Source organism: Anas acuta, chromosome 3 (genome assembly GCF_963932015.1).
Source record: "Anas acuta chromosome 3, bAnaAcu1.1, whole genome shotgun sequence".
NCBI classification, from domain to species: domain Eukaryota; kingdom Metazoa; phylum Chordata; class Aves; order Anseriformes; family Anatidae; genus Anas; species Anas acuta.
This window is the reverse complement of record NC_088981.1, coordinates 80,800,279-80,872,134: the sequence shown is the minus strand read 5'-3', so window position 1 is coordinate 80,872,134 and position 71,856 is coordinate 80,800,279. Positions and strand designations below refer to the sequence as shown.

The following is a 71,856-nucleotide window of genomic DNA, read 5'->3' as shown; positions in this document are numbered from 1 at the left end:
GACACTATGACAAAAAACATGTTGGACAACTATGCTGCACCCCCAAAACACTAAGCCTTAAAGTTTATGGGGGTTGAATGATCAAAAGAAAGGGCTGCACAGGGTGTTTGTGGCTGAAACTGGAGACTGGGGGTGGTTTTTTTGGTGGTAGCTGGTCATACCAGCCTGTGGATTCATCCTTACTGTGGGGAGTATTTAGAAAAGAAAAAGAAATAAAAACAACCAATTAATGTCTCACAAAACACTTGGCATTGTCAGCAGGTCATTGGAGGTCCTCCAGGACATGGGGCTGGGTGGTATCAACATACCATAGCCTCACTGCAGCTTGTAAATTATTTTTCTGGTACTCATGCTGTGGCCATGCCTCTGTCTTCAGCGAAAACAGAAATCTAGTGCTGGGAAAATAAGTGGTAATTCTATAAAACCACTATTACTTGTTGTGTAGATGAAGACACTCATACTTTAACAAAGCCACTAGCTGAGATATGAAAAGCATGTTTATAACAAAACACAAATGCTTTCAGAATATGGTGAGCCTTCCCGCTGCAGATGGCCTCAGGATGCAGGGCATGAAGCTCAAACAGGTAAATTATGCCCTGGCTTTGGACTGAGACTTCAGCCTGGATGGTGGGACTGTCAAACCCGAAATGTGGTCACTGCCCTGGGTGGTTCTGGGCTGATTATTTACAAATCATGCACAAAGGCCCATTCCTCTGCACACTGCTGGTAGGGCTGAAATTGGGAAGAAGGTTTCTTTGCTGACAGCTAAGGTGCCCAAGGCTGTGCTGCAAACCACCCTCTGATCTTTCTCCTCCATCCACTTTCCCTACCTTGGTGTGGAAACAGGCTGCTGGACCTTCCCCTCTCTAACACAGAACAATTACCCCTGGGTATTTGGATTTGGCCACAAGGAGATATCTGCCTTGTGGGGTGTTTTGAGCAGCAGCTCCCATAGTTTCAGCTATTTCAGCTCGTGTGGGAGCCTCTCAGCTTCTGCTGCACTCCTGCACAAAGAGCATCTCTCACATCCACCAGCTGAACGGGCCTTTACCCAGCCCCTGGCAAAACAATATCTTTGCCTCGCAGCTCATTTTTACTGCCCTCCTGATAACGAATGTAAACCTTAGTTGTGTGTATGTGATTAAACTCCGAGGGAGGCACAAGGCGATGGCTCCCCACACTTCAGAGCGCTTGTAGTGAGTTGTTTGTCTTCTGCAGTTTCTTTAGTAAACACCACTTCGTGTCAGCCAGCAATTTAATGCTTTGTACTTTAGCATCCCCCATTGCCAGTGAAAGAAACCTTTCAAAAAAAGAAGAAGAGTTTTTTAGGGTCTTGCTAACTCACTGAGAACACAAAGTGACTTGTGCCATGGCCTCCTCCTGCAAGCCCCAAACCTGACCTGAACACAAGTGTGGTGTCTGGGGAGATGAAGAAGAAGCGAGTAACACTAAATAATCACTCTCTCTATTTTCCCTTTCCATCCTCTAGTGAAGTGCTCTGACCCTCACAGGAGGGTCATCTGACTGTGCTACGCCTCTTATTTCTGGAATTGTTGTTCCATCCTGTTACAAAACCAAACACTAAGAAAGGGGAAAAGGCCTTTTTTTTAGACAGAGCATAAGTAAATTGGGAGAAGAGGAAACAAAACCTTGGGAAACAAAGATAAGCTCTAATGGCAGGAAACTATTTCTGAGCATCTGGCAACCTCAGGAAAGACAGACCTTCCAAATTAGGAACCAAATCCTGAGGCATTTGGGGCCAGTAATGATGCTTTTGTACTCCCAATCCATGAAGATTAAAACAATTATGGATTGGAAATAGTGCATTTATTTACTACCATTTTTAATGGTAATGTTCATAACCTTGTTTGGTTTAAAGTGTTATTTCATTTGGTTGATTACATTGTTCTAAGTCTGCAATATCCTAAGGTTTAACAACCATGCCATGTCTTCACACTTTTATATCCATAATGAATTTTTGTATGTGAATAAAATACCAGTGCTTTGGCTTCCAAAAACCTCTGAGGCAAACATTTTATTACATCATGAAATTAATTTTTATTGCCCTTCTGTTCTGCGAGGCAGAAACACAAAGCAATATGAAAAAAAAAAAAAATAATAAAAATCAACCAAAGTGGCCTTTTCAGCAGCTTTGCAGCCAGAATTTCTTTGTAAATCTCAGAGGCGACATGCTCTTCAGATCGATGAGCAAAACTGAGGGGGTAATGACACATCGTATGAACTGAGTCTACTGAAAAATTCTCCGTGGCATGGGAGTGCTAACTGTTATGGGACCACCCGGACCATCCTGCTGAATCGCTCAGAAGCACGATGGAGTTTCTGCCTCACACACTGGTGGGAGGTGCGCACATTTACATCTGCTTTTGTGTGGTCAGGGCGCGAGCCCACCAGATACCGCATTAACTTTTCGGGCCCGCAGACTTGGAGCCCTGCTGCAACATCTGTTGCAGCTTTCTGCCCTGACAGCCGAGGCATAAACCCTGAATTACGGAGTTTGAAAGGAGATTATGGGGTTTATCCACCCCATTTGCAGGTGGGCAGGAGGTGTCAGGTGAAAAATGCATCCAGAGGCACCAGGGCAGCAGCAGTGCTGGGGATGCATCAGAGGGATGCTCCCAAGGAGGTGACCTTCAGCAGTGGCAGCAGATGTGGGGCTGGGGGCCTCTGGGATGCAGGCAAGTGCAGGAAGATGCCACCAGGTGAACTGGCTGTTTATATAGCTAATTGCTCCTGTTTATGTAGCTGCTCACCCAGGGAGGGGAGGCAGGATCAGGCCGTGGCTGGGTAGGTGAAAGGGGGGGGCGTGTGTGCAGCATCTGAACAATTAGACGTCTGTGGCTGGAAATGGGAGCTCTGTGCGTCCCGTGCTGTTAACACAGCGATGTGTGTGTGCTCACGCATGTCCTGTCAGCGTTTGTTTAATGCTTCGGTTGCGCTAGCTTTTTGCCTCTCCGCTTGTGTTTTAATGCGCAGGCACTTGCTGAAGTGCATCCACTTAGCGAGCATCTGGCCTGGCCGCGGCTTTGCACTGAGCACACATTTTAACCATGTCAGACTCCTCAGTCAGCGCCGAGAAAATTAATAGACCCAATATCCCCCTGTGCCAAGAGGGCCAGCCTTCCTTCCCTTGCTTCTCTCACATCTCGTGTGTCCCACCGGGGCCTGGGGCTGGCAGGAGCTGACCCCAGGCAGCACCTTGCTCTACAGAGGATGCACGGGGCTTTGGAGACCTGGCAGGAGCCCCAGGGCTTTCCAGTGGCTTTTGGATGCCACTGAACTCGATTGAAAATGGGAAGCCTGACTTCTGTTTGGTCAGGGAGACTTAAAGGCTCACCTGAAATTAAGGATTTGCTTAAGTATTTATATTAAGTGGAGGTCTAATCACTATGGTTATGCATTACCAGGCAAGTCACACAGCTGAGGTAATTTGCTTCGCTGGGTTAGTATTTGGACCAGTTATACGGAGTAAAGTGCATTCAAGAGTAAACACAGGAGCCAGTCTGTCAGGAAGCCACCATCAGACAACCTTTTTTTTTTTCCCAAGATCTCCTCACAAAGAGTTGTTCTGGAGGAGGTTTTGGGGCTCCTCACCCCAACAGTACCACCCAGGTGGGGTGAGGACAGGTGCTTGCTGAGTGTCTGGCATGTGTGGATCTTGAGATCCAGCACCTGTGCAGGCCGTTTCCAAGCTCTGTTTCCAGGGTGTGCTAGTTCATGCAGCCTGGAAACGCTCCTTTTACAAGTCTTTGTGCTGATAAAGGCCTGTGATATGAATATGCAAGACAGCAAACACCATGGGTTGCTGTCCCGTGCCTGCAATTAGCTGAGAAGATTCTGGCTCATTCTGGAACATCAACTTTTGCGTTGTCAGTATTTGAAGTGCCCTTTGCAGGCAGGGTGAAAGAATGGGGCCTTCACCCCCGTGAACCAGGATGGCTACTACTGATGGATGATCCATAAGGACTTCTTACAGACATGGTGCAGGAGAGTCCTCAGGGGAGTTTTGAGGAGAATGGCTGAGCTCCAGGCAAGTGACAAGCCCTGGAAACAAGGCTTAGTAGCCCTCTTGTGATGCATTGACTGGTTTTACAGACATCTCCAGGAGGCAGTGAAAACAGACAACACTTCCAGTTCACATATATGAAGGCCTTTTCAGCATCATCAGGGGAGATGAGAAAGGTACTTTTGGTTCATACATAAGATGAAAGAGGTTAACAAGGAGCGGTAACAGGAAGGCATATATATGTGAATACGTGAGCAGAACAAACAGACCTCCAGGTACTAGAGGCCTGTGTAACTCTTGAGAATTTCATCCTTACCGCTTTCACAAGTGGGTCATGGAAAGTTGCTGATGGGGTCAGCCTTCAGCCTGATATAACTCAATATAATTGATTCTAATGGGTTTCTTAGGTCGTAAAACATGATTTCCTTTAGGCCTTCATGCTGTGCTCCTTGGTTATATTTCTATAACCCTGGATAAGTCGAAAATGCATACTGAAGTGGTTACTAATACTCAGGGCTTTAATGAGACTGCTCTCTATCGTTTTTACAAGATGGTGATGAACAAGCTCTCCAATTCACTCATTTTCCTTAATCTACACAAATAGGAGTATATGGTATTACAGCTACATAATATGAAGAGAGAAGCATAGGAAGGCTAGGAGTTTCCAGACTATGCATTTCTTCAGCATGTACATATAAAGAAGACTTTGTCTATGAGGGAGATCTCTGCTGAGAGCTCGGGCTAGCCCAAACCCACGCTTTCAATATACAATGATGCAAACAGCCTTTTGTAGGCCAAGCTGAGGGGCTTGGTGAGGGGGGCATGGATCCTGACTGCCTGCAGTGTATCAGCACTAGCTCACCTGGGCTCAGAGAAGCTCCTCCCAAAACATCAGGGTCACTTTTTTTTTTTGAAGGGCTTTGGAGCCCCCACTGCACAGAGGAGCAGAGGCAGGGACCAGCCTGGCAAGGGAACAACATCCTACAAGCACTAAGTGTTACCCCCAAGGTTTAATCAATGTCACGCAGCGGTCCTCTCAAAGCATCAAAGGATTAGTTTAAAAGCAACGAGATCTTTTCCAAGGAGGTTATGACATTTATTACGCACTGCCTCTCTGCCCATGAGGCTGATCCACAGGTGTCAGAAGAGAGAAGCGAAGCTAAAAATAGTCCTTGGTTCACAGCCTGTACAGAAACACAGCTCTGCCCACTCCCCCTTGGAGCTAGCAACCCTCTCTGACAGCAGCATCAGGTGAAGGTGATGGGTGACAACACGCCGTGGGGTGCACGTTGGAGAGCTGAGGTTAACAGCAGCTACTTCCCAAGAAGTCCTCGCCTGTCTCCTCAGAGGGTGCCTGGATCCCACAGCAGGAGGCACCCCGGAGTGTGGAGCTGTGTGGTGGTGCAGCGGAGATGAGGCATCCTGGAGCAGCCAGCTGATGCTTCCAACAATGCCTCCTTGTTGAGACGGGGCAGTCTCCAGGGGGATGAGGAGATTAACCGTGAACAGCACTGCGGTGTGCTCCCAGGGCAATTCTTCCAGGTCACTGAATGCAGATAAACAAAACCCACAGCAAAGCTAAAGGCAGCCCCTCTGTCTAGTCACAGCTACCCGGACAGTAGGTTTATGAATCTGTTTCCTTCCGGAGCTGCTAAAGGTTTGGAGAAATTAACCGTAATATGTTGATGTGAAGATTTATGGGAGGATCAAGGAGATATGAAAATGAAAGAGTCAACAATATCAGAGCATGACACGAGATAGTCAAGTATTTTATTTCCATTGCATTCATTATTGTCTCTCAGTTGTCAGGAAATAATCCGAGAAGGGAGGCTGCATAGCAGAGGTACGGAAAATAGATGTGATCATTTTCCACAGACGCAAAGAGTAGCACTCTAGATATTTTATAACTTGCTAATGTTTTATGTCATTTCTTCAGACATCTGTGCATTGGAGTGACTGAGAACTGCAAATGATGTATAGTTAAGATATCCCCCTATAATTAGGCTGAAATAATGCTGGATTATTCTAGCGTAATTATAGGGGGCTATTTTAACTATTAGCTCATTAAAAAGCTATGATGCAAATCTCGTTCTGAAAGAGATGAAAAAAAATGAGGGTATATGAACAAAATGTCAGTGGTCCTCTGCTAGGACCAGATGGAGAGGTATAACTACACTCATTTTATCAGTCAATATCTGTAATTACAGCCAGGGTTGCATGGAGCCTGCAGTGGCCTTTTATTATGTTTAGCATTTGCAGATGGACACGGTGATGCAGAAACGCTTGGGAAGGTGGTACCTATGCAAAAGGGTGGACCTCAGCTGAAATCAGCGGGGGTTTCACGTGAAGCCCTGCCATGTGCTCCTCTGTAGACGTGAGCCATCATTTAGTCCACCTTGCACTTCAGCTGGGGCACACAGGGTGACAGAGCCAGCACTGCAAGGCTAAAATCCATGAACCAGTGCCTTGGTCCTGTGATGAGGCCAGCACTGGGAAGTGTGGAAGTGTTTGCAGCCGGTGTAATCCCTGCTGGAGCATGAGGTGCTCATCTGTGTCTAATCTGCCTGGGGTCACCACTGGGCAAGTATTATGGAGCCAGGCTCCTTCCAATGATGCACAGCACCAGGACGGGAGGCGGTGGGTGCAAACTGGAGCACAGGAGGTTCCCTCTGAGCATCAGGAAACATTTCTTTACTTTGCAGGTGGTGGAGCACTGGCACGTGTTGCTGAGAGAGGTGCTGGAGTCTCCTCCTTGGAGACCTTCAGAAGCCACCTGGACGTGGTCCTGGGCAGCCTGCTCTGGGTGTCCCTTCTGTATTTGAACCACTCTGGGATTCTGTGAATTCAGGCCTTGCTGCCACCTCACTTGGGGTGATTAAGACAACATTTTGCTTTGCAAATGCAGCCTGGTGTGCCCAAAGGGGCATCTAATCTCTGGCATCCGACAGCAAGTGGCAGGGCAAAATAAGCGAGCAGAGGCTAAATAAGAAAAATGACTTCTCGCCCTCCAGCATTATGGCAACAAATGGTGAAGAATGTGCCCTCGGGGAAAGGAGAAATGAATGGGATGAATGTGTAATGTCCAATAAGTACATGTCGAATCAAAGAGGACACTCTTAAAGCATGAAGTTAGCAGTGCCCGGTGAGGGCAAGGAGCAGAGAGCCAGCCGGGAAATTTATTGTTGTGCAGGACTGCACGGTACGGAAATCTCACTGGAGAGCTCTTTGTGGCTGCTGCAGGCTTTTGAAAGGGGAGGTAATTAGTGAAAGACTTTGTTTTACAGGAAAGGCACGAAGGAGCAAAATCAACAGAAGGGCAGGAACGGCTCAGGCAATCCTGAGGTCCCAGCCAAGTCCCTTGGTGCTCTGGTCCTCGGCTCCGAGGGCTGGAGAGGAGAAAGGGGGCTGATGGAGAAAGCAGGGAGGGGGTTTGGGAAAGGGGCTGGAGTTTCTCTTTTTCCCTTCTGCTTTCTCCTGTGTCTCAGCCCAGGAGCTGAGGGGGCACGAGGGAACAAGGACCACAGCAAAGAGGATTTGTATGCTTGACTGAAGGACAAAGGGGCTGAAGTGAGCGGGGAAGGAAGCCCCAGTGTTTAACCCAATGTTTTTATTTTATTTTTGTTCATTTGATTAAAGGCTGGGCGAAGAACTAGAATTCGAACACGCACCCAGGAGAGCCAGCGGAAAGCATCAGCGTGCGCATTACGTCCACAAGTGCCTGGGAACTGTCAATACCGATGAACACCCCAAAATTGGAGGGCGAGGCTCAGCACCGACATGGAGACGCGGGCAAGGGAGCTGGGCCAAGGCCTGCGAGGAGCAGAGGACCTCCTTCTCCCCTGCTGCGTGGAGATGCTCCACGGGAAGGTTTGGGCTCCTGCTGGGGGCTGTCTCGCTGGTGAGAGCCGTACCCAGAGCCTCGGGAGCCACTGGGTGGCGTGTCGACACTTCCAGACGTGGAAGAGCCGGGTCGGTGGGAAAAAAAAAAAAAAGAAAAAAAAAAAAAGAAAAAAAAAAAAAAGAAAAAAACAAGGCAGAAATAGATGGGGATAATTTACGTGGCCTCCCTTCGGAGCGGGGCGAGAACAGGTGAAAGCGGCTGAGGTACACGAGGGAAGTGGTTGTATGGGTTGTGTGTCATGCCTCCTTTAACAAATAAAAGTCCCAATGATCAAGTGTGCGGGAGTGAAGTTCAGGGGCTGTAAAAGCAATCGGCTAATGACAAACCACGGCTCTGCCTCGCCTCCTCCGTTCAGAGCACAGAGAGGGGATGGATGCAGGTCCCCTGGGCAGGCAGCTGCCCCAAAATCAGTCCTGGTGCTTAAATGCTGCCCTGTCTGCAAAGGGGACTCTCTCCTCTTCGTGCCTAATTCTGCTGGGTGCCAGTCAGGCCATGGGTGCAGTGGTTTGGGCTGGGGGCTGTGGGGGCAGCAGGTCCCCAGGCACGGGCTCTGTGTTTCCAAGCTGTCCTTTGGTAGAGGGATGGCATCTCCTGGGCTGTCACCTTCACTGCTGGGCTGAGGACAGCTGGCTTCAAGCTGGAGAAAGCCAGGAGGGAGATGCCAGCAGAAGTCAGGAGCCAGAAGGACTTTATCTCGGCACCCTCTGGACCTGCCACATTTTCCTCCCGGCTCTGCTTTGTCCCTGCCTGATCCATAAGCCCTGTTGCATTTCACGGGCTCGTTTCCCTCTGATTGTTTAACATGGTTAGGAAAATATTTGCAATGCCTCCCTCTCAGCTCTGCTCGCTGCCTGCAGCTCTCCCTGAAGGAAAGCAGGCTCCAAAACCTCCTGCAGCTGGGCCCGCCAGCACTGCAGCGGAGAGCCACTTGGAGGAGTTCCTTGTCCCCTGGCGGGGCAAGGGCCTGGAGCAGGGAGACCAGAAGAGAAAGTACCTCGATGTGACTAGCGTCCTGAGATGTGTTTTATCTCTTTTTATCAACTGTCAATACCGATGAACAAGCAGCTCGCTCCGAGGGAGTTTCATTTATATGACACCGGGGCTGGGACAGGAAAGGGGAGAGCAGCGCCAAGATAAATGATGCTGCTTCCAGCTAATTCAGATAAGCACTTGTTCTGAATGCAGCGGCATCCCTACGGACGCTCCTTAGCATCTCTGAGAGCTCCCTCGTCCCTACAAGCCACCGACCTGCCTTCGTGGCGTGGAGGCATCAGCAGGAGAACTTCACAAGCGGCGAGGGGCAGGGAGGTGGAGTTATCAGCCAGGCTGGGGCTGTGTTTGCTCGTGTGTGGGCTATCTCCGGTCCTCCACCTTCCCTCTTTGTGTGAGGCACGACCAGGAGGCACGTCTGCTCTCAGCTACTGGCCACCAAGCTGGCCCTCTCCCCAGCACCTCTCCTTCGGTGGCACAAAGGTGCCCTCTGCCCCATGCTGCTGCCGGGAAACCGAGGCAGAGAACAAAACCGAAGCAGCTCTCACCCTTTGCCAGGAGCTCTGTGGTGGGACAGAGACCCAACCTTGTGTCTCAAGTTCTCAGGTAATCTGCCCTTCTTGCAGGTTCTCATAAGGATCCCCGGGGAGGAAGATGCTTCATCCGGATCAAGACCAGGACCTACCTCTCCTCTGAACAGCACCCCGCACGGCAGCTGGCTCCGGCAGGCTGTAGGAGGCACAGCAGCAAAACCTAGCAAGATCCCAGGCACAGCATCCCCAAATTGGCAGTCGTTCCCATCCCAAGCAGGATGGAGACAGGTTTTGTAGGGCAGCCCCAGCGTCGTGGAGCCACTGGCTAGCCGAGCATCCCCTCCGGCGGGCTGCTGGGCTGATCGTGCTCTGTGGTCCTTAGTCCTTACTCCTGCCTTTTTTTTTATATATTTTTTTCTTTCTCTATTCCTTCCAGGATAATAGATTCCTCCCCTCCCCAATTCTGTTACTCACATGAGATCATGTAGTCCAGGACATTCTGTCCTTAAAGACAAAATGGAAAAATGAGCAGGAATAATGATATAAGTCAGAGGATATTACACTTAATGAGTAGGACTGCCTGCTTTGCCTCCCCCTGCACTGTCCAAGAAAGTGCCGATAAAACAGGCTAGATATGGGACTTGATGCTGGTGCCTGAATACATTAGTCAATTTTAATCTTTTTATTTTGCAATAATTACAGCATCGACTGCGCCCTTTCTGTCTGAGAGAAAGTTTATAATGCTTGGGAGCACCTGTGTGAGAAAAATGGCTTTTATCGACGCGTTTCCATGTGATGCTTTTGCACAGCGTTGCTTGCGGCCCCAAAGCACCGGGAGGTGATGTTCCTGCTCAGTGCCAGCTCCGGGCTCTTGGCACCTTGGAGGGTTTTTAGGAGGGCACGGTGCCACCAGCCTCACTGCGAGCTCCAGCCTTCCCCCTCCTGCTTTCGGCTTACAGGTGGTTTTAGTGTTCACCCGCTTGGGTAAATAACACCTTTGCCTTGTGGGAAGTGTGCTCGGTTTATTCGGGAGGGCAGCCTGGATTCTGAATCCAAAGCTGATCGCTGAATTAGGCACGTGCTGGGTCACAGCAGAGCCGTAAGCCAGCGGGGTGCCCGGCAGGTGAGCCCACCGAAGATGCTGTGTTTGTTTCATTTTAGCATTTCTCGATTTCAAAACAATAAAAGGCTGCTCGTGTGTAAACTTACTAAACAAAGGAGGCTGCCAATAGGCCCGACAACGTTTCCTTGGTAACATTTCTTAGCTTTTACCCCAGTGATTGATATCCAAGGATAGCCATTTGCTTTCTGCAGACGAGCAGGAGAACAGGGCTCAATGATTCCCTTCCTGGCTCCTGAAAGCCGAGAGAGGAGAAGCAATCCATTACAGGCAGTGTGGTTTTACTCATTATTTAAAGGGGAAAAAAAATTAAGAAGAAAAAAACAAGCAAACAACAACCCAAGGAAAACAGCAGACAAATTGCACTTGGCACCTGATCCAAAAAATCCTGCACTGGGTAGAAAAACTCTCTTGCTTCCCGCGGCTCCAGCCCAGACTCCTGATGCGTGCTTCAGACTGGCTGTCAACTGACCACGTTTCTGTGCAGTGCCCTTCGCTTTGCCTGATTAAAAACCTTTTGTGCAGGCACTGTTTCTTTCTCTGTTTGTTTTGGCATCTGCCCTCGACGCCACCTACCTTGGAAAACAAAACCGGCCAGCCACTGGGGGCTGGCTGCTGCTCTGATCTACCAGCCAGACATCCCCGAATTTAATACAAGTGAGGAGAGTGGTGCTGTGAGCCCAGTCAGAGCCTGTCCAGAAGCAGTTGTAGGTGCAGAGGGGTCTCCCACAGTTGGAAACATGCCTGGCACATTCGGGTGAAGCCTTGGGGTTGCCCAAATGCCAGGGATCTGGTGAAGGAGCCGGGGGCAGTGATGCTTTGGTCCCATTTGCTTCTCCATGGCCATGCCCCCAGGAAGCTGTCATGCTGGCTCCGTGCTGTTTGTCATGTCCTCCCTGGGTTTTCTTCCTCACTAAAGGGTTTTCTCCCTACCTTGCCCCTTTTCAGGGTTTGAAGTGAAGCTAGCTGCAGTTCTGCCCCCCTCTCCTGTACCCCCAGCGATGGGCAGCAGCAATGTCCACGGGAAGAAACGTTTGCTCCAGCACCCCAAAAATCATTGCAGCCAAGCAAAAAGAGAGAAATTCATACAAGGACACATCTGTTTTCCAGATGCTTGGACACCTGAGAGCTTCATCCTTCCCTTCTTTCCCTTTTCCTGCAGTTTATCCCAAATTTAGCTTCTTCCAAGCCTCCCCCAACCAAAGGCCCCTTTCTGCTCATGTCTCCCAAACCCACCACAGCCCTTTCCTGTCTTTTCCAGGACTCCACTCCTCTGCAGCCCTCCCAGTGCCACCGGTGGTCCCCAGAAGAGCAGCAGAGGTGTCTGTGGCCAGCTGGTGGCCTGTCCCCCAGCCCGGGCACAGCTCCTCATGGAGAAGGTGGCCCCAGTGGGCTGATGGACAGGTGAAGGACAGGCGGTGGGATCACAGCACATCTCGTTTCTGTTGGGGAAGGGGAGCAATCGATGAACATACAACAAATCAATGCTGTTTGGTTGGGTTTTGTTTCTATTTTTTCTTTTTTTTCCCTCTTTGAAATGTGATCTTCTCCATTAGGATGCCAGCCGCTGCTCCATTAATAGTTCATACTCAGCCGCCAGTGCTAGGTAGTACCCGAGGCCTGAGGAAATGCAGAATTAAAAAAAATATATATATGGACAGCAATTGATCCAGCAAGTTGTATAATCATATGATAGAAGTGGGAGATTTTATTTTTGTAAGCTGAGTACCTTACTTTCTGAAGCCTGAGATATATCCGCACGCTACAGAGGCATTATATTGCTTATAAAATTATCCAGTCCTTTTTATAATCCTGCACCAGTACAGCCTGTCCCAAATAACTCTTTTAAAGATGCGCTCCACAACCTTACCGTGCACGTAATTATTCCTCTTTGTTTTTCCCTGTGACTGCTCTCACCCGGTGTCCCCCTCTTTCCAATGACAGATCGCCTGTACCTGCGGGCATGAAGTGTGCTAGTCCTTTAAGGACACCGTCCATCTCCCAGCTCCAGCACTCCTCTGGCTGTTTCTCTTTCCAAAAACGGAGATGTTTTGGTGGATGGGTTTGCAGGGTTTGGCAGAGGAAGGAGAGGGGACCCCCTGCAGAAGGAGGCTGCAGCCCGCAGGGACAAGGAAGGGCCAGGCTGCAAATGGCAATGTGCAAACAGGGACCTGCAAAAAAACAACCCCCTGTGCCCAGGCTCGCAATGTTTAGGAGCCCCCTGGGCTGGTGGGATGCTTTTCTTCTCTGCAGGTAAACTCTGTGCCTGCCTGCAGCCTCCCCAGAGCCTGCCCGTGAGTCAGCCTGGCTTCAGCACCAGCCCTGCTGCCAGGGTCCTGCCTCTCTGCTCCCTCCAGGAGTTTCCCCAGCTGAGCTGCTCTCAGAAACCCCCCTTTTTCTCCCCCTCCTGACCCCAAATACAACCACCAGAACACCAAACCCAGCTGCTTTCTGCTCTGGCACCCAGCCACCCCTTTCAGCACGGCTTATAAGAGCCCAGAGCAAGGAGACGCAGCGTGGCAGCTCCACCACCCGTGGCAGCTGCTGTTTCTCCACCTGCAGCACCAAAATGAAACCTTGCCCACGTGCCACAGAAATGGATTAGGTCACCAAAAATGTCACCAAAGACTCTGCAGGTAATGGCAAGCACCTTTGTGTCGTCAGATCCATGTTTCAGACCTTTACCTGCACCCGTGTAGGTGGGAGGCATCTAAGAGAAACTGGCCTCTAGGAGCAGGTAATATTTGGGGATGTTTTGGAGATGTTGAGCGTCACAGGTGCTGCCTGGTTCTGCCCAAACCCAGCTGGAGCAGATGTGGTTTATGAGTTACTGCTCCCACCGCTGTGAGGGGCACACATCTGCTCCCCAGAGAAGGAAACTCAGTCTTCAGTGAGCTAGACCTAAACATTGCCAGGCAAAGAAGAAAGAAAGGGCGATACCCCAGGAAGGAGACCCTACGTTACATCTGGATTATTGTCCAGGGCTTTGCTGACCCGGAAGAGAAGGACTTTCCAAAAGTCCCTCTAAAAAGGTCAGGCTGACTGTTCAGGATATGTGCTCTTAGCCTTGCATGTCCAGCTGAGGTAGTGAAGCAAGCACACTCTAAATCACCCCTTTCCTTGCCACGCTCCAAACAATGCAAAAACATTGTTTCCTCCAAACAATGGGAACCAGAAACCGCCAAAGTGCTGATATGATAAGGGAGGTGGAGGAGAGGCAAGGTCAGAAGTACCCTTGTTGCTGACTTCCTGGCTATGGACACACGCTTTGTACTTCCCTAAAAACGAAGGCCGGACTCAGATGCTCTAAAAATCTGTATCGGCTGTGTCAGGCCCTTGCCCTTACTACCTGGATGCATATGGCATGTAACTAAGGAAACTGAGCATGCTGCGGATGCCTTGGTTTGAAATGCCTCTGCCGGGAGCTGGTTGAGGCACAGGGCTGCTATTCCACAAGAGAGCCTGACGTTTTAAAAAGTTTAGCTTGGCAGAAAAATGAGTCATTCTCCCCGACCCCACTTAAAAAAAAAAAGTCAAAACCAAAAGGAAAATCTGTGGGGAGGGAGGAAAAGGGAAAAAGAGCGGTGTGCAAAAATCAAACCATTCCCATTCTTTATTTTCCCTGGTGCAGAACAGAGGAACAGCTGCCCCTGTCTCCTGAGGATGCCCCAGCCAGGCGCCGAGCAGCCTCCAGTCCCAGAGAGCCCCCGTGGCTTTGGGCTGCCTCAGCAGAGCTGAGCCCCAGCTGGGGCCGGGGATGCCGTCCTCGCCCCAGCATCACCTTGATGTGGGGCCCTGCTGAGCCCAACTTGCTCCTGCAGCCTCATGTCAGTTTTATTTCCCACTCAGATTTTGGACCAAGGTTGGTTTTGCTGGGAAATTGCACCTTTAAAGAAATGATATTATTTATCACAGGGAACCATCACACGTCTGCGTGGAAGCACCAAGACTCACTCCTTGGCCACGACGGCAGCGCTTATGGACGCCGAAAGAGATTGTGCCGAGATGCTGGAAAAAAACAACCTGTTAAAGATGACTGGCTCACTGCTCGGACCGAAATGGCAACATTTGAACACACAATACGCTCGAAGATGATTAAGCCGGGGAACTGTAATGATATGTGAGACCGGTTCTCATTAATACCAGACTGAAACGCATAGCCCCGTGCGAGGGAGAGAAATCTCCATGCGCCTAGTAATGGAGATCAGTGCCTTAATGATCATTACACTACTAAAACTATACACTAATACCACAGCAGGTCACGGGGGTCAGAGCAAATGCTTCTTTCTTTGTATTACATGCTTTTATGTCTTCATTTACTCCACCAATTCTCTCATTATTTCCTCCTCATCTGCTATTCACAAGCGTAATTTCTTTGGCTGACGTTCCCCTCCTCTCTCACCAAGAGACGATCGATACTACAGCATCTGCCTCCCCGCAACGCCTCGTGCACGATGAGATACGTCCGAGCAGGTTCCTCTGGGACCTTCTTTGCCAGCCCTGCTCCATCTGAACCGGTGAGGAGATGAAGATGCGATGCACAGCGCCCAGGCTTTCACCTCTCTCTCTGCGAGGTGATGCCCGGGAGAAATCCATACGCTGCCATTTGCTCTCGGAGCCTGCGTTAATAAGCCATTGATGAGGGAAATAACAGCGCAAATTAGCTGAGCCCATACGTGAATTACAGAGAGAGCTCTCTAAAGAGAGGGCAGGATGGGGCTGGGAGCCTTGCTGGGGCACGGGGCAGTGTCCAGCACAGAGACGTGGGAGAGTTCAGCCTACCCCCGTGCTCATCTAATGTTTGTGCTATGATAAATAGAGATTTATCAGCGTTTAACTCGGTGAAGCAAAGCAAGATCTTTCCCTGTTTGTCCTCCAGGAAAAAAAAAAATAATAATAAATCTGATTATCAAGTATTAGCCTGTCTAGCCTCAGCACAACAGCAGCAAAACCTGCCCGTCCCTGCTCCGTGCATGCATGCACCAGAGCACTGGGGCCGCTCTCATGGCTCGGTCCTCGGCTGTGGCACAGTAAAGAGCCGGGTGGTGAAATAGCTGGGTGTTAAAGCCCTGCTCCTTTCTCACCGTGCTGATTGGGCTTGGTTTGTCACGTTGCAGGGCGGCCATACGAAACAGAGACCTCGTATCACTGTCAGCTGGGTCAGGAAGGAGAACTCTACCATGTTTGTTTATTTATTTATTTATTTTCTTCCTTTTATTTCCTGATTCAATACTGCCTGCCTTCCCTTGCTCTTTACTAGCCAGCATTTCCTATTCCTGGGCTGTCTGCAAAGGAAAGCTATCTAACTCTGAAATTTAATAAAAGCCTCTTAAGTGATTTGGGAGTGCGTAGGAGAGAGAGATCTTTAGAGGCAAACATTACTGCTGGGGTGTACATGTAGCTTAATAGGATTTTCTTTGTGAATCTGAGCTCTTAATAAGACAATGTGAGATTAAGGAAGAATGGAAAGATTTTATTTATTTAGGTATCCATCTAAATGTGTTTTTGTTCCTTTCAGTGAAAAGTGTGTCAAAAGATAGCCTCATCCTAATAACGTTGAGTTGGGATTGTATTTTTTCCTCAGTTGCTTGTCGAACATCACTTCCCCATCCTCTCTGCTGTTTTGTCTGTAATTTTGCTTTTTCCTTTACCTAGTCTCTCCTCCAAATTTCTTTCATCCCTCTCCAGTTTTTTTTTTTTTTTTAATCCTCTAAGACCAGGCTGCTTCTTTCCAGAGGATGACTGAGAGGAGTGTGAAAATGAGTCTCACCAGACTTACTCGCTGTTTCCTCTGTGTTTGCCCTGGATTACTGGGACAGACCAAAGCTCTGCAGATGAAAAGATGCCCACGAGCTACTCTGAGTAAGTGCCTGCTCAGGATCCTTTAGTGCGGTGTATGTTTTTTCCTAAAACAAGATGCACTAACCCAGCAGCCCCTGTAAAAGAAAAGCAATTTAATTATAGCCAAGAGATAAAAGCAGAAATGGCTCTCAGACAAAAAACTCGGACGATTATATCTGAAGTCATGTGAAAGGACACCCACCGAGGAGAAAGGAACTCAGCACAGATAGCATGAAGCACTACCACATGAAATACCACTTCCTAGGGTTTTTTTTTTCCAAAATAAAAATGTGGGAGCTTATATTAAAGGGACTCATGGCTCTGTGTGGCAGGTGTTTCTTCTCTTTCTTAGGCTTTCTGTAGCATCCAGGCCTGGTCATGTTCTGCTATGGTGAATAGGGAGTGTAAGAGAATAGGGAAAATGACATATTTTGAAATGCAATTACAGTAGCATGTCAAAAATAGAGAGAATTGCAAGGAACATCAGAAGGATCTTTAGACAGCGAGAAAGCTGGGCAACATTATGGCAAACGAAATGGAGTGTGAAAACTCCAGGAGGCACGGGAGAACAGAAGCAATAATTGACTGCAGTCACTCCGAGGGAAGAATACATCACTGTCATCAAGGGACGCAAAATCAAAGTGGCTGGGCAGCGGTGGTCCAAAAAGAAGTTGGAGAGATGCTAAGCTGTGGGTAGGGAGTGTTGCTGGGTGATGCTGAAACCCCAAAGCCTGCAGGGTGGCCCAGGTGCAGGTGACACCACTGCTGCCTCATCGCACAGCAGCCAACAAGGCTTCTCACTGCCTGCACGCTGCAAGCTGCCTGCCCCTCCAGTGATTGCCAGCATTGTCACAGGGACTGTAATAGCTGTAGCTTGTTTTCTGACGAGCTGCACGAGCCCTGGGCACGATCTGCCAGCAGGGACCAGCCAGGCTCAGACCTCCTGAGAGCAGCGTGGCTGCAGGGCTGGGACAAGGTGGAGCCACCCAGCTCTGGCGTTTCTTCCAGCACTGGGTGTTTCTTCCTAGCACCCTGACGACTTTGGTGCCTCTTTTTCTCAACCTGCATTTCATGCCATGCACACATATTAGCAAAGAGATTTTTATTTTAAAAGTAAAAAGAAAATATAAAGTCTAAATGGGCAGCCTGTCCCAGTGCTCTGTCACCCTCACAGCACAGAAGTGCCCCCTCACATTCAGCTGGAACCTCCTGTGCTTCAGTTTGTGCCCGTTGCCTCTCGTCCTGTCACTGGGCACAACCAAAAAGAGACCAGCTCAATCCTCTCCACACCCTCCCCTCAGATATTTATACACATTGATGAGGTCTCCCTTCAGTCTTCTCCTTTGCATGCTAAACAGGCCCAGCTCTCTCAGCCTGTCCTTGTATGACAGGTGCTCCAGTCCCCTAATTGTCTTCATAGCCCTCCTCTGGACTCGCTCCAGTAGCTCCATGTCCCTCTGGTACTGGGGAGCCCAGCACTGGACACAGTGCTCCAGGTGTGGCCTCAGCAGGCCTGAGCAGAGAGGCAGGATCACCTCCCTCGGCCTGCTGGGGTCTCACCTGCAACAGGGAGGTGACACTGGAGCTGGCAAAGCTGTACCACTGCACAGGGTGCTATGAGGGGACATGCAGTGAGATGTCAGGCACGGAAACACAGCACCTGAGTGAGGACTGAGGCCAGAGAGAGCTGCTGTGCTGTGGGGCACCGTGCAGTGGTCAGGCATCACCCCAACACGAGTCCCAGAGCACGTGCCATAGCAGGTCAGGGTGTTGCTGTGGGAGGAAGGGGGAGGACAAAATCTCTGCCACCTGCTCCTGAGCAGATCTGCCACCGTGTAGTTTCCCGACTACAGTTTTTCTGTCTGCCTCCCTCTCAAGGAGCAGATAACTCACCTCCCTGCCTGCCTCCCCCCTCACAGATATTCGGCTCCCTGATGCAATTAATTCACTCGTCTCCATTTCACAGGTCTCAGATGCTGGGTATCACTTAAGCCTTTGAGCAGTTGCCTTGACTTCAGTGAAACCATTTGCAGAAGTGAGAACTACTGAAGTGGAGAAGAGTTTACCTGCAATTTGCAGCAGTTGCTCACATTTCGACTCAGGACTGCGTAGCTTTCTGAGCCAAAAAGATTCAGGCGCTCTATATGCAGGGTTGTTGCATTCTCCTAACGCAATGAATGATTCATTCCAGTCGTGACTGAAGAGCTCAGGGCTTGCCTGCAATTGGAAATTTACCAAAATAGTTATTCTGGAATAACTCTTGGGGTAGCGGCTCGTCTTCTGGCATGAAAATGCCCACACAGCGTTTGGCGACAAGAGCCTGGCTCTGGAAGAGCTGCTCTGGTGCATTTGCAAGCACCAACTTCCTAATGTCAGCGGCTGCCTCGCTGCTTATCCGAGCTGTGGGATTGCAGGCGAGGAGGTATGAAAGGGTTTGTTTTGGTGTCTGAACATAACAGTAGATCTGATCTGCAACTGTGTTTTTGAGAGACCCATAAAAATAAATGGGGGGAAACAACAGAGCAGATTATTAGCACCGAGGTCCTCAGCCGAACCAGAGCTGTAACAGCACAGTGCAACTTATTTTATGACCTAATTTGTAGTTTAAGCTTTCCATCAGAGATTGCCTGGGACATAAGGTTACATTGCTATAGTTTAGTTGTATTTCTTTCTCAGTTCACGTTACAGCTGCTAGCAGAGAAAAGCTAGAATATTAGGGATTTATTTTGGCCCTTGCTACTTCTCAGCACCATCATTTTACCATGTGTCCCCTAAACTGACAGAGTGCAGGGCCAGAATACCTCTTCTTTGCAACCAAGAAATCCAGACAGTCCCTCAAATGCTTTACTTTCATATATTTTTTTAATTATTTTTATTATTATTATTATTATTATTATTTTTTGTGTGAAGTCCCCACACCTCAGGATACAACTAATAAGACAAGTAAAGCTTTTAGGTCCTCAGGGTACACCATAAAGCAGCAGAAGGCACAATTCCTCCATCTCCCAGCCCTTTCCAGTTACCTTTAAAAACCAGCTGTTGGCAATGCTGTGGCCAGATCCAGCCTCCAAGCACCTTCCCCATCCACTTGGTGGAAACACCAGAGCAGACACTGACCGGGGAAGGAATCAGAAAGAAATAAACCACTTTACTACCTGTGCAATAGCCTTTATTGTCTGGTTCTTAAAATATCCCTGTGGCCTAATATATGCTGTAAAGACAGTTTAGGCTCTTAATGGATAAACAACCATAAACAGCAACGCACAGGCAGGATTTAAGACCATCCATCCACAAACAGTTCATTTTCAGGCATTGTAAACTGGCAGGAAGACATTAAAATCTATGCATATTGCTGGAGAAAGTATAACTGGGAAGGGAGCCTAGAACATCTCACATGCTTCTGCCCCAAGACAAATGTATTCTGGGCAAAGATTACCAACGTAATGACTAAAAATTGCATCCAGGCTCAGGAGAGCTGTTTTCCATCCTCCAGGGTGACAATGGGGACAGCAAAGCTCTGTGAGCAGAGAAAGGGGTGCAGGAAAGGACTCGAAGCCCTGGAGGCTGAGGAGCAGGAGAAGCCTTCAGGCATGGCCAAGCCCATGCCCATGCTCCTGCTCTGCTGTAGGGTCTCCAGGGTCACTAATGAATGTTATGAGGAACACCTTTCATCTTCAGGAGATGAAAGTTAGGAGAGTCTTATTTTCTGAGCACATTTCAGCCGATTGAATTTATCTGTGAGCCTGGTATGGTCACGGCAAGGCAGAACGTCACCGGTAGGTTGGGAAAATGGAGATTTAACATTTTATGCATGTGTTCATTCCAGGAGCCTGAATTATCAGAGCTAGTATTTTCCTAATCACCACTATTCTCTGTGTACCCTCTTTCAGAGTATTGCGTTCCCTGGAAAACTGATGCTAGCTTATGAATAGGCAATTACTTGTTTCTTCCTTCCCGCCTGGAGGAGGGAAGAGAGGAAGGTGCCCCAAGGATGCCTTTCCACTTGTGGAAGATGGCAGCTTGCAAATTCAAATGATGCTTTCTTTGTTTTCATCCTTTACGAGACTCTAGGTAGGAAAGGCTTTAAAAAACAGCACAGCACAGGCTTTCCCGTGGAGGTTAGGAGGGAGGCAAGCACAGGCTGATGTGAGGGCTGTTACCAGCAGTCAGGGATTAATCAGGCCTCAGGAGAAGACCATTAGAGCTGGAGGATGTCCTCGTCTTCAGGTCTTCAGGTTCCTGAGCTAAGCTGGCTGCTTCCACCTCTCTGCCAAGCATCTCACCCGGGGAGTGATTATTTCCCTCCGATGGGTGCTTTCAGCGGTGTTTTCTGTGCAGCCAGCTAGCCAGTGTGTGGGAACAAGATTTCCTCTTGATTTGCAGGAGCTGGTATACCTAGAGGTTTGACTTAAACTTGCTTTGATGTTCCAATAACAAGATATTAAAGCTGTAATGTTTGTTATGTTAACAAGCTGTGGTGTTTGTTTTAGTTTAAGGCTTACATTTTCTGTAGTTCAGCATGAGGCTCCCTGTTCTTTACGAAAAAAAAAATATTAAAAAGCAGTCGTGTCTCGGTGCTCTGTTTACATGTTTTTCTTGCAGACCTTTATTAAAGGTGCTATTAAAAAATAGGAACTTACATTAAAGAACCTGTATCTTTTTATCGTAAGTGTGCTGGATGGGATTACCAACCCCACAAACATTTAAAATTCATTTACTGACTCTCTTATCTTCCCAGATTTGATGTATGCTTTATATCACAGTTTAATTTAATTTCCATATTAACTCTATTATCTGTAAATATAAAGGGCACGAATTCTTCCTTTAAGAGAGAGAAATAGATCGAATTGCATGAAATGGCAGCAGATGTTATTTTTCTCCAAGAAATTCATTTAAATGAACTGCATAAAAACCTGCAGAAAGAATTGGGGAACTCAGCCTATGCTTCTTCTAGAAAAAAAATCAGTTTGTGGCAGTTGTGTTCTGGAAACATGGTCTATTACAAAAATAATTGAAAACTCCCATTTCTGCAGTAAGAGGCCAATTTTTAAATACGATTGATTTGCCGGTGATGTACCCACCAGGCTGGAGAACAGTTGAAAGCGCAGTCATTTTCGCAACCCGCAGAGAGTCCTGCCCAGATCTCAGAGGCCATTTGCAGTCAGATGACTTTCAAGAACTTGTAAATCTCTCCTTGGCATTGCAGGAGAAAAACACGACTGCCCCGAGCGCTCAGCCGTAGCTTTATCAGCAGGTTGAAGACTGCATTTCCATAGGAGAATTTCCCTCCTCCTGAACAACTAATATATCCTTCAATGCCATCCGCACAGATACATCCTGTACTGACTTTGCTGAGGTGAATATTCATCAGGCTCCCCTTTCCCTGTGCCCATCTGATCTCAAGCTGCGATGACTGGTTTGAGGCAGGGGGGTTGTGTGGCCGAGAAAGAGGATGGAGGAGCAGGTACCTCTGTTCCCAGGAGACCTGGCAGCCCATCTGTGTCATGCTGGAGGCGAGGGCCATCGTCCCGCTCCCTGTGAGTGGACTGCTTCCCATCCGTGCCCTGGCTCTCCCTCCCTGGTACACCTCCATTTATTCATTTTGAAAATCTCATCATCTCCCTAAGCACTCCACGAACGTCCTCTCTTTCATTGCTAAAACAGACTGATGAGAAATTCACCCTTTCTCTCCTAAGATCACTTTCCCAACCTCTTATCATTACAGGCAGATCCAGCCCATAAGCTCAGCTGTGTCAGCTTAGCAGCTTCTTCTTAACGTAGGCATTTGCCAGAGAAATAGAAACTGCAGATTTCTTGGAGCTTATTAAAGGAGAGATTTCTCTGGTGATCCCTCCGAGGGGTCTCAGCATGGAAAGCAGGAGCTAACTGCCTATGGGCAGAAAACAGTGGCAAAAAAAACACCTCAGTCCCACAAGGTTAGGGTATACCAAAGCCTCCCAGACCCCTACAACAAAGCAGACCTAAATAACTTGTTCTCTGAAGTGAAAAGCAGATGCAGTGGAAGAGATCCTCAATGACAGCTTAACAGAGCTTTGTTGACTGCAGGGAAGCTTCTGGCCCCTAAATTTATGTATTTATTTATTTATTAAAGTGTAAACTCACCGTTTTTAACAGTAGACTTACTTCGCCCATTCCCCTTGCCCACGTCTGCCCGCGGTGCTCTGGCCCCAGCTGGACTTACCTGCCACCCTCCTGGGAGCCAGTGCGTTTCAGTCAGTGGAGCAACTTTGAAGGCTTCTCTGAGGAAGAAAATGCAAATTCTTCTGCAGCTGTGCCAGCCGCTGCTGCAGGGCTGCTGCACAGTCGTGTGGCTTTGACGGAGTCGAAGCACGACTGAAGAAATTCAATGAAGAAAAACATCTACAGAGGACTGTTAAATGAAAAAAGCAGAGAGTCCCCGGGCCCCAAAATGCAGGATACCATGCCTGGTACCTCTGGTGCCCTGGGAGAGGGGAAAAGAAAACACCAGGGACCCCATTTTTGTCCCCTGGCAGCAGTCTTCCCTGAAGACCTGCCCCTCCTCAGCTTTCTGGATATGGCACTTGGATGTGATGGGGAAAATCGTGCTCCTAGGGCCAAAAAGGGGGTTCACCAATTATCTGTCTCTGCATGGAGGTGAGCAAGTTCTGCCTCTGGAAGGAAAAGTGACCCAATAGGACCACCACAGGAATGTGCTGCCTCCACGGTCACCACCAACGGGCCTTCCTATAGGGCCTGGGGATGGATTCCCCATTCCCACCTCTAAGATTTACAATATCATCAGGAGCTCGCTATGGGGCAGAGCAGCCCAAAACCTGCCAATCAAGCACCCGGTAAATGCATCTCCCACTGTTCTTGTCTCAGCTGCTCAGCTTTAGAGGAAAAGGACTGACTACAAGGAGCATCACTTAGGTCCCATTAAGGGCACAGCTGGCGGGGAATGTCTTGTCAACCCTGATAGCCTGAAAGTGCAGCGGATCAGCTCAGGACACTTCAGCCCTTCAGAGCATGTAAGACACCGGCTGGCTCAGGCTGTCAGATAGCAGCAGTAGCATACAAAGTGGCAAGAGGTTAGGAATGCTGCTTTTTTATTATTTTTTTTAAAAGAAGATTTAATTTAATGACTCTGTCCAGAATATAGGGTAGCATGAAATTGCGCATTGCCATTTACTTTCCCAGTGCATTTTGAACATAGACCATGAAAACAACTTGGGAGTTTAGTAGAGGTTTAAAAAGCATTTTATTATATGTGAAAATAAAGATATATCTTAAGCATCATGTCTCACATTCAGAGGAGATAACCTCAACCTTGACTTCCCTTCCAGCAGCACCTCCCTCCCTAATGGCACATTCTCTGTGTGCACATTTAAAAGCTGAAGTGCTTAGAAGCAGCCAGACCCAGCAGATAAGCAGCCATTCAGCAATGGAGCATCTCAGTCATAAGGAGAAGGCAATAAACAGACTCAAGGATTTGGATAGGGAGGCAGAGGCCAAAAGGAAAAAAAAATAAAATCCTTTAGTATACTTGAAAATGGGCTTACTGCTTTCTTCTCCTTGAAACAGGATTATCACATTTCAGAAATAACACTTTCAGACCCATTTCTCATGGTATTTTTCAGTCTTCTGGCTAGGAAATCTGTCCCACCTTCAAGGTAAAGTCTTGGAGGCAATATATATCCCACGCTACAGGAGATACAAGTTAATTTCTTGTGTTGTCTGGTTTCTGAAGTTTAGGTGTATTATATGAGAGAGAGAAAGCATTACTCCAAATTAAACTGGATGCCCAGTACCTGATTTTCAAAAGTTTCTCAGTCCCTTGAAGGTTGAGCTCAAGATTAAAAAGAGTGGCTTTAAAACTGTGAGTGGCCCCCTTGACTTCTGCAGAACTCCCATAGGCTTCCTCAGTGGCTTCTGAGGTCTGCCTTTACTGTGATGCAGACGTCAGCGCCTCTGCATGCTCCCCTCAATCAGGAACCCCTCTCGTTTCATGTAGAGAGATGTGGAATCTTCTGCCCAGATACTGAACCTAACTTTTTAACTACTGAACAACCTTTTTGGCATCAGCACTCAGAGCCCACTCCTGGGTTCCCCTTCCCAGTGTTCCAAGTCTTCCCTGTTTCATTTTATCACCGGCATCAAACTGTATTTTTCTTATTCTGTGAAAAACTATGGCTGTTTTGGATAAAGTCTGGTATTTGTGCTGCTGGAAAAGAAATGCTCTGCAAATATATATATAAATATATATATAAAAAAAATATATATATATATACACACATATATTTCTGGATTTGCAACCCAACAAATTTGGTATTGAATTTAGGGCTTCAAATAAAAATCTGACAGTGCATAGTGTGGTCCTCAGTCAAATGCAATTTCTGCTTCTGGCTGGAAAGTGGAAATTCAGTATAACCTCCACGTGAACCTATAAATCACCACAAGCTTACAGAGGAGTTTTATGGACCATTCAATCCACCTGGCTGCTGAGATAGATAAATGTCTAATTTTACAACGTTCCCAAGCAAGACGGGGTTTGTCTGTTTTGCCTACGAACCTCTTACACAGCTTCGTCAGTAACACAAAGTCCCGAACTGGAGAAAGCTGTTGCTGAAGGAATGGCCTTATGCCAGTTTGTACCATCTGAGACTAGCTCTGTCCAGTATATATATTAGCAATTATAGTGCAGGGTGCGCTGTACATCTGACAAAACGAGCTGCGGCATAATCAATAAACTTAATTACCTATCACAGCCTGCCCACGTAGTACACAATTTTAATTCAATTAGAACTTCCAAAAAATGATACATAGCAGAGCAGATATATTTATCACTGAGGTCTAAATCAGCTGTGCGTGTCAAGGCTGACACTTAAAAATGAAGACGTTTATAGTTTCTGGAGCCCAAAGAAACCCACATAGAAAAGCACATTCTTTTCTTCTCAAAATAACTAAAAATGATTTGTCACTGATGGAGGAGTCTCTGCCCAGAAAATGAGTCCAGAACCACAGTAAGTAGCGCATTGCCTCCCCAGAGCCCTGGCAGCATGCAAATCGACTCACACACACAGTGGTGGGGGGAATCGCAGCACGGGCTCTAATGAAGTGGCCAAGAGGCCGGCCCTGCCTCCACCGCCCCAGCCTCCAGGATGCAGCAAGTCAGGAGGATGCCTCCTGGTCCAACAAGGACACAAACATCCCCCCGCCTTCCTAGCACAATATTAAAAATATAAGCTTTCATCACAGTCTTCCCAAACACAAAAGCTTTCCACGTGTCCTCACCCGACAGTTTCGGTGTTTCATCTGTAGGGATTTCTTTCATCCATACTGCTGCCCCTGCATGTAAGCAAGTTTCAGCAGCAGCCCCAGTTTTTAAAGTTCATGTAGCTCTTACCACGAGTTGCAATTTATGCTGTCCCTTCTTTTATCTCCCTGGCTTTCTCCCACCAACATCAGGAACAGCTTTTCCCATTTCCTGCAAGACTTGGGATGTGGGCGGTGAGGGGTTAGGTGCTCTTGCTCTAAATATGTCCTTCCTATGACAAATGCACAAGGATGTTACACCCTGAGGAATTAAAAATGACTAGCTGGCAACGAGTATAAAGCTAATAGCAGAAAAACTAATCAGGAGCAACAGACAGGGGATTCGCTGCAGAACTTAAAACCAATGGGGCGTCCTGGTCACCGAGGCAAGTCCTTTGCTATTGTAGGCACCGTGTCCTGTAATCAAATTCACAAATGTATTCATGGCCTGCTCATACCCTTTTGTTCTCGTGCAAGTGCTGTCCTTCAGCATAACAGCTGTTTTCCTTCCCTGGTGTCTACCCCCAATATGTTTATAGGCAGCAATCAGATCCTTTGTTTTGCTAGCTTTAACAAGGCGAGCTCCTCCTCCTTCTTCTGCGTGAGGCTGCCTGTTCCCTCTGGCACGTCCCTTGGCTTGTTCCAGCTGATTTTATCTTCCATGATGTGGGATATCAGGTTGGCACAGATGGACTGAGGTCTTGCTGGTGCCTTCTACACCAGCATTGCTCTTTGCCTTTCTGTGGTGCAAAATACCTGGACTCTGAACTGCTCTGACATTTTCTTTTTTTTCTTCTTTCTGTTACTGTTAAGTCAGGTTTGATAAAAATCAGCCCATGCCATGTTTCCAGACACTGTTCACCCCATAGGTCCTTCTAGAGGCTGTTTGTCTGAGAAAGTCTTGCAAAGATGAACCCATGCCCAAAGTTAAAATGTCACCTTTAGGCAATGTCTATTTTAAAATCCATTTAGGCTCCATTTAGGCTCCTTGGTCTGGAATAACACCTCAGTTGTTGATCCCAGCCATGTCTATCTAGTGCCTGTGACTGCCAACACTGGATCCCTGGGAGCCTGCAGCTCTCCTGGAAGGAGCTGTGGTCACCCATAGCAGCGGGGATCCAGCAGGGCCTCCCCAAATCATGTTGTCCTTCACCCCAGCAGCCTTAGGCCAAAGCCATTTGGCTAGGCCATACTCCCATTAGCTTGCTGAGGCCCATGTGGCCCTGATCCTCCAGCTGTCCCCACAGAGAAGTACCAGTCCTACATCAGATGGGAGTACTTCATTTTTTTGTGCTTTCAATCTGGACCTGGAGCCAGGACCTGCAGCAGCCATTTCAGCTGCAGGCCTTCAGGTAGCGCTCCTGAGGAGCTCTGTCCACAGTGCCAGGAGACAGGATAGCCGGAGGGCCCCCGAATAAATGAAGCTGAGAGAGCCTCATTCCCTAAAACCTCCCGTCTCTCTAGGACAGAAATGCCAAGCACCTGGCCTGTTGGCTCACTGTGTCAGGACAGTTTATGTGTCTATATAAATAGGCCCTATCTTCATCAAGGAGAAAGACCATGCTCCTGCTACGTGCCAGCTGTGACTGAGGACACCAAGACAGTTTGCAGAATTAAAACAAGCCACTAGGGCAAGATGTAATTTCTTTCCTTCCCTGTTCTGTTAATTTTGACACGCAAACAGCCATGAAAGCTACAGATTGTGTTGGCTTCAGCAGGGCTTTACCTCAGCAGTACTGCACATATTGGCTGATGTCAGCGAACAGCGCACCTCTCCCTCCCTGGCAAACCCTCTGCTTCTGCAGAATCTAAACTTCCATTTAAAAAAAGAAAAAAAGAGAGTTTCCAGCCTTCCTGATTACAAATTAACCCCCAAATGTGAACAGAGCATAGCTGATGCTGTGCAGGCTCCTGCTGCTCCTGGCAGCCTGAAACGATGGCTCTGAGATGTGCGAAACCTGGGGCCTGTGCGAGCGCGATGGCAGCATTAACATGGGGCCTCATCAACAGCCCCTGGCCTGCCAGCACTGCAATTTTGTGTCAGGAGACGTGTGTGTCGAGCAGGAGCCGGAGGACAGGGAAGGTGTGAGGAGATGTCATGGGGAAGGGAGTGCAAAGAGAATAAAGATGGAGGGGAAAGAGCAGGGGGAGGCACCATGCTGCCACCTCTTCTCTCTCCTGGCATTTCTGGGGGCTCTCCATCTGGAGGGCTCTCCTCTCTGGTCACTGGAGGAAATCCAGAGCTCAGGACCAGCTGTTGGGTGGTTGCCTGTTACCTGCTTCCAGGGATTTTTGCCCCCAGCTCCCCATTCCTCCACAGTGAGGATGGAGGCTGATATTTGTGCAATATCTGCAGACAGGGCCCAGAGACCCTTCTGAAAGGGCACCTGGTGGCTCAGACTCAGGGTCTGGCATGTTGACATTTCTTTCATTTATTCAGCTTTCACCTGTGGCAAGTAGAAAGGACAGAGACGAAATCTGGGGGATCTCACTGGTGATGGATGAGCTTTCCTGCACCACAGGCTGCCCCAACAGAGGTCTAGGGAAAAGACGTTAAACGGGAAAGAAGCACTTGTAGGTGTCTGTAGGAACTGAAGGAAAGTTGGAAAAGGAGATGTGATTACTGCTGTGTTTGGAAAGATTTTGTGCTTGAGAAATGTCTGGAAGACTTTTTAAACATATTGAGAGAATACAGTAGAAAGAGGGTAAGAGAAGGGCATAGACTGAGGTGAAGGTCTGGGAAATGCCTGTTGTCAGTGGGATGGTGGCTTACACAGCAGAGAGGGTGGAGAATATAAGAGACAGTGGTGTGGAGCCTGGGATGGCTACTCTGAAGTGCCGTGGAGCCAGAGGTGGCTGGAGGTGTCTCCCAGCCACCTTTGGACAGAAAGATTCAAAATCCGACCTATTACAGAAAAATAAATATGTTACATGTGTGATGGGGGAGGGACGAGTCAGATCTGCTCACAGGCTAATATTCTGTTAGCAGATGAAATGCCTGTGAGCATTAACGAGGTTTAAGAAAATAATGTGAAGAAATTTCTGCAAATAAAACTAACCTGACACTTCTGCTCTCAGATGCAAGGATATATTTATGGTGATTACGGTGGATGAGCAACGAATGTTCAGTCTTTATATTTTTTTCTCCTGACATCTATTCTGATTTGCAAATGATAGGCCAGCACTCGACTGATTACAGGATTATGTGACTAACTTCCAGCAGAAAAAGAGAAATCTGTCTTTTTTTTTTTTTTTTTTTTTTTTTCTCTGCTTGAGATGGAAGCAAAGTCATCAGCACTGAAGACTTGGCATCAGGGCTCTAGTTTATTTTCAGCTGAATATTGAGAATTCTGGGCAAACTCAGCACAGTCCATCACATTCAGATCTTTTCATGTGAGACTTAGCAAGACTCATGGCACTGACGGAATAGAGGAGAATGCAGGAATTATTAATGCCAGCTGTATTGTGTAGTGCTTGGTACCTACCTTACGGGAATAGTAGGAAACATTGCTGACACACAGCACAGTTTTATTTATTTTTCACTACTCAATCTGTTTCCAAATTACATGAATCCCAGTTGTTAAGGCTGAGATGGAAGACAGGATGATCTGGGGAGCAAGGGGAAGTAATCTGCCTGCATGCAGATATTCTGCGCAAGATGTGCCTCACTGCGATGTCTTGTGTGAGTCCCCATGCCAGGCAGGACTAGCATCTGATGCTTCATGTGATATGTCTGCATCCTGCCCCAGAAGGGCATGCAGCATTTGGGAATGCTCTGGAGGTCCTGAGGTCAGTCCTAGCCCTGCTCCTGGCCCCACATGGCCATTGTCCACTCACCTCACTTTCCTTTTACTTTTCCATAAAATTACTCCTATCAGCATTGTGACCACCACGGCTGTGTCATGCTCGATGATACCGGGAATACAGCCTGTGGTCACACAACAAAAACAGCTCCTGAGTGTGCTGTGGGTCAGTGTGTGGCAGTTCGGGTCAGACTCAGGACCACAGCCAGGGAAGTCCCTGCTCCTGGGTAACAGGGACAGTGCCACAGCCCCAGGGGCATGAGCTGAAGGAGCTGGGGACAGGTGGGAATGCAGGGGCAGAGACTGGGGGTGCAGAGCAGAAGGGGGAGCTGTCAGCCTTCCCAGTCCTTCTGACAAATCCTCACTGAATATGCAACTTCTTCACAAGCCCAGTGCAGTGATCAGGGTTTGTGCAGCTCCTGAAGAACTAAATGTTCCAGGTAAGTGCTATTATTAGGTGTCCTGCAAGCAGAGGAGCAGAACAAGCAAGCATCCAGCTTTGTAACCTGCGGGTACTGAATTTGAAAAGCTGGAGAGGACAGAAAGGCAGACTCCACGGGAAAGGAGAGGGAATGGGAGAAGGAGATGCTCTTCATGTGGGCACAGAAGCTGCCCTAACAAAGATGCGCATATAGAGTGGGCAGAGATGCAGGGCAGAGGTGAGATTCGAGCTTCGGTTTAAGAGGTCTGAATTTTGGATATGTAGCGAGTAGCCTTGCAGCAAGAGAAATGCTGCAGGATGCCACAATGCTCCTCCACCTGGGGAAAGAGCTGTACCTAGGAAAGCAGAAATGGTGAAAGGGCTGCAGTGATGCACAGGGAGTAATTACTTGCTGTTTCTTGTAACGCAGGGTTAGGGTTTCCCCTGAAAGCAGGTGCTGCATACACCGCCAGCTGCACGCATTTTCGCACACAAAGCATTGCGAACAGGGGATCTCCTTGCCACGGGGACCAGTGGAGAACAAGTGTGTTAACAGGCTCGAAAACGGATCAGACACACCGAGAAACATTAGATCCTGTGGTGCCTAACGTGATGATCCAGTGTGATCCACTGCGGAAGCTGACAAAGCTTGGCCCTGGAGATGCACAGCCCAGCGGGTGAGCTGCAGATGGGGAGAGCCCAAAAAGGACCCAGAGAAATTACAGAAGCGATGCCCTCCCCCCAGCGAGCCTTCCAGCTGCTGCCGCCTCCTCAGCTGCTGCCTGACAGCAGGCAGCAAGGTCTGGGGGAGCCGGGGAGAGAGAGGAGAAGCTCTCCCTGCCCCTAGCACCCAGTTCATACAGCCGAGCCTGGCTCAGGGGGAGCCCTAGAGAAATGCTGTAGGAACACAGAATAAAGCAAAACACCACCCTGCCCATTTGCAGCCCCCAATACTGCAGTCCCCCATCGCCAGGCTCGGGGCTGTACCCACACAGAGCCAGAACAGAGTCCCGAGGTGGGAGAGCAGGGATGCCCATCTTCTTCGGGCTCTCCTGAAGCTTCCCCGGGGACTGACTGAGCCTAATGGCAGCGAGCAATAATTACTACTGCTTAATCAGGACTGTTTGAGGATAAATTCTATTTAATGAGGATCCGTTTTGCATGCACCAGGTAATTAAAGAATGTTTAAGCAGGAAAAGAGGTGCGAGATTCTCAGCACCGCTCTCTGGAGGGATGGAGCAAAATAAAGCCAAATGTGGATTTGGACAAGTGTTTCCGTCAGGCAGAAGTGTCCAGAAGGGGTGAAAAATGAACCCCTCTGCACCCTCTGCTACTGCACCTCCCCATGATGGTGCTGGGTGTCACCCCCAAAACCCACAGCCCACCCTATTGCAATACCCCCCACACCGTGGTGCCTCCCTTCATTTCCCTTTCCCCTCCTTGCCGATGCCAGCAGTGGTAGCTACTGACAGAGGATGGGAAAAGCTTCGGGAAAAGCAGTGGCTTAAATGATACATCCACAAAAAATATCACATTTGGATTTTGCTCGTGCTTAGAGCCCTTTCCTCCTCTCCTGGCACTGCCCGTCTGAGCATCCCGCACGTCTCCAGAGGCAGCACGTTACGAGCACAGAAATAGCCGTGTGGGAATGAGGCACGGCTCAAATAACTTTAATTCCTATCAGCTCACACTCCTCAGCAATCCCCCGAGGCTCTCACCCTCCAGCAGCAAATACCTCCGGAGGGCAGCTCACACCAGCTACCAGTTGGTAGCCGAGGGAGCGGATGAGACCCCTGGATGTGGCTGTTCCTCTGCCATCCCAACCAAATGACCAGTTTAGATAAGATTCCCAGAGAGAAATGCCCCTCACCTAACTCTAAAAGCCTGCATTGTGGTGCTGGCACTCTAGACTCTCTTTATAGCCGATGGAGAATGAGCTACCTCGACATGTGACTCGCGGGATCTCTTTTAGACATATTTTTCAGGATGAGATGTGCTTACGCATCAGAAGTGCTTATTTCTCTTCACTGCCTATAAAGGAGCCGGTATGACTAGCTCAGCTGTTGACGTGTGCACTGTAGGAATCTAAATTTGGGCAGATGAATCCCGTTTCCAACTTTCCGACTGCTGAAGTTAGGTAACATGAGTTCCACTGTGGGCATGTGCTAAATATTTGAATATATGCTATTTTTTAATTCACCCCCTCTTTGCAAGACGACCGCATCAGTAGGGCTATCTGTGGGAAGAGGAAACACAGTGTGTCAATAAAACTAGAAGACATCTAAATTTCGTACTTTTTTTTTCTAGCACTGATTACCATGAGAGCTACAGCAGCTTCCTTAATCCCTCTGCATTTTAAGTTTTACCATTATTTGATTTTCAAGTGTTAGCTTACATTTCAACTCCTGAATGTAGAATGATTTTGAGAACTGTGCCACCCTGTTTTCTCCTCATATTCTTATATGAACACGTACTTTTGTGTCCAGATTCCTTATGTTTTGAGTGTTTTGGCTTTATTTTTCCCCCTCCACTGGGATTTGCTGTGCATTTTTTTCATGAATCTGAACTCTCAAACCCGAAGAACGATCCTAGTCTCCAGTATCAGAGCCGCACTCCTCCACATTTGCTAGCTGCAAGAAAAGCATCTCTCATTTTCTCTCCCTTCTAATTTTCTTAGTTTCGTTGATTCTTAAATTCTTTGCTGATGTGTAGGGCAGTATGTTCTGTTCCAGAAGAAGCCTTGGGAACAAATGCCTGCCAGAGAAAAGGCTTTTATAATCTATTGTGTGTGCGGACCATTGTGCTAGTGGGTAGTTTGTCACCTATTTCTGCTTGGCTCGCCGCTCCTTATGGCAAAAGTTCTTTCACTTTGGAGGCTTGGGAGGGAACTACTGAAGGCAACTATCGCTTTCAAGGATGCAAACACTCACCCCTTATCCCATATGGCAGATATGTTACAGGGGATTTCTTGTTAGTCATAAATGTTGGTTAAAAAAAAAAAAAGTAGATGGATGAGGTGTGGGGAGGGCTGTCACCTTACCCAGGTTTTTCTGCCCAGAAGCCCATAAATTTTAACCAAGGGTAAATCTCTTTACAAGCACCAGCAGGATGTCCACCACCTCTGAACAAAGGGGAAGCACTAATGGTGCCCCGAGGAGCCCACACCTTGTGGTGCAGCCCAAGGAGTAGAAACCCAGGAGTAGAGCCCAAGGAGTAGTCACCAAGGTGACGGCTGAAAGGCTGGAGAGCATCTGAAGAGCTCACAGCCGTCTGTGCACTGAACAGGAGTATTTTTCCCAAGAACGCACACGAGAGAGCCACAAACACGGAGAAAGTGTGGAACACGCACCCACAAGGACTAAATTTAAAAGATGTGCTTAGCAGGGAACACATGCATAGCATATGGATGCAGCTGACGGAAGAGCTGCTGGACTCCGTTCAAGATACCACTCACACAGCAGATGAACCGTCACAAATTCAAGCTACACATGTCACATCCCCACCGCTAAGGTTCCCTTCAGCCGTGTGTGAACGCAGTTCAGTTGCTGGCTCCGTCGCTCCCTGAGCGCATCAGCGTGGTGGGCAGGACACGCGACGTAGAGAGATCCTCAGCTGCTCTTCGCCTTCCTCCCCCTAGGAGCTCCTATTTTTTTTTTTGCAGCCCCTGCCCTGGCGTGTGTGAGCCCCGGTGCTTGCTGCCTAACGGGGGCCGCGTGCCGTCCCCCAGCTTTTCAGCTGCTGGCCGACCGGCGGGCCGTCTCCTTTCACATTTGCTCTGATACATTTTCTCGCATTAAGTTAAGCTCCTTGAGCTGATTAAAAGCCTTCCAAGATTATATCGTTGCCAAGCCTTCTACACACACAAGCACACACGCAGCCCGAGACAATCGTTGCGAACAAGGAGACAAATAATAAAATCTCTTCTGGATCTCCAATTATGATGTTTGTGGCTAAGTTTCTGTCCTCTGGCCAATTTTATATATCACTGAGCCAATCCATGGCTCTGATGAATATATATGAATGCCAGGTTATTATTCTTTGGCAATTACTTTCGGCTATTACAGTCTTTTAATGTAAAATACAATCTACAGGCAAAACTGTTAGAACAGGTAAACATTTTCTGAGCAGAAACCAGACCTCTCATTTCCATGCAGCACTGCAGTCGTAAGAAATTTCTAGCAGCTGCTTGCAAGGAATTAAAAGTTTTAGCTTTGCACCACCCTTTTGGAGCCTAATTTTATAAGCAGCTGCCTACAGTCCATTAATTTGAACCCAAGATGCCCTCTGAGTTAATCTAGTGCTAAAGAAAGCATTAGTTTCCATTCCAAAATGTACTTTATCACACATCCGTGCTGCCCCGTTTGCATATCTGTTTGACTCAAGGCAATAGCAGCGTGCTATTTAAGCACCAATTACATTTTGGTAATCCACACAATATATAACAAGAAGAGGAAGACTGAATGACCTTAAACCTTGTTAGAATCAGAAGGAAAAAAAAAAAAAAAAAAGGAAGAAAGAAATAAAAGAAAATAAACCCCACAGGCTTAAGCCTTCACTGGAAGGATTTTTTGGGAAGTCTTGCATATTTCTTGGTAGGGAAGCTTCTTAACATTATGCCTAATACTCAGATTTCGTGGATGTACAAATCTGGAGCTAAATATTCTGGATGTTCGGGTTCCCTTTTCTCTAATGAATCTAAATGAAATTAAAATTCTAACACCAGCTCTCTTTGGTTAAAGTCAGATGTAAGCAGAATAATGATACTTGTCCCCAGTGGGTCTATGTTATGGTAGCAGCCGGTGATACCACTCTGTGATGGCAGTTTCTTTCAGATTTGGTACTGTATGGTAGAAACACAGATGCAGAGGCAGTCATATGATTTGGGGCTGTATGGTAGAAACACAGATGCAGGAGCATCTGTGATATGATTTGGAGGATAACCTGCTGTTTGATGAGGCTATAGCTGCTGCAGGGTTTGGAGGTTTCTTTGATGGCAGGTTTTGCTGCTGATGTTACTGTTATTGACTTGTGGCAAAGAGGTAATGAAGAGAAATGGCATGAATGGGAAAGTAAGTTGGAACAGAAGACATAGGGAAGAAAAATTGTTGAGCCAAATAAATACAGAAGATTTATTATTATTTTTATTTTTAAAGATATTAAGCAGAAGTGAATATTAATACCTCCGTGAACTTGGAGATTTTCCCCAAATCTAAAATGCATCATGGAAAAAAGACGCATCTCTTAGCTGAAAATATAGATGGATGGGCAGAATAGGCTGAAAACATTCTGCAATGAATGGCGCAGCCAGGGTCATGATTTATTAGCCTAAATAGAGATAGTGAGGATAAGAAAAGGCCCTACAATAAGAGGTGATTAAATTTGACTGAACCATGGGATGCACTTGAAGATCAGTGGGTTGTGGTCATGGTTAAGTCCTGAAAGGCAACCAGAAGAGTTAACATTTTAAACAAACTCCGGGGAGATAAAATTGCAGTAGTGAAAGGCAACAAGAAAGGAAGTGTTGATGACAAAGAAACAGTGTTTCTGGACAAGTGCTTCTGGGATGGAAAGGCCATAATTTAAAGGTGATGTTAGAGGACTAAGTCAAAGGCAACACGTCCATGACATCAGAGAAAGATGGGAAGAAGGCAGAGCTTTGTGACAAGCATCAGTTTAGCCATCCTGAATTTCAGATTGCAGTAATAAGAGGGGAGGGCGACAAAGTGAAGGGAAGCAGAGAATTGGTGAAGAACTATGTCACATAACCCCAAAGTGAACAGGGCTTCACGAGCAAAGTGGTAGAGAGATTTGAAAAGCCAGAGGGCAGAAGATGTAGTATGCATGCTGGGGCACTGTATCAGTCCATATCTAGCTCATAAGAGAGCTTTTGCTTGCATCATATTTATGGAGACCCTGTATTTCAAGAACTTTTACTGTATTCTATATTAAATTGACCATGATCTACCTATGTAAGATTCATAATGTTTCCCTCTGCCTGGCACTTTAGACTTGTGAACCCTTGAAAAGAGGAAGACATCTTGTATTAATTTTTTCTAAGCAGACAGAATGTTCTTTTTTATTTTTTTCCCCCTCTAGTTTAAATTTAAATTTATGTTTCTAAATTTACATATTCAAAAACTTATTCTGAAACCTGGTTGGAATGTGGATGTCTCTTTTTATCACATTTCACTTAATTGCAGCTGCTTCTGGAATTGAGGCATCACCCCTGCAGCTACTGGATGTCGAAGGACAAAAAAAAAAATGAATTGCTTGAAACAAAACCGAAGCCACATTTCTATTCTGCATTTGAGCTGCTGACATTTTCTAGATAACACCAAGAGATGTCAGAATACTGGCTGTTAAAGCAGTCTATGTTTGGAGCCTATTAAGTTGAATTCTGAGAGTGAAGGAAATGTGAAGACTTCTGGAAGGACTGACATATACCATTACTTGCTTTATTTCAATTTTATAGGAAAAAAAGATATATATATATATATATATATATATATATATATTTTTTTTTTTTTTGCCCAAGAGTTCCTCTTAAAATGTGACAGGTCCCTGAGAGCCTGCAATTTCACTCTAATTCCTCTGTGTATTTGAAGGCTCCACAATACAGCTCCTGTCCTTCTGATGAGGAAGGGCTGAGAGGTACTCCTATCAGAGCCTCCTACTCTTATTACTGTCAGTAGCCACTACTGACCTGTTTTACTCTTTGAGCCAATAATTCTGTCTCTTTTTTTCTTGCCACATTAAGTTGCTCAAGTGACCCAGATTGCCTCCTCTCATTGATAAAGGTGTCGCTCCACCGAGGTCCAATGAGTTACACCAGGGTGTAAGTCTGGAAAGAGGAGGGGGCTCTGAGTGTATTGTTCAGGTCACTTCTATGTCATATAAAGCAACCAGCATGATCTTGGTCTTACTTCCTAAGCATCCCCTTGTCTTCCCATGCAGTAGTAAATTCAGGGAGGTTTCCTGTGAGCAGAACTGTACATATGAGACACTAAGAAAAAAGCATGAAGGAGTGACAAGGCCACAACTGCAAACAGCTATCACTTTCAGAGCCAAGCTGGCTCTTTACCAAGCTAAGATATCCTGCTCTTCCACACCCACAGCCTTGGAAAAGTTGCACAGGGTGGGGTAAGATGCACAGGGCTGGGTAGGGTGCATATGTCCAGGGAGGGTATGTAGGGTTGGGTGGGGTGCATACAGCTGGGGAAAGCTGAGCCTGGTCTGCCAGAGCCAGATGGACTCCTTCCAGACCTTGCTGGGATGTCTCTGCCAACCTGCTAACCTCAATCCTTGGTTAACAGGCAGCTGGTGGCATTGAATCAGAGGCACCATTCACGTATATCTAAAACAAGCCCTCTGAACTGTGCTGTGCTGGGTAATGCAGGTCTATCGGTTGCTTCCTTCAGCAGAGCCTTTTGTGTCTGGCAGCTTATGGATTATCTTAAATATTGTTTCTGTCTTGAAAGATAAATGCGTTTAGAGGCACTCGAACATCCATCATGTCTGAGCAAGAAATATTACACAACAACTGCTCCTCCTGCACAGCACTTGGCCAGAGGATTTCTGCTGAAGCTCCTGTGAAGCTCAGCCTACACTACTACCCTTAGCACTGATGTTCCCCGTTTCCCTCTATCTGCCTGGGTTCATGACACGACCCTTCAACAGTACTGCTGCTGCCAGCCTCAAAGGCAACTAGAGTGTGTATCAACCTGATCAGGGCTGCTACAGGACCATGTAAACCTCTTGCCAAGACACCAAAAACTTAGAGGAAGCAATCTGAGCATGCAGAGCTACGTCAGGCAATGCACATCCTGGTCTGTAAGGCTGGATCCAAGCAGAAGCAGCCTAAGAAGCCTTTGTATATGATTGTGTTACTACCACGTGAAGTAATGTGTAGCTAATTTCACTGAATTTAGCTTTCTGGTGATTCTTTTCAGGAGCTAATTGAGCTTCTCAGTTTGGATCTTTGTGTTACAACTTGTAGTGATGGAGGATGCAGGAGGGTAGGGGCAGATAGCTGTTGCTGACTTGGCTGTGACGGTGGGAGCACTGTGCACCAGATACAAAAAGTGCAATGCAAACACTCATCTTCACCAGCAATTTTCTTTAATTCAGCCCCTAGAAGACCTGAGTGCATTACAAATGGCTCAGGCCTTACTAAAAGAGCCTGATACTCCAATCAACTAAGCCACCATCAACTTAAAATTCAGTGAAATGTTTCTTCACAGTGGAAACACAAGAGGCTGAATGCTCTTCAACCCAAGCAGTAATGACTGACTCTTCCAAAGACCCAGTGACTATCAGCCTGTATCTGTGTGCTAGTCAGAAAAATAACAGCCCGTAATACCCTCTCAGACTGGGATCAAGCAGGAGATAGTCCACCAAACTCAGTTCGCCTAGGAGGCTCAAGTGTAATGCAGATGAAGAATGAGGCCAACAGATTTTTATGGCTTTAACTCTTTCCTTAGTTTGAAGGTAAAATACCCCCTTGAAAATACCAACACATATTCCAGAGGAGGCCAGGGAAAATTATGTAAACACCCCAACCAGTACTGAACGCCCTCCAAAGGGAAAAAGCATTGCCCCCAAACTGAGATGATATCCCAGAGCATATAAGAATGAGTTAAACCTCTAAATTACTTTCAACAATGCATTCAAGGACACAATCACTTCATTTTGCTCAGTCCAGTCTTTTTTTTTTTTTTTCTAATCAGATTAATAAACACATACACCAGGAACTGTTATTATTTTGCATATGTGGGAGCTGATTCTATTCAACATTTCAAAAATCCTTAAGCCTGCTGTTTATTTTGATTATTTATCATTTTTGCAGAAGGAAGACAGGCACCCAGAGCTCAGAAAAAGATCAGAGAGTCCAGCTTTCCTCAAGGCTATTTTTTCTCTTTAATCCTCAGGGACCCGATTGAATTTTTCTCTGTTTATTATTATTTTATATTTATTTTCCACATTCTATTTATCCATTTTGATTCCTACATTATTCCACCGTGCTAAGGGCAACTGTCCTCTCTGAATCATTCCTCTTGTGCCTGTGACATTTGTGGCAGCCTCGTGTCTGCCTTCTGCTCCTGCTTGAGCCCTCAGCCCCAAACTACTTCAGGCCACCGTATTGTTTAATTTTTTCCTCACTTGACTAAGCAGCCTGAAACCAGCCGCATAATATTCTATTTGACATTAAGCCTCACATATACTTTACAGGCTGTGAGTTCTCTGGGGCAATAGCTGTCTTTTAAAATTATGTATAGCCAGGCCAGCATAATGGGGCCTCAGGCCCTAGGATGGCTCCCTCAGGCACTGCCACAGTGCAGCACATATTTCTAACAGCAGAGGAGACGAAGCACCAGGAGAAGTGCTGAGTTCACTGTCCCTTGGTAGCTCTGCATCCCCACTGGAACGCGCGTTATAGCTAAACATGAGTTCAATACAGGGGTAAGTGATGACATTTAAGAGCTCATGGAGGTCAAAAGAGATGATCCAATGGTCCCTTCCAGCCTTCGATCCATGAATCTATGAATACAGATAACAGCAATTAAAAAGCAGCTCTGTGAAAAGGTTTCCTCAGCCACTGCTGCAGGGACACGGAGAATATTGCTGGAAGACTTTTTCAGGAATGAGACCATGGAACAACTCAGCTTTCAGGGCACAGGTATCACGCCGGGGGAACAAAATATCTGCCTGTTTGGGGGAGGGAAAGAAGCGGGAGCGATGTTTCCAGAATAATGGCATAGCTAAGCTGGAGGTACGAAGACTCTATTGCTGATTCCAAAGGCTTGCTACAAATGCATTAATTAAATTCTCCAGAGGTAATATGTAGGAGTGAGCAACCAGGAACGGTGACCAGCATTGTTGAATTTTGAATCACTGACTGGCTACTGTCCCTCCGTCAAATTCCCACCAGTTTTGGAGATTCTCACCTTTGCTGGCCCCGCGTTCACACTGCCACTGAAAATAAGCTGCAACTAAAAGAAAAAAAAAAATCTGGAAATTATTTGCAAGTGTAGTCCAGGCAAGACAAGGACAAGGAGTCCCAGACAGCCCACCTGTTCAAAGCTGGCTGAGTGAGGCAGAGACTATGTAATTCCCCCAAAAGCTCAGCAGCAGGTCTTTGACACAGAGCTGTACTTCACCTTATTGTAAAACCATACAATCATAGAATGGTTTGGGTTGGAAGGGACCTTACAGACCACCCAGTTCCACCCCCTGCCATGTGCAGGGACACCTCCCACCAGCCCAGGCTGCCCAAAGCCCCATCCAGCCTGGCCTTGAGCACCTCCAGGGATGGGGCATCCACAGCTTCTCTGGGCAGCCTGTGCCAGGGCCTCACCACCTTGTTTGAGCCCAGATAGGGAGCTGGCAGTCAGTACGCACACTGCTGTTAACTTTATGCCCTTGTTACACCTTCACGCACCACTGCCAAATGCCAGTGGATCATTTATGGCCATGGAAAAAGGAGCTGCCTTTCACAACCAGCCTACTTGCTTAAACAGCAGGCATCAGCAGTAATTGGCAATGCGAGCAAAAAATAAACTTTGAGCAACCTCACCCTCCCACCAAATCCCTTCCCAAACATGTATTGTTTTGCAAGCAGATAATATTTCTAGTAATGAAGCAACAAGGCAAATACAGTTCAGTGCTCTGTAAACACGAATGCACTCAAACCAATACATGAGCCTCAGGATAAAATACTTCAAAAAAAGCACGTCTTCAGATGCTTCCCAGTGACGGAGGACCTGCCAACGAGAAATCAGGACTCTTCAGAAAATGCTTTATGATGCAAAAACACTGAAAGTCGTGCTCACAACTTCCCAAAACAAGTGATGCTCGGGCTCTGAGCGGCAATAGGGAAGGCTAGAAATGCGGTGGGCCTTGGCTTTGACTCAGCTCAGAATGACCCAGCAACAGTTCTTCTTCACTTCCCATGCTCTGCTTTACTTTGGCACAGAAACATCCCTAGTTCTCTGGCATGATTTCATGAAAAATTGTTTGATCTTCGCCCGCACATTTCTGCAAGGCCTGGCTTGTTTCTCCTGCCGCAGCGTGACACCTCCCTGACTGCTCTCTGTCAGGGCTGGTGCTGTCACTGCTCGGAGGAGCTGATGAAGTTATAAGTCTGGGTAACCTCAAGCCACCCCCAGCAACTGTAAGCCTGCAACACTCTCGTGAGTGCTGGTCAGCTCCAGACGTCCAAGAAGTGCTGGCAAAATTTAATTTTGCTGCAGAAGAGCAGGAGCAGAGCCAGGGGAGGGTCCTGGAGAGGCAGGCCTCTCACCTCTGCCATGGCAGAGGGCTCGGGGGATCAGTGTGGGTATGGGGTCGATGGCAGAAGCCCTCAGGTCTCCAATTCTGCCACCAAAGGCCACAGGCAGGGCCCTGACTCCTCCACCAGCAGCCCCGGGCCCCTGGCACTGACAAAGGCGGCTGCCGGAGCTGAACTCTCCCTGGTTTCACCAGCAGTCTGTTGCCATAGGCAACTGCCTATTTTGCCTATACCTAGAGCCGGGCCCCGAGCAATACGCACAGCGGGATTGCTGTGATGAGATTAGCACTCTTTATTATACTATCCCTGCTCTTATCACCATCCCCAGCTCTCACGAATTCAAGATAAGGAAATTTCCCTCATGTACTCGCCATGGTCTTGAACAGCACTTTAGAGAGAAACAGGGAACGCCACTGTGTTCACATTTACATGGGGAAATTTAGGGAGTTGTTGCTATTCTTGTTTTCAGGTCCTCCACACCCTTCACTGTCCCAGCTCTGGCCTGGTTGCTTATCAGTTACCCCAGCTTGAGTAGCTTGAGGGTGTCCTCTGCACTAGGCTAATGTCAATATGGGACCATGGCACCATAATCCCCTCGACTGTAACCCATAATCTTCGTCATTTGTTAAAAAGGAAAAGTATTTTCCTTCTGATCCTTTAAAACACACATGAATAACCAGCTTCTTAGTCTGGCTTTAGCCTGTGCACCACTTTCAGCAGCTGGAGGAGAGAGCTGCACCTGGCAAGCATACCTGTTAGTGCACGGGAAGGTAAAGCACCTCTGAAACAGCTCCAAGTCGCACTGAAAGCCAAAAGAGGACTTTGCAGAGAATCAGCCACACAAACAGATCACAGTGCTTCACAAGTTGCCACACATCAGGTGAGCAGCTCAAATGCAGGTGCAGCAGCTTCGTGCTGCCTTGGCCTGACAAGGGATCACTAGGAAAAACTGAGTGGACTCTAAGTTAGAAACAGCGAGCCCAACCCCTTTCTTGCACCTATTTTTCATTTAGGTCCTTAAGCCCTTATGGAAACACCTCGTTGACTGGAAAATACCTCACTGGATGTAGCCCAGACAGTCAGAGATATTGCTTTGTAACTGGGGTTAGGCATCTAATTCCCTTGAAAATCTTAGGTTTTAGATTCCTCAATACATGCATAGCTCTAAATGTGTAAGCCTCCAACTGGGTTCTGCAGGAAGATATTTATGTAACGTGAAATCTTGTTGTATGAAACAACAAATATGGGCCTAAATTGACCTGACAGTGACCTTTTTTAATAATAGAAAATCATCAAAAATAAACAAAGCACAATGCAAATGCAGATGATTTGGTTACAGTAGATTTGATCAAATAAAACAGACAATCTAATTAACCAGTGATTAGATTAAGTAGAAGTCTCTGTATTGAGTGATGGATAATTAACTGGAATTGTATTTACTTATTTTTATTATACTGCAGAACAAGGCACATCTTTGCCTTTCTTTCCTTTCACTGCAGTCTTTTAATTAAACAAAATTATTCTGAATGTTCTACACAGAATCTGGGCCTCTAAGTAAACATGGTGAGTTGGATTGAGAAAGGCAGCCCTATACCGAGATTTAGTTGTGGATCAATACTGCTTGGATAAATCTCATCCAACTGAGCAGCTACAACCCTGGGTTTTTGGAGCTGCGTGGCATTCATAACTCCAGCTGAGTGGAATGGGAGCTGCAGGTGCTCAGCCTTTCAGGGAGCCATGCCCTTATTGTTCAAACGGAATTTATGCTTGAGAGCAAACAAACAAACATGTTCAAGGCAGTTCCTAATTTCTGCACCTGAGTCGTTCAAGGTTTATTTTTATCAAGGCAAATGCACAGAAGAGAATGGCGCACAGCAGATCAACATCGAAGACAGGAATGGATCTTGCACTTTGAATTCCTTATCAGAATGTGATGTGGTGACTTTTAAGTGTAGGTTATCGAAGAGGCAGTCTTTTAAAGTGATTTAATTCCCTCCTTTTAAGAACTGGGAGATTGGTTTGGCTCCCCATTACTATCAGGAAAGCCCTGTACTATTGAAGAGGCCCTTTTAATAACACAGCTTGTCAAATGTTAGATGTCATTTTAATTTTTTAAGTATTTTATTAATTGCATATTGGCCAGAGGCTCTGTAATGTCCTATAAAAAACTGTCACAGAAAACAAACACCAGGTTCACTGTATACATGGGTCATGTAGTTGCATGTTTCTCTGTTCAGAATACATAACAGTTAATTTAATGAAATATCTGCTGGCAAAATTCCTCCCCTAGCTGCGGGACTACTGTCTGTCTGTCTGTCTGTCTGTCTAGACACTGTTATTGCTCTCATTACCATGGTATCTCGGTGCATCCAGACCCATGGATATCTGAGGAGGAGTTAATAAGCATTAGCTCTTGCTAGGTCTCTTCAGAGGATGCTTCTGCCAAACTGCAGGGGACAGCACATGAAAACAGCATGATTCCTGACTGTGATGAGCTGCCTGAAGAGCAGAGGTAGCAGGACAGTGTGGGAGCTCTGGCATCTATTTAGCAGTGCCTTGCTATCTGCCTCTGGCCAGGTGGCAGAGCATTCGTGTGTTGGCTTATAAACAGGCGTTTTTCTCGCTTGTGTGCAGAGACGAGCAAAGCTAGAGCTACTGCAAGCTCTGTGCTAGCAAAGATGCCAAGGAACACCATGTGGAGGCGGGTGGATTCTGGATGAGAGAGTGGGTAAACAGAAAGGCTCAAGTGCCAGGGGTAGCCTCGGGGGCATTCCCTTAAGGAACAAACAGCAGCTGATTATTGGTGAGAGCTGGAAAGTAAGGCCTCACCACAGCAATTAGCTTCCTGACCTGGTCTAAGATATCAGCAAGACTTGGAACAGAAAGGCCTGGCTAACCAGGTTATGTGTGTGCCTGCAGCTGCTTTATTTTACGGCTATAATTTTGGTCCTGAAATGACATTTACCCATTTACTTGTAAGAAACAGAATCTCTTTTACTTTGCAGACTTTATTTTCACTGGTGCTGAGTACAAGTCAGAAACAAACAAACGCACCTTCTCAACGCTGTGATGCTCAGGGCTTGGATTCATTGCATGGATTCCTTCCATGCTATGAAGAAAATATCTACAATCCTTCACATGGGTAGGCTTATAACTAATTGCACTTGTACTTAGTCCCCACTTACATTTGAACAACCACTCTGACCAAAAGGGGTGTTACTCTGGGAGCAAAATGTGGCCTCTGGTCTGTACAGATGTACTAGGACATTTTAGGAGTCATTCTCTGTTTTCAAACTCCCTTCCATTCAGAGGGAGTTCCCATGCCTCTAACCTTCCTCACAAAAGTCTGTTCAGAGTGATAGAAAGATGGATGAGACTATGTGAGAAAGTCTAAGAATACGTGCGAGTTCTCTGATATTTCTGGCATAAAATCTTTAGCAGCTATTGTTGTAGAAAAGGCTGAGTGTCAGAAAGGCATGCGTGCCTCTTAAATAACATGAACAGAATCGTATCATCATGAAAGTTTACATTTCATTCTGCAGCTATTCTTTGTGATGAGCAGGATTCAGCATGTTGTGCCTGAGCAGGACTCTCAGCTGAATCCCCCCATCTTTCTCTTCACAACACTGAGGCAAAGACTTACATATGAGCTACAGAACTCAAGGGTGTTTGCCAGGGTCCAGCAGCCTGGATGCATCCTGACTCCATCTCACGACACCACCCAGATATGCGTCTCCTCCTCCTCCTCTACTTCTTTTTCTTCATGTCTTCATTTCTAGAAGGCCAGATGTTTAGACGTAGGCAAGATGGCCTTGCTGCCACTGAGGAAGAAGTTGTTGTAGAAGACAAAGGAAAACTCCAGCTTTGGTTGGAGGAAAGAACGGGGGAGAATAAGTAGAAATGGAGCACCAGATCTCCTGAGAAATGTCAGATAAGAAGAATAAGAGAAGTAGTGCCTAGTTTTTCTGCACAGTTGTGATATATGCAGACACCAGCCTAGGAACTGTCAGGGAACTCTAATGAATCTCTCTGAGTTGTGTCTATGGTGCTGATTACCACTGTTCCTGCAGAAGCCACTTGTATTTGTGATTTGGAGATGTTTTCAGCAGGCAATGAAATATTAGTCGCTATTTAAAAATGTACTGCATAATTGCAGAAGATAGCATGTTCCTGTTCCAATTAGAAGTGAATAGCTGTAATACCTGAAGAAGCCTTGTGCAGCATCTGTAGGTAAATACTGCTCTTTGTAAAGGAATCTACGCATAGAAAAATGCATAATAGGTTTGTGAATGGTAAGGTTTAGATGCAAACTATTGAAGTAAGAGAATCACTATTCCACGCAGAAATCTAAGCAGGGCTTGAGATGTTTTTTTCTAAAGAGATGCAAAATACATTGCTAGCAAATTGTGCTCTCCGTAATTCCTTGTATATCAGGAAGGCAAGCAGAACCTGAGAAAAGTTTGTCTTTTCCACCTAAGAAGAGTTTGTCCCCAACTCTTCATTGCAAAATATTTAGATGTGGCAACACTTCACCTTCAGCCAATGCCTGACTTTGTACAACACCCACACTTGAAGCCATTCTCCAACACTGAGGTTGACTGGCTCAAACACACCACATTGACTCTTAAAAAAGCCCAAACAGGACAGCTGTAGCAACCCGTTTACTGACAATGGGACCATTCCCAGTAAACATCTAAACTGCCTGTGTTGAGATGTGCCCGAGCTGCTAGGTTACATAGGGGAAATTCAGGGGCCTCTACTCATCATATACACAATCATTTGGCATGTGTATAGCCAGAGAGCAGATGGGTAGGCCTTCTGATGATCTATGTGTTGAAGGTAGCTGCTGAAAGTGCCAGTGCAGTGTCTAAATCCATGCTTTTGTAGATTCAGCCCTTAACTTATGGAAAGCTCCCATTTCATTCCCATCCTAGACTCAGTAGCACCTAACCAGCTTCTGTGTATGTTGTGACAGTGTCACGTTCCTACAGAAAGTGTCCATGAAATGAGTGATGAACTTTAAATTGGCTAAAATAACGCCCCTGATCTGTGAATAGAAGTAGGTCTGGAGCATCAGTAAAAATGCAATCAGTTCTGCAGCTTTGTGTCATTTCTGCGTTTGGTGAGGTGTGATAGGAATACAAGGGCTAAGTCCAAGGCTTTGATTAAGCAAAAACAACTCTTCTCACTAGTCAGAACTGCATTTGCCCATTCAAAGTCGGATTCTGACCTAAGATCTGTGTACAACATGTTTTTGTTGCTTTCTTTGCATAATTGTACAGCACTGAAAGACCTTTGAACAAACTTACTTTAAAGAAAGGAATAGAAATGTATGTGGGGTAAGACTGCAGGCTTGCAAACAACAGGAGTACCTGAAAAACCCTCTGTTCTGCTATTGATCCAAAGGAGTGCTGGAAACATTACTATGGCAACAATTCTTACCCAGTGGAAGAAGCATGCCATTATCTGTGCATAGGAATAAAACGAGAGGAGGCGTTTTTTTTTCAGAGCTGTTGCCCACCTCCCCTCGACCACTACAGATGTGCTGACCTTCAGGCATGAGCTCCTGCTGCAGGAGCTTTCAGTGAGCTATGACCTGCAGAATTATTTATTGGCCCATGCACAGAGAATAAAGAATTTGTATTGAGCAATAGAGGCCTGCCACAGAAAACAGCACTGCATGGAACTCCTGTTTTCTAAGAGTATCAAACATCTTCCTTACATCGTTAACAAGCTGGGTTCTTGTTGTGAATAAAAGAGATAAGGGTGCTCTGGCTCACTGTGAGTGTTGTTTATGCCATGTGGTTCGATGCCACTTGAACCTTTCACAAGTACAGTTATTAACTCAAGAAACTAATGAGCATCTAATCTTGCCATGTTCTTACTGAGAATGAGTTCACGCTAAAGTACAAATCTGCTGGTGTTGTGGTGCTGCCATTATTTGGTCTATTAATTAGCAACTAGAATAATAGAGTCAGCAAGAAACCATTTTGCATTATATGGCTAAATTGAAGGTCCTCATCCCATGTAGCCTGAAGGCGGAATCAAAAGCTAATCGTATTCCAGGTGTTTGTAACACTTAAGAAGCCGTCTGCGGCTCCTAGCTGCATCTCCCATTCCCTGCTTCACACAGGGGTACTTCTAAAGGAGGACTGTGACTCTGCCCACTGTTCCTAACCCTGAGGATGGGAGTGATCCTGGCTACAAGTCCAGGCAGACTGCTCTTCCTGTAAATGGCTGAGGAAAGCGATTGTGTGGGAGATGGTGCCAAGCGAGGAGAGAAAAGGAGCAGCCTGGAAGAAAGCTTCCAAATACACACTCCCACTGCAGAAACACTTTATGGCTGTCCTGAGGCTGGGGAGAAGAACAAGCAGCTGCAAGCTCTTTCCAAGCTGTTTGTCTGCCAGGCTTCTCTCTGGGCAGCCTGTGGCACAGCCAGCTGTGAGAGCAACACAAGTAGGTGTAACAGCTCTGCCCACTCGGTAGCTCGCTGCTGCTCCAGAGCCACTTCACAGCAGGAGCCAAGTGCATCTTGCCCATCGCTGTTGCTAATGTTATCTCTTTATTTTTCAGAACAGAAAAACAAGGAGGGTTAGGAAACACGAGGGAGAACCTGGGCAGAGGATAGACTGTAGAAAGAGACCGAGACTAAGAGTAAGTATGTGAACTACAAAGGAGGAATGGAAAAGACATTTGTACTAATAGAGAAAATACACAAAATGTCAGCCAGCCGTTTACTAGGTCCCTGCCTAAAAGGCTGAGTTCCTGATTATTCTGTAGGGATAATAAAGATCTATCTCTTCCAGAGAAGTATGTAACCCTGCTAGTCCTGGAAATTATTCCTCTTTTCTTTATGGTAGCAGCCACAGTGGCACAGGACATGCGTGCATCAATGTGTATGTATAGGTACATATTATACACACATGCACATACATAAGAAAGCACGTTGAAAATGTCTTGATGAAAGGAAAACTACAATGCACACTTGGATTTAACCTATTTCCTCACTCATTTTCTTGTCCCTAGAGATAGATCCTCTGTTCAATATTGACTTTTTATCTGGTTCTAGATGACTTTGGGTTCTGAAGATACAGTAACCAGGGCTGTTATTAAGGATATCATTATTATTTTGACAACACTGACTTTGACAGCTTCATGAACTTTATTGAATAAGCAGTGTTTCACTACCCGTCAGATAGTATTTTCACACTTCTCCAACTTCCTCTGCCTTCCGTGGTGCAATATCTGAGGATGTACCAAGTATTCAATAAAAGTAATAATCTTCCCCTTCTTCCCTTTAGAAAAGCAGCTCGATCAGTTGCGTGAATTTTCTTCCATGTTGCTGTTGCACACCTGCGAGCAGGTGTGCTGGGAAGAAGTTATTAAGGAAAATAAGTTTTTTGACCATAAGTGAAAGAGATAAGACACACGGGCCATTCCAAATGCAGTGAAGCCTCTGCTCGCGTTTGGCTCCTGCAGGAGTGGGTTTCACACTGCTCAGGTCCAACCCTGCACTCACAAGTCCGCATTTCTTTATGCTAGGGAAATGTGACTGCAGATGGAAGCTGTGCTCACTGATGGGGACACTCTCTCCCAATAGCTCAGGACACCTCTGTCCAGGCAGAGGGGAGGTGACAACACAGGGTCTACGTACAACATGGGAGCATCGCTCGCACAGCCTGGTCTGCGGGTGCAAAATGCTGTCCTATGTGGCAGATATGTGCTCAATTGCCACTTGCCCCTTTGAATGTGGGGGGTTTTATTGGGCTTGTACAGACCCCCTTGTGTTGGGATCTGGTGTATTGGGGGTTGAAAGGCACCGTGATGAACCTAAGGCAGTATTTTATGAAACAGGAGCCAGCCACAAAGAGTTAAACCTCAATGGAGATGCTTCTATAGCAAATGAAAATGTTATTACTCAGGACCACCTCCAACAAGGAGACAACGGGGCACTACGAAACCCACTGTTTATTTTATGAGAAAACCCTGCTGCAGCTGGGGCTCAGGACCTCAGCATTTCTGTCAGGCGTGACGGCAAAGCCAAGCGTCCACACACCACCCCAAAACTGCACCGGGCCGGGCAGCTGACAGCTCCGGGGACTTCTTTTGGGGTGGGCTCCCGGCCCTAAAGGCCGATCCGAGCCGTTCCGAGCCCCTTGTGACGCCTGGGCGGTGGCCGGGGCTGTGCTGTGGGGGGCGGCCATGGCGGGCGGCGCGGCCTTGCTCCTGCCCCTGCTCCTGCTCCTGCCCGTGGCCGCCGCCGAGCCCCCGTGGGCCGGGGACGATGGCGACTGGGACGAGGAGGCGGTGGCCGAGCCCCGGGGCGGGCGGGTGCTGCCGGGTGAGGCGGGGAGAGGGCTTGGGGCGGCGGGGCTGGAGCTGCCAGGGCTGCCCGAGCCAGGCTGGGAGCCTTGGGGCTGCACCAGCACCCGGCGAGAGCAACAGGACCCTGCTCATAGCCAGGACATGGCACGCTGGCTGCTGGCATCTTTAGGAGGGCTTCTGTGGGATTTTTTAAGCATTTATTGGGGTATTCCGCACGTCTTGCGGGATGTGGCTTGCAATTAAAACGCCATATAGAACGGGAAGGACTTCTGTTCGACACGGGGTTTTACAAGGCGCCCAAATGCAGAGAGGAGCACAGGCTGCCTTTGCTGCGCTGGTACTAATTGCAGCCCCCTGACAGGAATGCAAATGCAGTTCCTTAGCACATTCTTATCTCAGCATGTGTGGGATTTACATACATAACTCCTATTAATGCTAATGGCAGCCACGTACAGAATTCTCTTTGCATAGGGCTGACACTGTATTTTTATCTGAACCTGATGCAACTGGAAACAGCCATCTTACATAAGTGGGAAGATCTGTAGTTTCTTATGGGAAACTTACTTAAAATGTTGCCTCATTTTAAATGTGGGCAGGAAATACAAGCAAAGGGAGGAATACAAGCTTTGCATGGCAATGTGGATGGATGGTTCATAACATTCATGGCATGTGTAGTGCCATAACATTCATATAAAAAATAATGTGTTGTCCAGAGAATTGTCAGTGAATCGGTTTCCCTTGAAGTTTCTTTATGTTGTTTTTAAAATTTCACTAAATCAGAAATTTGATCAGAAACCAGGAACACTGATTCATGAAGGACTTGTTAATTTAGAACTAATCAGCTTCTACTAAAGTTTATCAGAGTATTTTTACTTAGACAGTACAGTATCTATTTTATTTAGAGCTCTTGTGCATCAGTTCATCATTCTGATTCTCTGGCAAAAATGTCATGTTATGTGTTGTGATGCTCCTGCAGCCAGAAGCATCTTTAAAGGGCACCATGGTTGGTATCCTACTCTATAACTGGGAGAAGTTTGCTTTCACTGGCATCAAAGTCCCTCAGCTTGCTATTAGTAGTATCTGAAGTTTACTGTCTCTGCTTGTTTACAAAGTTTTTTTGTTTGTTTGTTTGTTTGTTTTTTTTTTAGTTTGTGTCTGGATGGGAAATGACAGCTTCTCCTTTCGGATACAACACCCTGCCATGGCTACACTTAAATTGCCACACGCAAATTGAATTAACACCTACTTTCAGGGTGGAGGTTTAGGGTTTATCATAACCGGATAAAAATTGTCAGAAATCTGCTGAGCTGAGAATTTGCACCATCTGAAGCTGTCCTAGCCCTCCCTCCCGCATTTTTGCACACTTATATTTACTGTGCACTCACAAACAAGCATATGTAATGTTGCACCAAGTTGAAAACAGGCATTTTAAAACGGGATTGTATTTAGACTGTAGACAGGATCCTTATATTCCCCTCCTTCTCTGGGGTGCTGTGATTGTTGATACGAGACAGGACTTTTGAATGACTGTCCCATTAATTTAAAGAAGCAAAGGGAAACGTGATAGGACTTCCTATCATGGGTGGGGACTGTCTTCTAAAGTGATTATTTTGCAAGGCTCATTAGATAATGGTGTTTGAGGCCACACAAACTGTTTTACAGGTTGGTTCTGTTTTCATAGGATTCTAAATCTTAGCATTTTTCCTCATGCTTTGACTACGGTTGGAGTCTTACTTTAGCATTCAACTGGATAGTTAAGTTATTGCTTAAGGATTGTTCATACGCTAGAAGGCTGCTCTGACGAGCACGACTTATATGCTGAAATAAATGTCAGAACCATAGAGACAGTTAGAGATAACAGAAGAATAAGGTTTTGATGGCTCATTTATAATGTCGGGGAAAAAGAGTTCAGTATCAGTTTATCACTGTGGAGAATTCAGTGTGCTGCTGTAGTGTAAATCCTTTACAATGGGGGAATAAAGCCTCTATGTTTGCACATCACTGACGGCAAGAGAAATGGAACCATTCTGTTCGACCTGAGATATTTAAAGTTTTGGGTAGCGTGTGAAAAATGTAAATATTGCCCAAAGATTTAATGGCAAGAAGTGATATATAAACTTACATTGCTGCACAGAAATAAAGTTTTGTAAACATAAATCCTGAATATAAAAAACTGAGAGACAGCGAAGCAAACTTTACATTAGTAAGTATTTGTTACCAGAAAAAAATAATAATCTGAGTAGGCAGGACTGGCAATGCAGACTTGTAAAAACAGTCATAGTGACTTGTCTGTTCTCCTCACATTTGGAAGAACTGAAAAGACCTATTGCTTATTTAATGAATAATTTCCAAAGGTGCTTCACCAAGTTCCTCTGTGGAACAATTACTGCATCTCAGTATCCTTATAAACAAACATTCAAATTGCGTGCTGTTAGGAATAAAATATATAATCCAGATTTGAATCCCAGATGGAGACGAGAACCTTTTGCTTCTGTACATTCTGTGAAATCCATTCTGTAACCTCAAAGTACCATAAAAAAATGGAAGGAACCCAATCACAGTGATTAAAAGCCCAGCACCTAATTAAAATACTGTACCTGGTTGACTCATCTTCGTGCTAGCTGTCTAAACCTGACCTTGAAGTGTGATGGGTAAAAAATCATGTGGCAAGGCTTATGTTAGCCAGAAAAAAAGCACACAAGGAAATGAGTTGACTGAATATTGTTTAATGAAATTTTTTCTTAACTCTTTTCAAAGAAGACCTGTAATTTGCATAGGACCTAGACATGGCATTTTCCTGAGCATTTGGAAGACAATTTAACATCATATGCTCATTTATAAGAAAAATACATTTTTTCCTCCTCAAGAATCATCTTAAGGTTTAAGTATGAATGCTATTCACACTGGATTTTATGATAAATTTTTCATAAATGTCTTGTTTTTCTGGTTTAGTTCATGAAAGCAAAAACGTTGGCAAATTTCACATTTCAGCTAAAAAGTAGTAAAGATTTCAAGGAATGAGTTTCCTGTTAATTAGGCATCTCTATCCCTGTCATTGTATTAAAGATGTAACTTTAGACTTTGTGTTCAGGTCCGAATGCCCTTGAGTCCATGGACCTAGAATTTGGATTATGCACAGTTACATGTGGTAAGTAGCAAAGCAGATGAATAAAACATATTGTCCTTTGTTTTTTGGGGGAAAAAAAGTGCTAACTGTAGCAATTTAGCAGTTGTAATTTGCTTGCCCTCGTTCACCTCTCATTGGTTTCAATTGCCAATAACTATAATTAACAAAAACAATCAGGCTGATTGTCATTAGAAGTTTAGGTCAGATCTGTTGTTTTATTAAATTCACAGCCTGCAAGCTCCTATTTTAAACCAGTTCCCTACGTTTATTGGCACATGAGCTGCCTTCCCCAAAGTAACAATTTTCGCTATTTGTGAACATCTGTGAGATGTTCAGAAGATGAAAGATCTTCTGATGCTTCTCACAGATGTCTTCCCACATACAATATTGCCAAAAAATTGCTTGCCTGCAGTAGCCTGTTCTGTATTCCACATTTATACAATTTATAAATCGTGCAACGGAGAGGAGAGGTATCATTCTGGAGTAGGAGGGGAGAGAGGAAAAATGAGTTGAGCCTTAGGAAGACATCTCTGTTTAGGGTGGTGATAGAATCTGCTGTGAGGTAGTAATTATAGCACTTAGGAAGCAGTCTTAAATCATAAATGATATTTATTTTTTTTTCTGAACAATTTCTTCTTCTTATAAGGCCATGGGAAAGAGAAAGAAGAGGTTTTGCCCCCATCAGTCTGAAGTTTTCTAGAGTATGCCTTCATATTTTTTCTTCAGCCCCTTTTGATATTTCCAGTGAGATAATTGCCTTGAGTGCTTCAGGGAGCCTATTTCACATAGGATAATATGGTTTTAGAAAAAAAAATAAAATATATTGCTTCTATATCCTTTAATATTTCCCTTTCCTCATAATTTCAAAGTTGGTTATATGTTTGGTATGCCCATACTGAATACATAGCCCCATACTCCCCATACCCCATGCTTTGAGGTACACATTTTTTGGATACTGAGAAATTGCTCTTTATGTCCCACGCCTCTAGAAGACCTCTCAGATGTTCTTTGAGAATTTCAGTGAGTTTTGCCTCAGATCTTGGGTCCCTCAGAGTTAACGTTTAACCCCTTTACTGTTGGAAATTATATACTCTTACTGAGAAAGCAGGAAATGAAAGCTCTGACAAAAAGAAAATAAGAAAAGGCATCATCTCATATCTGGACTTCAACCCAGGTTTGTAGCCCTTATTCTAGTCTGGGCTGTTCTTCCAGTAATACTGCGAGCCCTTTGTCTCCGTCAACTTCTTTCTTACCCCTTAGGTTCATCTTTCTAGCCTTTTATATTTGTTGCTTTCTGAACTGGCACCACTGTCTTAATTTTCCCCCGTACCGCTGTGGCTCAGATCCATTGCTTCTCTGTTCATAGTCCAGGTTTACAGAGATGTTGAAGCATAGTTAAAACATGTTAATGATGTCTTGTCATATCTGCCTTGGTTCTGCATTAGTCTCTCCGTGGTCTTGCTGTTTTGGCCACTGTTGCCTCTAGATCTCTCATAGCTTCTGTTTTTCAGTTCTCTGTGGGTCACTTTCCCTGCACCCCCAGTCTGTTAATTTACATTTTTCCAAGGTGAACTTCATTTAGATCACATATTTTTCCCGCATCCAGGCCACTTTTCTGCTAGGTTAACTGGGATGACTTGGTGAAGTTAAGACTTCATTTGTTAGAGCATCTCCATAGATTAATTTCATCAGCATTGGCAGCTACGAAGAAGAGGTAGAGAAAGGAAACATGGGAGTGAAAGAAAAGAAGCTGTCCAAAAGGAAGAAGCAGAGGAGTGCTAAGAGAACTTCCAGATCTCATTAAAAGAGCTTTTTTCATCAACCTTTTGAGGGTGATATACTTCCCCGATTTTAATATTGCAGTAGATAAGACATGGGGAAGTTTTTTCCTGATGAATGTGATTACAGTTAGCCCGGCACCCAGATTTTATCAAGCCATCCTTTTGGATTTTCATAGGTTCCCTGTCGTTTTCGTTAGCTAAAAAAAACCTACATGGCCCTGAAGAAAGAGGAATGCCTTTAATAAAAGTGTCAGTTCATTGCCATTTACACCTCTGTCTCCGCATCCATGAGATGAGACATTCTCTGGAGTGGAGAACGATCCTCGTTTTGTGTCATTTTCAGTAAGTGGTGTTGTCTCCCTCTGTCACTTGAAGTACTGTTTCACGAGGAACATGACATCTCCGAAACGCTCTGAAATCCATCGGTTTATATAATACACACTTAAGGAAGGCATAGGCTTCGTAAATGCAATATTCAAACCAATTTCCCGTTTATTATTATACTGCAAGGAGGGAGGGGGGTTAACTCTCCTCTTTCCATGCCTGTTAGTAAACAAAATACTTCTGGAAAAAATGGCAAAGCCTTCTTCTGTTTACTGGGCCTAAACATATTATTCCTGCCTCCCCCACAAGCTATGTCATTCCAGTGAACTGTGTACACACAGTTTGGCAAAAACAATTGGAGCACTTGTTTTGAATTTGTTCGTAATTGTTGAAATGAAGATGTTCCCATTGAAATCCTGATAACGAGACCGAACATTTTCTGCCTACCTGAACACGGTGTCGGAATTTTCCTATACACATTTGTGACGGGTTGCCTCCTGATCTTTGTCTTCATTAGGAACCTCCACGTTGCAGGTGGAGTCCTGGTCAACCCTTGTTGTCACCTCATTCCTCATACGAAGCCCTGTGTTACGGACCACTGGGCTCTTGGAGGCTTAATTTCAGAGTCTCTTGGAGGAACTCCAGTATCACGGGCTGGCCCTTACCATTAAGGCTCCCCAGTCCCAGTCCCAATCCCAGGAGGTTTTAGAGCCATTGGTTTCTGTTGACCTTGGTGGGAGCTGAAGACACTCAGACAGTCACAAGACTGGAGGCAGACTGAGTTGGCAGCCTGTACAGTGTTCTCTGTGCCATCTGATTTGAGCATGTAAAGGCCAGGAGCCCGAAAGCTTTGATATTTAAAGTGAATTAACTGTTTTGCAGAACATACATTAGCTTCCTTTCAAATTCTTTTTCTGTAAGGAAAGTTCTGAATTCATATTGAATTCTTTTTCTGACACATAGGGACGTGATGATGCTAAGGATCTGGCTCCCTGTGGTGCAGAGCCTGACAGACGTAGATGTTGTCTCAAAATCTTAGATACCCACATGGGATGGCTGTAGCAGGCACTCTGAGAAGATCTGTTTTTCCTGGTGTTTGGTAGATACATCATACTAACATCCAGGATGAAGAAAGAGAAAGCAAAAACTGTATGGAGAAGATAAAGAAGTGCAGAGAATAAGATTTTTATTTATCTTTATTTTTTTTTCCCCAAAGGGATTGGCATCCGAGAAGTTCTGTTAATGAATGGATGCCCTGGGGGTGAAACAAAATGTATTGTTGGTGTGGAGGAATGCCACGGGCCAGTGGACTGTGGATGTAAGTAGAACACTGTGATACAGCAATCAAAAGCAAATAAGTTGATTCAAAGGAAACATCCTTATTCTTTGTGAGTGTGGAGGAAGTGGAATGAATTGATTGTATCCCACCCTCCAATTACCCTGGTAAGCAGTCTGGTAATGTTTAAGATCTCATTTCTGAACCGATGTGCGTTCGGTTTCCAGCCCCTGTAAAATACCATTTTTCTGCTATTAGCTTAGTTCCAGATATTTCACCAAGCAAAAACAGTATTTGAAGTAATTTTAAGGGAGAAGATAATTTCGAAGTAACATTTTGTGGTTTGAAGAATTACGAGCTTGATGGTCTATACCGAGATGTTTCGTATAGTTGAATATACCTATTAAAATTCCTCCTCTAGTGGGAAGACCAATTTCTGAGAACTCGAAAAGCGTGGTGATGACTTGTATTTATATACCTCCTGAAAATCGATTTAAATATGTTTGGAAGATCATAGCTCCAAACAAGGTGAGTAATTGCACCCCACTTTGTGCAGAAAAATGGCATGCTGGATGTGTTTATTACATACACCATATGAAATGGCCAGATGCCTGTGCTGATTATTTCCTTTGCTGTCACAATGCAAATAAGCCCTGATTTCTCACTGGCGAGTTGGTAATACAAGGGCTTAATTGGCTTTGCACCTTTATGCAGCGTCAATTTCCTCTTTATGTAAGGGAGACAATAATTTTAGAGAATACTGTTTCTTTACTCTTATTTTAGAGAAATTGGGCCCAGTGACTGGTGAGTGATTACACGTTAGCAAGTGACAACCACATTGCCCTTCCCAGTTGTTCGAGGAGGTGCTGTAGAGGTGGGAGGAATTTTCCCAGGTCTGAGAGGTCCTGACAGGCTGAAAACTGATGGATTAGAATGAGCACTTTTCTGTGAGTGTATTTGAAAAGAGACAAACCATTTTGTTTTAATTTTCTTTTGCATATGGATAGACAGCACACATTCTTCCCAATGATTCAGCTGTTATGGAAGTGCGCAGAGATACGCATCCAATTACTTACCAGTGTGAAACTCAAGGAAATGAAAGTGTAATTGCCTCCGTAAAATACACAGTGCACGCAACAACTGGTAAGCTCGTAGAGACACTTACAGACTTGTAGTGTTATGGCCTTGTGTTTGTTATGTGGCATTCAATCATCATAGGATTGCACGTCACCGGTAGCATATAGGCAGGAGCTTGTGTGCTGTGGTAATGACTGTCATGAAATGCAGGCCAATAAAAGAGACATAAAAAAGGAAATGACAGATTGGAAGTGAAGAGGTTGTTTGTGGTAAAAATGAGTATTTTCTTTACCTTGGTAAAATCTCAAGCTAAAATAAGGAGGTTCTCCTATTACCTACTCGTTTGTTGAAGCAACCAAGTTGGTTAACACAGACTTATTCTTGTCTCATTGAGCTACGTAGAACCAGCAGCACACTGGGCAGTTCTGCAGTTAAGTCTCCTTTCCACTTCAGTACTGAAGCTGGAAAACAACCTTTTGTGTTTTCACTTTCAGCTGCCATCTGGAATTTGCTTATGCACAATATATTTCGGGAAGCTTAACATTGAAAAGAATACCTGGTGAAACAGTTCCCCAGTAACATCTTTCTCCTCTCCTCTGCTAATGGGATATTTGCTGACTCCATCAGGAAAGCTTTTTTCCTTTCTCTTCAGTACGATGGGTTATTTATTTCCTGCATGTCTCCTGAGGTTCTTTCTGCCATTGTACAGTAATGAGGAATTTATTTTCTAAATCCATCTGCTAGTCACAAAACACCCAAATCTTTGATTATATCCATTTGCTTTCTTTTTCTTTTTATTATTTTATTCTCCCACTATTCAGTTTCTACATTTCTTTTTGTACAAAGAGGAAGTTTCCTTTTTGAGACCTGAATTAGCAGAGCACATAATCTGTTTTAGTTTTAAACATGCAAATAGTCCCATTGACTTGAGTTGGTGAGTCATCAATAGGACGACTCATGCTCTTGAATTAAAACTGTGATTAAGTCCTTTTGGTGAAAAGTGGTCAGATGAAACCCATCCAACAGATGATCTACTGAGAACTTCTTACAAGGTTTGAGGCTGTTGGTTCAGAAACTGTTTATGACTAGACAGAAATATGGAGAAGACAAAATCTAAGGTTTATTAGGAGTAATTTAGGCATGTTTAGTAATTTATGAGTGGATTGTCATGATTAGTGACAGATTAGCTTCCTTTAGGTTTGTAGACGTATTTAGATATCCAAGAGTTTCTGGGCTTTACTTCACCAAGAGTGCCCCTGTTTGGACTTCTGATGTTATTAGCTCTTAATCAGGTACATGGAAAGAGTTATCAGCAGAAGTTTTGACTGAGAATGTACTAAGATTTTCATCATGTAGGTCTAGTTTTGTTGTCTGTAGATTGTCAGACATCTAGTGAGTTCAGAATACTGCCTAAATTAATTAAATGTATTGCCAATTAAAATAGAGCTGGATGGTAAGAAACAAAGACAAAAACTAGGACACCTTACCTCCTGCCTCTTTTTTCCCAAGCTCAACTTCACTGCTCATTCCTGGCTCTTGTACCCCCTGAGCACCACAGGAGGATGGGGAATGGGAGGTTGTGGTCAGTCCATAACAGTTCCTCTGTTCTACTCTTTCCTCCTCCCACTTTTCCCCTCTGGGTCTACCACAGGCCACAGTCCTTCAGGATAAACCTGGCCCAGCATGGGCTCTTCAAGGGTTGGTTTCCTTCAGGGAATCTCTGCCTGATGTGACATGGGATGCTACACAGGCTGCTGTGTAGATATCTGCTACAGTATGGTCTTCCATGGGCTGCGGGGGAATCTCTGCTCTGTTGCCTGGAGCACCTCCTCACCTCCTTCTTCCCTGAGCTTGGTGTCCTGTGTATTTTTACCTCCTAATTTTTTATTTTCAAATTTTTGCCACCAACTGAGATGATTATGATCACTTCTCAGGGTCACTCAAATGAATAAGCTTAAGTTTGTATTTTGTCTTTCTCATCACCTCAAACCCTCCCTATTCTGTCCCACAGATACATTTCTTTGTGGTAGTACCAGAACTGCAGAATGGGGCCAAGGAAGTGGAAGTATGCTTGCTTAGTGGCTGTTATTTCTTCTTGACACTTTGCTAGAGAGAAAGACTTGAGGTGGTCAACAGAGCTAAAAATAATCAAGACAGCTGATAAGGAGTAAATGTATTTCCTTTGATCTCATCCTTCGTGCTCTCTCTAGTGCTCTGTTGTTTTACTTGTGTGAACAGCAGTGGTCAGATTGAGAAAAACATCTGAGAACCTGACCCCAAAGACAACACTTAAAAATACATAGCATGACATTCTGTTTCAGATTTTGATGCATGTGAAGTGGGGAGGATGTGTTGCAAAAAGACAGGCAAAGCCTTAAATGAATGTGTCTATTTGCCACGTGGCAAAACTTCTTATGAATTGATTTTCATACCATGCACGGAGAACTTCCATGTGTCCTTTACCGATGATCACTGCTCTTCTCAGTGACCTTTTGTTGAACAACAGTAATGACCTTTTTCTATGAGTGAGTGGTCTTTAGTAATTTGCCTCTTCCCTTTGTTTGCAAAACTGTTCAGACTGATGCCTTTTTGTCTTTTACACCAAGAGAAATGTAACAGTGTTGTTTTAGATGTGCTTTATCTTCAAAAATTATTGAGATCTGTGCAAGGAAAATCCCATCTTTAATAACTGACATTTCTTTACGTCCTTCTTACTAAATCACGACCCTGGAGTACAGTGGAGGGTCTTGTTTCACACTCCCACCCATTACGTTGTTGGGTGTTTTGCGAAGACTTTGGAGCTGGAAGGCGGTTTGTTCGTATTTACTAATAATAGTGCTGTGAGGAGGGAGGAAGGACTTTGCAAGGGAGGAATGTGAGAGCAGAGAACGATCCTCATCACCACGCTGCGTGAAGGGTGTCAGCCTTCTGCGATCCCAGCTGTGCCCCCAGCTCCACGCTTCCCATGGGCGGAGGAGCGAGTCGGTCTGTGTGTGTGTGCTGCTTCTGTGGAGAAGATGCAGGCAATGGTGTTAACTGTTTCAGAGGCCATTCCAGGCCCCATTTCTCTTTTGTTTGTTTCCTGATAATCGCTTCAATAGCTTCCTTTAGAGGCAGAAGTCACATCGCTGTGATGGGTTACTGCACAAACGCATGACCAGCATTACTGTGTTGTCCTTGTGTTTGCGCAGAAATGACATGGGGAATCCCAGTGCCCGAGTGTAACAGCGTGGATCCTCTCTGTGTGTTTCTGTGTGCAGTCCTGCTCATGTATCCATGCATTTTTAATATGTAGGAGAAGTCTTAGAGATAATCTGGAAGGGAAACAGAAAAAGCTATGCATCATCATTGTATTAAAGGGAAAAAATAGTCTGCAGAGGCAGAATCTCACTGCCCTCTGCCAAACTGATACATGCTTTCTGGATCCGAAAACTGGTGGAAAGAACTCGTGTTGGCTGCTGGACCGTATACACAATCAGTTGAGCAGCTGCTTATGGATGGAACACTGCTATACAGTTGACATCATGATCTGGGAGGAACCCCAGCTCACTGAAAAACCTGGGGGAAGAAGAGGATGAAGAGGAATGGTGCTGCTGGCAGAGGTAGTGGTGTTTCCTTCTGATAGGAATGGTGCAGGAGACATGTTGTAGCAGGAGACAATCTGCTTGAAACAAGTAGGTACGCTACCAATCTCTTCTTGTTCTGTAAGACCCTAGAAAATTTCCAGTGGAGGTACATACAGCTTTATGAATCTCTTTACAATGCAATTGTGGAATTTATAATAGTGTTTTTCTTCATCATTCTTAAGGGCAAAGTAGTCCGCAGACCTGCAGCGAGCTGTAGACTTCAAGTTGAATGTCACTGAACTAAACCTCACATGTTTAAAAAATAGTTGTTCTTCCTACTTGTATTAAGCAAGAGGAGTTTTTCTTTTAAGAAAGCTGATGTAAATATGTCTTCGTAACCTTTTCTGTTAGCTGAAGATGTTTCTAAGGCATATTCTGGCTGCAGCAAAATTCTCACTGCCCAATTGGGAATGTTGCCTGGACTTTAGGAGTGCAGTCAAGGGCTTAAAAGTGCTCCTGATGCGAATCAGTTTTTGCTCATTGTAAAACAGCTTATCGGGAAGCTGCTTTTTGGTCTGTTTCCTGTTTGCATTTTAAATGTGTGTTTACTTGGAAGGAACTCCCTCTGTATTATCAGTTTGTCTCTTGGGCAGTTCTAGATCTTGACTACTGGAAGAATTTCCTGCCTAGGAAGAAAACGAGGAGATCAGCAGTGGATAAGAGGAAGTTTGTTTTCCTCTTCAGTGGGCTCTTGTTACAGCCTGTAAAAAGAGGTATTCTTAGAGGTCTAAATTCACATTTTGTCAAGGGGAAGAATACATTACATTAATGAAATTGCAAAATCAAAGATAGTTTTCATTAATGTCCATTCCACACAACTGCATGTAATTCTAAAAAGAGCATCCAGTCATTGAAATAAATTAGCCTAAGAGCAATGAGCCCTGCCCTGTGTGAAAGCCCCAGTATTTAGACTTACCATGTATGATATTCTCAGCTAGTTCACCATTCTTATATGTCTTGTATCTTGCAGAAAGATCAGGGGAATCCTATAGGCAAGCTGCGGTTTAAGAATGTCAACAAATTCTGTGATGCAGGAGAAACGAAACTCAAATGGTGTGATGGAAGAGTTGCTTAGATACTACAGGGATGACAGTGGCACAAGAGCTTCTATAGGAATAGCAATGCAATGGAAATAGAAATGGTTTTCCTGCAGTCATTCTGCTACAGAGAATACCGACCAGTGTAACAAGAATTTAGTGTACCAGGGAGCAATGAGATGCCACATTATAGTTCTAGAAACTCCTATCAGGGAAAATGAAAGAAAATTAAGGTTGGCCTGTGTAGAGTTGTCAAACCTGGAGGGATCTGGAAAGATGCATCTTCCAGATTCATTCAGCATTTTCCACTCTTCCTGGATTTGTTGGAGTCATCTCCTAACTGGTATCTTTGGTCTTAGGTAAACAGCTAAACTAATGATAGGGCCATTGGTTTCCTTCAAAATATTCCAAGGTCTAACAGGTTGTAGCGTCGCAGAATGCATTTCTACTTGAAATCCTTGCTACATTTTTCACTTCTCATCCTCATGCAGCTGCTCCTCGCTGTGTGTTTCTGGGCCATGCAGAACAACTCCTTTCCGTGCTCAGTGGCTATTTGCTTTAAATAAAGGCAGTGCAGACCTAGATAGAGACAGGGAGCTGAAAAGTAGCGCTTAAGTTATTGAATCCATTTCTTTGTTAGCATACTCTCTTTCTGCTTCATTATTATTGTTAGTATTGCAGCAATTAATGTTGTTAGCATTCTCCTGTACCACGGTGGTGCCTTGGTGCCTCAGTTGTGGATGACAGAGCACCTGGTACCCAGCGCAGAACAAAGAAGTCAGCCTGCCTTGGGCCGCAGACGGTCTGTGGTAATTCTTGTCTCTCTGTCATTCATTTATCTTACTTGAACATGTCTTGAAATCTTACATTAAAGCATCTCCCAAAGCAAAAGCATTGTTGTATCAGTCATTCTTAACAAGTACTAAATAGATACATTTTCCTCTCCTTGATTTTTTTCCTTGTTGGTCTTTAGGAACTGCAGTCCCTTGTGTTACACAGCTATCGGTAGTATTCTGAGAGCTGTCCCACTGTGACTAACACTGAGATTAGCTTGTGTATGTGTGTGTAGTGAAAGCCCTTGCGTACTGTCAATATTTTGGCTAGTTATTTCCTGCCAAAATACGGCTTTCCAAGGTCTGATCTTTCGGTCTGTCACGTAAAACAGTAGGTCTTCTTGGATGTTAAGAGTGGAAAGAGAGGAATTCTTCCAGCTAGATATAGATGTTTGCATCTGAGCTCTGTATCCAGACTCCTTTACAGTTAGTAGAATGTTACTGATGAATCATAAAGTATTTTGTCTTGTGCTGGATGCCTAAATCAAGTCAATGAAAGGTAGCTTGGAAGTGCCAGTTCCTCTCCAAAGTCTATAGAGAAAACCTAAGACAGCTATCACAAGCATCTACATAGTGAACTATCTTAAGTGAGATGTGTTCCGCCCAACATGCCTTGATGTCCATTTCTTTGCATCTTCTTTGGTGAGATGCAAAGAAGATATAAGTGTTACTATTCTGACTTCTGATTTTGTAAAGGCATAAAGGCTGTAAAAGATGTCAGAAAGGTAAAGAATAAAATCCTGTTCCTTCTCATTTCTGTTCATGACATTAAAAGCCTGATTCATCTGAAAATTTGAACATAATAATGACCTTTTTTTTTTTTTTTTTTTTTTCTTCAGAGTACCAAACAAAACAATCAGAGAGAATAGAAGCAGGACAATCAAGGAAAAAAAGGGCAGACGCCATTCTGGTGTTTTGCCTGGTAACTGGAATCATTTTCACCCTCGGCGTGATCTTTGCCATCATCTTTGTAATTCTTCACTGGTAGGTGGACAGCATACAATATGATTTATGTGCTACTTGATCAACATATGGTATTACCGATGACAAACATGACCTGCAGTGAACTATTTAAGTTTCTCTATAGTTTAATATTTGTGTTGTCAGTAAAGAAAACATGAACAAGCTTCTGGAGATCAGGCAGAAGTACTTTACAAAGCAGTTACAGGGACTGTTAATGGGAGGGAAATGATTCGAGCAATTTTTGTAAACCTACTTAAATGTGCGGTTTTGTTTAATTCTTTTTTTCCATTTCAGGGCAATTGTAAAAGCTGTTTTGGGATCAAAAAATGGGCAAGATGACACGTTTGAAAAGCTGACCAACAAAAGTTTACAGAGTGACATGTAGTAAGTAGCATCCCACTCAGGGTCAGTATTGCTTTTTGGAGGAATTGGGGTCTGCACCTGCAGCTACAGTGTTCTCACCATCTGCATTAGCCAAAATACAAGAAGTGCCAAAGCCATCACCCATAGAGAATGAAGTACAGAAGTCCTTCCAGCAATTGCATAAGGAACAGAATTAGAGAAAAAAGAACAATCAGATTACACAGGAACAGGATATAAGAAAGATTAATATATGCTTGGAATATTGGTTTAAAACCAGTATAATAAATAAATAAAATACTTTTTACAGTTCATTCACTGTTTTGGATTACTGAACTTTAAACAAAATGTGCAAAAATACTCCTATTTTAAGGTGGACATCACTTCCAGGTAATATAATAGTCTGAGCACCTCTGAACTGGAAAACCAAACCCAAATTTTTGTGCAGATATTTTGAAAACAATTTATTTAACACCTCTTAAATTGGTGGTGATGTTAATCTACACTGTATGAAGTGGGGCACATAGTCTAGGCAAAGACTATTTTTTTGTAAAATACTCCTGATGTTCCTCAAGTATGTAGTCACTGTAATCCAGTGTCTTCTAGACATAATAGGATAGTGTGTATTGTTAGGGAAGATCAATGAAAGGTGTTTCATAAGCTTCATTAATTTTTTACCTTCACATTTGCACATGTAACCATTTCTGCCATCAAGGGCACCAAAGTGTGTGAACAGAAGAGTAGTCCCCTGGGTTCAGACCAAGGGTTCGTCTACCTCAATCAAATCAATGGACAAAAAAGGATGTGAAGGGAAGAGTATAAAAACAAGACAAGGTTGTGTGATGTTTTCCCTATGTCTTCTTCCAACCTCCAGCCACTTACATTTTTTCTAAATCAGACTCAATTTGTAAGCAGGTAGAAATCTTGAGTGGACTTCTTTTCCATGACTTTGTTCAGTGTCCCCTTGTACTTACGTAAGCTTCTGTCGCATCAAACATCCTCTGATGAGGAGATCCAGAGCACAGAAACGTCTTTTGTCCATTTTGAACCCACTTCCTGGTAGCTTCATTTGTTGCTCCTGACTTCTTGAAAGGGCAGTGAACTGTCAACTGGTACTATCCTCTCCCTGAAGGGGACTGTCCTCTAGGTCTCTAACATATTCCCTGGTTATTTTCGTTCTAGCTGAATAGTGTAAGTTTTCTAAGCGATCCTTCATCCTGAAGCTGAACCATACCTCTGACCATCCTTGCTGACGTTCTTTAACCATCCTCAATTATGTGATTGTCGTGTTTATGAAGGTGCTTTCTATTTGTGTAAAACATTGTTTAAGTAAAAAAAAAAAAGAGCAGATAACATACTGAAAAATGGACTGCAGAGTGATTAAAATATTTAATAGATTTATGATTGATTTTTTTCTTTGGTAGAAACTCTGAAAAGAGGCCAAATATTGAGAACTCCAGGTTAAAGAATACTTCACAGTAAAGAACATTGAAAAAAAAAAATAGATTGGAGGTAGTAACTCATCCTCTCAAAGAATTCCTGTTCTCTTCAGTTCCTCTATTGCTGCAGATGTTTAACTGCACCATCTGCACATCCTTAAAAAGCATTATCATATTTTTCAGAGATACATCATTTTGTTTTCTGTTTAGTGAAAAGATCATTTACATTTTTGCAATAAAACATCATATTCAAAAATGACGTGCACTTAATTCTATAAAAATATCTTTTTTAAAGGGAAATGATATTTTTGGTAACACTATCATTAGCTATGTCATTTTATATCATTTGGTAGACAAACCTAAAAGTCTTGCAATGTTAAGAAGAAAATACATAGAGAAGAAAAGAGCAGACAATAACACTTTTGCAGTTTGCAAAACTAGATTGTGCATTCCAGGTGAGTTTTTGATCCCATGCACTCAAAGACAGACCATTGTGGTGAGTCTGAGATTAGGTCTCAGATGCAGATCTCAAAAACAGACCCAAACCAGTGGTTGTTACTCAGGGAATTGTTCCCACTCAAGTTATGGGAAATATGAAGCCCTACCAGCAGCTCTGTGATTTCTGAACTCTTGTTTTCATGCTGTAATTTAGGTGGGACATAACTGAAAGAGAGGGAACCAGACTATTCTTTTTCATAAAGATGCAAAGGTACAAACTTTTTGTATTTTAATAGCATTAGCAGTGAGCCTCCAGACTTACTTGGGTTGATATTTTGAAGGTTTTAGATTTCCATGGTTTGCTGGCAAGTCCACCGAAAAGTAATAGATACATAGCCTGAGCATTCAGAAAATGAAATTCAGGAAAGGCTGAACTAATCCACGCTGGAGCGTGGGGGGCCTCAGGGTAGATCAAGCAGCTTTTGCTCTTTATTGGCTCGTATTTTATAAAATATGATTACCTTCTGCCTTTTTTCACTCTCTCATAACTCCTTAGAGCTTTCTACAAAATAGAAAAAAAAAAATCTCTAGAATAGTTGATGCAGAAACTGTAGCATAAAACGTGGCAGAATGGCTTGCTGTTCAACAGATAGGGTAAACACGCTGCTTGTTCTGCTGCCGAAGCTGCAATCAGAAACTCCAAGAAGTGGGGAAATTTCTGAAGGTTACTCTGGCCAAGCAGTCATCACACAACCACCGTGTTATCATTCTCTCGCCCTAAATGTGAACCTGAATGGGTCGCTCTTTGTACTGCATGCACTATAAGGCACACAGAAAGTGCAAAATAATTGTCTTAATGTAACCCCTATCAACCTTCTCTGACTTTTGATCCCGTAATCTGAAAAATAGACTTAATAGTTTGGCAACAGAGTGAACAGCTATGACAGATAAAGGACATCCAAAAATAAATGTTTTAAGTATTTTTAAAGAGATGAAGAACACGCTACAATCTGCTCAAGCACTTCTGACAAAAAGTATTCACCATCTACAATATACAACTGTTCTTGATGCAACTCCTTTTATCTGCAATGCCTAAGAAATGCAAAGATTGTTTTCATTATTTTCTGGCAGTGGATTAATTAAGAGAACCGACCAGAGTTTCTCCTTTGCCATAGGTTTAAGCACAGTATTTCCACCTCCTCCAGCTTGCTGACTGCACTGGGAACCTTACGTCTGCTGCTCACCCCAAGCGATGAAGTTTTCTTATTCTCAGGCCTGAAGCATGTGCCCGGCTCCTGCTAAAGCCCCGGGTGTCACTTCAGAACTTGAAGTGAGATCTGCTGCACTTGTAAGGGAGAGGCACTAAGGAACCAGAAGGAGAAGGGGCAGAGGTCACATAAAAATATCAGCATGATCTCGGCAGTTTGTGCTGCCTGCAAGAGCTTTTGGTCGATGCAGTGTAGGCAGCCTCTCTAGTCTGCTCTGTAAAGTGTGGTCCGTACAGAAATCCCAGTGCCCTGGGAGCTTGTAGCTTTGCCCTCCTTCTGACATCCTCCCACAGCACCCCTTGGAGGGCTGTCAGCTACAACACATCTTCCAGGGGACCTTTTCGCCTGCCTCAGCTGCAGCCAGGGCTTGCAGCATCGCCCCCGCTGCTCCAGCTGCTGGATCCAGCGTGCATGGGCCAGAGCGAAGGTGAAAATCTCATCATGCTTACATCCAAGCTGGTACTCATGTCCTTTCCTGAATTCAGATGTCCTCGCACATGTGTTTAAGTGATTTCCTAAATCAGGGCCAAAATGAACTGCCAACCCTTGTTTTCACTTGCTTTGCGTAGTTTAATATCTCTGCATAAGCTTGTGGGTTTTGCTTTAATTTAATAGTGTTTTAAACATTTCCCCACTGTTCTCTCATCTTCCTTTTATTTTTTTTTCTTAAAGAAAAAATCTTTTTGGAATGCATAGCTTGTCCGTATATGATCCACCATCTGTCTCAGGAAATTTAGGATGCATTTGTATAGTTATTTAGGTCTTGATGTATGTGCAGTTTCATTTATGTATGGTCTAATAGTATATGCCACAGAAATGATCTTTTTTTTTCTTTGACAGCTTTATTGTCTCTTTTTGGAAATGAATTTTTTTATGGTGAATCGCAGAGATTTTCATTATTTCTCTATAATTTAATTTAATAAAACACACAAAATAATAAGTACTATTTTTTTTTTCTTTCTTTGCTGCTAAGCATACAGGACAGAAATCACTGCAGAAATATGGGTCATTTTTAACCTGATGCTCTATAGCATAAAATAAAGAAAAGGTAGTTCAAAACAGATACAGTGCTCCGTGGTTGGTGTGGTAAAATTAAAGCATTGTGCAGATATTACAGGGAATATATAAGCAAATAATTTGATCTGTGAACCAGAAATCCACAGCTAACTGGTAAGTCAAACGTACAGCACTTTATTTGGGTTTTGGAAATAGAGCTCTGCAGTTTCCTGTTGTTTCTGTAAAGTCTAGAGATGGGTTTTTCAGGAGAGCTGGGCATTCAGCTTCTACTTTATTATGAGACACTCGTTATATTAGACCAATATTGTTCACTTTTGATTTCCTAAGTTTTTACTTAGCTGTATAGAAAACTTTTTTTTACTTAGAACTAGGTCAGAGTGCTCAGACTGGAAAATTCATTATGGCAAATTTTCAGGACAACGCTACTTTAACAGGAAATTGTGTTTGTGGGCTGTGAAAAGATAACTGGAGAAAAAGCTTGCATGTCTGAAGCAATTAAGCCCCAAATCCAGCATGGCTGGTTGTGGATAATTGGTTGTTTAAAATTATTTAACCTGCATGTGTTTTGCACTCTGTCCTCGTGTTCTTACAATGAGAAAGTTACTGGGCAAAATGAGAAGATTTTACCCTTTTAAATTTTCATTTTGGACTGCAAACCCTTACCCAAAGAGATGGATGATTTTGGGTTACATGTGCCTACACAGTCTTATAACATGGTGTCTTGATCCTTTCTGAGGGTATCACATTATAACGACATAAGAATTAAATAATGGTATGAAGTTGTCTTGCAGATGAATCAGTTACTATTTTCATCTAACATTATGTTGTATTACACCTAGAATAATGGCAAATTGTTAATTAAATCCCTTGATATTTGCAATGATCTAATTTTCTGTTGTTAGAACTGCCAAATTTTAGTCTTTAGGCAGAAATTTTCCATGCTGAATCTGTGGTCCTCAGGCTACTATCTTTCTTTCTGGGAACGCAGAAAGTGCAGCCAAATGTTTTACTTTTCTGGGTACTCACTTTATGCAAAAATAGGCTGCTAATCCCATCCTGGCCATTTCTCTAGCATTCCTCGTTTCTGCTTCCTTCCTAGTTCCCAAACTTGGAAGGTGACAGAGACAGGGAGTGCTGGAGAAGTGGCTGTGGAAGGAGTGCTGAGGTAAAAATAAACTAGGAGGAACAGCATCATAAAATTGGTGATACAAAGAGGCTGTGCCTAGAAACCTAATGGAAGTGGGGAGAAGGGACAGATGCTTTGAAACAGGAGATTCCTGTGAGCAGGACCTTCACGGAGTGGAAGAACTGGCTAGAAAGCCAGATGGGGATCGTGAGGAATATGGGGAGGGAGGCTGGGATTGTGAGATCCTGGGTGGCAGAGAGAGATTGAGAGACAGAGCTGGGCACGTTGAACAAGAATATGCAGAGAAAAAAGACAGGGTGAAGACATTGACAGTGGGGAGACCATGTCTGAGGGCTAGGACAGGAGGGATGGGGAGTGGAGGGATGCGACTGGGATGGACAAAGCAAGGTTGGAGGGGAAGACCAGGACTGAATGCATAAGAAAGGACACTGGAGCATTTAATGTGGTAGAACACCGAGAGACAAACCTCATAATCTGGTAGATTTGTCTGCGCTATTTACCTCACTGTAAATGGTCCTTAAAAAAAAAAAAAAAAAAAAAAAAAGACAAAAACCTTTTAACCTTTTAAAGCCTGCAAATTTTTATCTTTATAGATAAATAGATAAAGGTAAATTCTTTGTCTCATAAAATGTTCAGCGGGTGAATGATGTGGTTCTTTCAAAATGTCATCGGTCTTCCTGGTCCGAGTGATATTCACAGCAGGTTCTCAGCCAGTGGAAGTCAAAATGACAGCTCCCTTTGAACAGCAGAGAGGCAGGTCATGTATAATTGAATCTCTTATTTTTATTGTTGCAGCATGGATTTTATCCAGGCTGCTCACGTGCTGCACTTGCTGCTCTTGGGCGAAAATGTTTGCAATCTTCTCAAAAAGCTTAAAAGACCTTGATTTTGTGTGTTCACAGAGCACACGTCTGGAAGGACCCACTGGATCATCTGCTCTGACCTTGTGTCTGCAAGAGGCTCTTCCCCATCTCTCATTACTCCCATGCTGAGCCTGGTAGCTCAACTGAAGTTTGTGTTTAAGTGATATCTGCCAGAAAAGCACCCAGCCTTGCTTGGGGAACACAGAAAGACTGGAAGCCCAGCACTTGGCAATTTGTTCCAGAGGTTTATTGTCTTCTATCCTAAACAAGAACCGCCCTACTTTCAAAATACAAATACATCTGGTCTCATCTCACAGCCACTGGTTTTTGGTTCTGCTAAATTCAGCAGTCGTTTAGCGCTTCGTTTTTTTTTCATGGGAAATTTTTTCTTCACTAACACACTAATCAATCAATTCTCAGTCTCCTTTTATGACGAAGCTTCTTAAAAGTCATCTCAGAAGCCTTTCTATCATGTACTTAGGCGTTTCTTCTGACTCCCTTTTTTACAGCTTCTGTTTTTTTCAGCATCCTCTCTTCAGCCAAGAACAATATATGCCCTATGACACTGATAGCCATGTTCAACAGCTTGCTGTATCCACATCCTAAACTCTTTGCAGAGTCATATATTCATAAAACACAGTTCCTTATTACATTGATACACCCTACATTCTCTGTTCCTGGACCAACTTCTCACAGTATGCCTGTGTCTGTATTTTGCATTACAAGGTTGTACACTAAAATTACAGGAAAAGCACAGGTCACCATTTCACCACACATAGCCTCTTAGCAGAAAGGCTGAATAAGGGCAGGTCCCTGATTCCCCTCCTGCCATACCCCAGGAATTTCTCATGTTTCTACACACTGATGGAACTTGAACAGACAGGTAGGGCATGGAATGCAGGGAGAAACCCTGCATGTTGGTCCCCAGCCTGGTAGCTGATGTATTTTCCTGGAAGACACAACCCTTTTCTTCAGCTGAGAGAACGGTTCTGTGGTCGCTGTGCCAGTGAGCAGCACAGCAGGTTAGGTAATAAAGAGAACAGTCCACGAAACTGCACTCAGAAGTGCTTTTGGGTGCTTTGTCAGGCAGGCATTGCCTCTGTGCTTTGTAGGAGACCTTTCTTGCTCCATTGCCTCCTGACTTGTACAAATTGCCACATGAGGCATGCATCTGGTGAAGCTCTCCTTGCCTCTGCCTGGGGCTAGTCTTGGGTAGACTGGATAGATCCTTCACATTGTCTTTCATTCTGGGTATGAAATACATGTTTCAGCATCTTTAATAATGAAAAATCCAGAATTTTCTAAAAAGTTGTAGTTCCATTTCTCAGACTCTCTCTCTCTCTCTATTTTTTTTTTTTTTTCCATCAGGACCAATAAAGTGAATAATGGTCCATGACTGTGGTCTTCTCATCTTTTCTTTTCTTTCTTTCCTGCCCATGTCAGGGGGGTTGGAATTAGATGACCTTTAAGGTCTATTCTGACACAAACTATTCCATTATTGTAGGATTTTTGCTCAAGCTCTTTTAACCGGAGAGCAGACAGAGTGGTAAAAAAAGAAAGTCTGTAAACCATTAAAGTTTCAGAAGATAAAATGGCAAATTTAGTCTTGCATTTTCACAAATTTTCTTGCTCATGGTTTCTATAAATCATGTCACGGTTAAGCTGTATCCAGGCATCACTTATATCATCTCCAGACCAACAGCTCTGATGGGTTTTATGTCTAACTTTTAACTCTTCAATA

General features: G+C 44.9%; 1 protein-coding gene across 1 annotated transcript; it reads left to right on the top strand.

Annotated features, from left to right (window-relative positions):
* The first annotated feature begins 49,378 nt into the window (after nt 1-49,378).
* Nucleotides 49,379-64,248, top strand: SPACA1 (sperm acrosome associated 1). Its single transcript, XM_068675114.1, has 7 exons — nt 49,379-49,555; nt 52,631-52,687; nt 55,988-56,089; nt 56,469-56,575; nt 57,055-57,190; nt 63,460-63,604; nt 63,878-64,248. Exons 1-7 carry the CDS (start codon nt 49,417-49,419, stop codon nt 63,966-63,968), a joined length of 777 nt encoding a protein of 258 aa, XP_068531215.1. The 5' UTR covers nt 49,379-49,416; the 3' UTR covers nt 63,969-64,248.
* The last annotated feature ends 7,608 nt before the right edge of the window (nt 64,249-71,856 follow it).

Coding starts and splice junctions, on each gene's coding strand:
- SPACA1 (XM_068675114.1), top strand. CDS start 49,417: ATGGCGGGCGGCGCGGCCTTGCTCCTGCCCCTGCTCCTGCTCCTGCCC. Junction 56,090..56,468: donor CGGGCCAGTGGACTGTGGAT/GTAAGTAGAACA, acceptor TTCCTCCTCTAG/TGGGAAGACCAATTTCTGAG. Junction 56,576..57,054: donor AGATCATAGCTCCAAACAAG/GTGAGTAATTGC, acceptor GCATATGGATAG/ACAGCACACATTCTTCCCAA.